We start from the raw sequence: 72,089 nt of genomic DNA on the forward strand, positions 1-72,089 counted from the left end.
CAAGCACAGTAAAGATTAGGGAATAGGAGAGGGTATGGAGTAAGCATAAATTATTATTAAACAAACAAACAAAAAACAGCATTTTATAAGGTAGCTTCAGATTTAAATTTTGAGCAAGTGTGTGCTAAGAATTTCTGGGAAAATCCCTAACCTCTGAGCATAGGAAACTAGAGGCAGGCCAGTCTATGAATCCAGCAGGGCTAAATAAGATTTGAGGTCATCCACTCAGGCCTTGAATTAGCTAAGTATAGAGTAAATAAACCAGGGGGAATGACTCCAACACCAAAAAATAGTGGACTGTCAAAGAAGGGGCTGAATAAAGAAGAGGAAAGAGCCTGCCTCACACCCCTGTAGGCCATCACAATTCCATCTCCATTAACTGACCTTTAAGACTGGCCTCTATGTTTTCCTTAGAATATTTGGCATTTTTAGAAACGGGTACTGTTATGAAAATAGCACAATTCTTAGTTATATAGTTGTGCCAGACAGTATATTGTTCCAGTTAAATTCAGCCTGCCTCAAGAAAAAAAAATTGTTATTAAAAGGGAAAACACAAAACCAAAAAAAACCCACCTGGCTTTAGGAGAGAATTACCTGAACAGCTCAATTGTTTTCAAATCCTTGAGGTAAAGGGTATAGTAATTAAATATGTTGCAAAAGAAGAGATAATAAGGTAGAAAAAGAAGGAATGATTCTTTATATCCATTACAAAAATCTCAGAAGAAAACAAAGATGGTGGAGAAAATGTACTATATAAAGAAATAACAGGAAAAAAAATTCCCAGAGTTTACACAAACCTGAAGTTTTCAGTCTAAAAGAACTCTTGAAGTACCTGGCAAAGTTAATGGAAAAAGAAAAACATGTAGACATACCAGGGTCAAATTTCTGAAATTAAAACATTAGGTAAAATTCCTAAAAGCTTCCCAGTAAGTTATCGCAAAGGAAAACAAAAATAGGTTGGCAATACTAAATATCAGAATACATTGGTGCAAAGTTTATAAACAAACTTTTGGAGAAATGGGTATCTTTGACAATATGATTATGCACTTTTTCCCTGGAAAAATGCATGTATACTCATTCATACAAGGAGTTGGTTCCCAAACTCCCTGAAGTCCATTCACATATCCTAGATGGTCCAGTCGAATTCAAAGCACACAGAATTTCAAAGGTGTGACTGTCTATGAGTATACCTTGCAGTAAAGTTATGTTCATATGTAAAGGAAACAGAGAAACCATCTCAGGAATTAAGAATTAACCCACCCATGTACGCCTGCCTGTTTGCATATAAAACAAAAACCAACCCCCCCAAAAAAAAACAAAAACAAAAACACAAACTCACAGAGATACTTTAGCCAGTTGAGTAATGGCTACAGCTAAATATCTCAAGCATAAGGAAGACAGAATACATGGGAGTTACCACTTGTTGAAACTAAAAATTAGTGTCTAAATAAAGGCTATATTAAAAGGGTTCAGAAATGTAATTAAAACACTTTTTATAAGGAACAATAAAATAAAACGATTTTTAAAAAGGTGTGCTTTTCAGAGATAAGATTATTTCAATCATATAAAGGGGTTGCAGGTAGTAAGTAAAATTATGCTTTACATTATCCTACCGAGGGATAGGATACTGATAGATTATAGGTGTTGGCAGAAAAATAGACATTCAAATAATAATATAAAAATAATTATGATTCTACAACCTTATAGCAAGGAGCATTTGGTCAATAAGTATTTAAAAACAAAAAATGAAACAGAAATGAATATCAAAGAAGCTTGAAATCATGAAGCACAAAATAGGTTGACAAATATAAAATTCTAATTAATCTTGTTACTCCTACTGTATGGGCATAATACATCTTCTTCCTCTAAAATTGGAACCAAATTGACAATGAATTTTTTTAGAGGCATTAGTAACAAACAAGATCACTGACAGCATGACTATATAGCCCAAAAGCCATTTCAAAAATGTTGGAAGGCAGAAAAATGGAGGAGGGGTACTTGACTTAAGCAAAGCAAAGGAAATGACAATGGAACTGTCTTCATGGGGGAAAGGAAACCATATTTTCCTGTGGAATCCCAAGAGTGGCTCAGCAACTGAAAATACCACATACCTTGGCATGTGGGGCTGAGTTGAGGCACATGAGTGGCATTATGAGGATAGTTTGAAATCCTGTATCCGGAGATGTTTTGATTCCTTTCCTGTGTCCTTTCTCCAGGTTGCAAAGTCAGCTGACTATTATTACTCCCTTTTGCCAACTGAGGGTGAGGGAGGATTAGTCTCTGGAGAAATTGAACCAGTAAGGGTCTGGTTGGGGACAACAGTCTCAGTGGAGAAGATGGTTCATGGCTGAGATGCAGACCTGAAAATGGCAGAATTAAGTTTAAGTCTATACACTGAACTGTGGGTATTCTCATTCCAGTTTTCCTTTATGATTCCAGAACATGAACACCTAGGCATATACTCACCAGACAGGAGAGTAAGGATTATTTTCTTTATTTCCTCAGAGACCAAAAATGTCCTAAAACTGACATTTGGGAGATCCACTAATAAAAGCTGGGTTTGACATCTGATAACCCTAGAGTTAAGACAACAAGCTTTTCTGGTGTCTCACTTTTAATTTAAAGGGACAGCCCCAACATAGTAGGCATTTGATTAGCCTCATACTTGGAAAAAAAGGAAATTGAAGGAAACATAGACACTGTATACAGTAAAAGAAAACTGAAAATATTAATAAAAGCACAAGATATTTCATCTAAGAAACAGAAGCAGATTTCTACTAAAACAGGAAAAAGTCAAAGAACATCAAAGAGTTCTTGATAATAACAGTAAGATATTCAGAATTGAAATTCAATAGGGCTGAAAGATAAAGTTAAGAAAAATCTCAAAAAAGTAGAATGAGACAAAGATGGAAAATAAGAGACTAAAAATAAGAAAATAGGTAAACAATTGACTAGCTCCAACATCTAACTGTAGTACAAGAAAGAGAGAACAGAGGAAACAGGTGGAAATAAATTCTCAAAGAATGAAATTTCTCAAACCGAATGATAAATCTCCAGATTAAAATGGCCCATCAAGAGCTTAGAACACGAATAAAAGGGACCCACCACACTATGTCAAATCACCGGGAACATTCACGATTCCAGGAGAAATAGAAAACCCTAAAAACTTGCAAAAAGAGGTCACAAGTGGTTAACTGTAAATTAGTAAAGATATTAACAATATAAAACAAGAACCACAGTCATGAATTCAGTAGAATTATTAGGGCATAAAATCTATGATGTTGAAATAAGGAACATACTAGGTGTGTTTGTGAGGTAGAACAATGAATTTGGAATTACCCTCCCTGAAAGCAAAAATAGAGAGCATATGTAAAAGACAAGTTTAGAAATACAGAATACAGAACAGTAGCAATACCTAGTAAGAGAAGAAGATGAAAATTTTTTTAAAAAATGGGGAGGGAGAGAGGAGTAGGAGGAGGAAAAATGGAGGAAGGAAGGGAGAGGGGGAGAGGGGAGAGAGAGATTTGAAGAAATAATAAAGACAAAATTGCCAAATTTAATAAGGTGAAATAAATACCTTATATTAAAAAGGCACATAAAAGGCCAAAGGAAGAGGAAAAAAAAGGTAAGAAATTCGAGAAAGAGTAAAGATGAACCACAAAGAAACAATCAGACTGACATCATAGTATCTTTGGATGCAAGAAAAGAATGATGTTTTCCAAGTACTGAAGAAAAAGATTTTTTCATTTAGATTTATATAACTAGTCAAATTGACATTACTATGTGAGAGTATAACACATGTGTTTAAAAAAAGCTATAGAAGGTTTATCATAAAAAGACCCACATTAGAGGGGGAAAAACAAAAACGTCTGGGAAATGTTCAATATAGGACTTATCACAGTCCCTGAAATATAGTATGTTCTCTGTAAATAGTTGCTGAGCTAGTGTAAACTGAGGTGGTGATTGTTGAGAGAAAGTCCAGAAGAACTGAGAGCTTTGGGAGTGAAAGCATAGGGACAAAATGAAAAGTACAGGCTAAAGGAGGCATATTTGCAGGTTCCTCGGTGTCTTCCCATCCCCTGATCCAGTATAGTTTTCTTTACGGCTACACACAGTGATTTAGTTTTCAGCTAGAGAAAATGTCTGTGAGATTTACAGAGGGGAATTAAAGGATATCAAATGCCCAACACACCAAAATCTCTTTTGTATCAAGCACACAAAAACTGCTAATACATGAAAGGCATATGTTTCCATTAGTTCATAGGTAGAAAGCCATTCATGGAAAGGAAATTTGTTTTTTTAAAGGAAATGATAAAGGTCTACATATATTCTCAAAGAAAGAATCATTTGTGCAACAGCTATTACTCAAATGAATACAAAGATAAATTCCCAAGCAGAAGAAAAAGGGCCTAATTACCACATCTGCCTATAGCTTATATTCATTCTTTCATATTACAACAATGTGTTTCCAGCTTTCTGAGGTCTGAAATCAGTTAAGATAATTCTGGACTCTTTTCATAATGGTTTCTAGAGAACAATAGCTTATTTCCTTTCCACCAACTGGTGAATATATGAAGAAACCTAAATTTTTCCAACCACCTGAATGAGTGGTCTTTTATTATTTTATTTTTATAAACCTTGAAGATAAAGTATTCATTGATCAGAGTCCTTTGATTTTATATTCAGAAATTCAACTTGAATAAAGCAAAAAGGCTAATGCATGAGCTCAATTATCCACTATGATAAAAAGGGCTGGGCATAAAATTCTTTCTGTCCCTGCTTTCTGCTTCTTTTATTCACACAGACTACACAGCAGTGGGCATGATATGCAGTCGACTAAGTCCCACCAGTCTTTTACACTGCCCAATTTTAAAAACATCTCTAAGAGAAACTCTGGTTGGTCTAGCCTGGGTATATGCTAGTCCTTGAAGCAATCAAAATGTATAGGTGAGAGAGATACCATGACTGCATCTGCCTAGGTCTTGTGTTCATCCCAATACTAAGGGCTTTGCTTCAGGCTGGGTTTGGGGTAAGCAGGCTCTCAGAAAGAGATCTGCATGCAGGAAGTGCATGCAAATTTAAGTGCTCTTAAAATCAGTATCTGTGAGAGAGTTTAGAAAGGACTGGACAACAGGAGATTTAGCTGAGAGGCAGTCATCACAAAAAACTCAGCCAATTCCAGAGAAAACAATGAAGGTGGGATGTCTCGGCAGAGTTGTTTTGAATCAGAGGAAGGGTCTAGGGCTTTTTACTCCTGAATCCACTAGTCATTAGTAGAAGGTTGCTTCTGGGACTGGCTGTGACTTTAGGCTATAGACTTTAGGCTAACTATAGTTCTCTTCAGCTAGGGTACTCTCTGGAGGAGGACTCAGCTGTAAGTGGTCAGCTGTCAACATTCCCAAGAGCTGGGGGAATGGGTTCTTCAGTCCTGGAAGAGAAAGGGATGGGGATCTGGACAGAATACCACAGCATCCACTAAGGAAGGCAGGGCCTTTCTCCTAGAACAAGGGTGAGGAGTAGAAGATGGGCTGAACAGACTAAAACAAACCCACTAAAAGTCACAGTGTAATTACTATGAGACTGGTTAATAAAACCCATTTTTTAAGTTTTAATGAGTACTAGAACACTTGCCTCTCAGTGAGAAGGCATAAATTCCTTAAGAAAATCAGTTAACCTTTCTGAGCTGTGGTTTCTTTTTCTTTCAACAGAATGAAAACTTTTCCATGTTTGTGTGGGTTATGTGGAGCATGGTATGATATTGCTGAATACTAACATTCAATTTATAAGTATCATTTATTATTGGAGTAGAACTTGTAATTCTGAGCTTCTTGTTTTCATGATTGTATACCTGGATCCTTTAGGATGAAAACCTGCTTTCTACGTAAAATTAAATATGGGGCATAGCAGTATTGACAACAGGGCTGAAATTTAACTTGCAGAGTATACTTTTATTCTGAGGGAGCATAAATTAAGAGTTTAAGATTTACCAAACATGCCTATGGCCCTTGCAGCAAGTATTCTCTCTGTTAGGTGCTATACAAAATTAGCAGAATCCAATAATTTCCCTTTTTGAAGTTATATTGTATGTTTGGAGGTTTCTGTGATTTGTCCTGCATAACTGACCAGTCCGAGCTGCATGTTTGCAGGAGGGCTGAAGGATGTTGTTTGTGACTTGTGCTGTATGAGCAACCTCGGGAGCCTGATTAGTTGACATTAGCTAGCCTCCAGGTGAGAATTGGCCCTTCTGGTCTAGATGCCAAGAGCTATAAATTTTGCCTTACATCCCCTCTGGCTCCAGGCTGAGCTGTCCCCCCTGGAATGGAATCCAGGAGGGGAGGCAAGCACAGCTAGCCCAGGCTCCTTGAAGCTGTAAAGACGTGATAACATAGGAATGCAGCTCTCTCCAAACTGCACATAGGCAAACAAATGTTTAACTTTAGACTCCTTCATCTGCCCTATAAATACGGCCCTTATGGGGATGGTCAGATGGAAGTGTCACCTGAGGGGAGGATGCTCCACCCAGGCCTCTCCATTGGGACTCCAGCCTGGTTGTCTCCAAGTGGCTTCCCCAGGTAGTGAGGCTGGATGTCATAAGTACCTGATTTGATGGAACTCTGGCTTATTCTCCTTGACTGCTTACTATTGTCCTCATCTATATGCAGATTTTCCTTTCCTTCTTCCTGTTTCCATTAGATTTTTATAATATTAATAAGGTGTTTTTTCCCCTTTGAAACTGAAAACACAGTTGTTGTGAATCTTTTCTTTAGAACAAATGTTATCTTCATGGTTTAAGAATATATACCTAGGGCGCCTGGGTGGCTCAGTTGGTTAAGCGACTGCCTTCAGCTCATGTCATGATCCTGGAGTCCTGGGATCAAGTCCCACATCGGGCTCCCCACTCAGCGGGGAGTCTGCTTCTCCCTCTGACCCTCCCCCCCCATGCTCTCTCCCTCTCAAATAAATAAATAAATAAAATCTTTAAAAAAAAAGAATATATACCTAAATATTTTGGGGTCTCTTAAAAGAGTATTCTTAGTTTATCACCACTAATTTATCTCATATCAGTTTGAATCTTTTTTATCTTCCAGCTCTTATATCCACTAGAGTTGGTGAACCCCATAAATTATCATCTATGGGGTTGTTCAAATTAGGGTTTCTCTCCATTTGTATGATACCTCTGGCATGCTTCAAAGAATGCTTCCTTGCTCTATCATTCAAGAATGTGATGACTATGTCACGTTATCTTTATGTTATTATTTTTATAATGGTACAGATTTCAGTGCATATCTTTTTTTTTTTTTTTTTTTTTTTTTGAGAAAGAGAGAACACACAAGCAGGAGGAGGGGCAAAGGGAGAGGGAGAGAGAGAGACAATCTTAAGCAGGCTCCATGCCCAGCACGGAGCCTGATGCTGGGCTTGATCTCACAACCCCAAGATCATGACCTAAGCTGAAACCAAGGGTCAGACACTCAAGTGAATGAGTCACCCAGGTGCCCCCAGTACCTATTTTTTTTTAAATCTATGTCTTTACAAAATAAGGCACTTTAATTTAAAATCTTTTCAACATTTTTAGAGCACTGCCCTTCTACCAATTTAATGTTCACAAGTTTATCTTTCACGTGTGGCAACAAAAATCAAACTAATGATAACAAACCACTACCTTATTTTTATATCATTATTTGTAATTTACAAAACATCTTTATAATATTTCATTACACTCTAAAATGGAATGAGTTCTGATATGCAGATCAAATCCTGCTTTTAAACTGATCCATGAAATTTTTAAGTGGCTAGTTCAAGTTTGTACAGTTAGTATGTAGTGTTGCATTCTGAACTACTGAGAAAGACCTTCCCCTGTCTTATAATGGATTTGGGTCTCAGTCCACAAAGTCAGTTAGGCAAAAGAGAATGAGATTCTTTATTTCTTTAATTCAATTATTTATGACTCTGGCCCCATCCTTCTGGGATGTGGAGAAATTCAATAATGTCTGAAATCCAATTTTACCACCCTGGTCAGGCTTCCATAAACATTTCCAGAGCTTTCCACTGCCCCAAAGCATCACTGTCTGGCTACATTTAACACCAGTGAGATGTTTCTTGTCCCAGCTAATACGGTCCCTTTAGTCTGATAGCTCTCTGTTTCTGTGCTATGTATCAAGAAGAGAAATATCTTGCAAGAGAATTTCTGTATGCCCTGAAATACATGTAATTTGTAGGGTCCATTCCAAAATGAAATTTAGGGCCCCTTGTTAGAAAATTATTAAGTATTTCAAGACACTGACAGCTGAGAATTAAACGAAGTGTAGCTCCCTTCTAAGTGCAGTGCCCTGTGCAACTGCACAGGTTATACATCCACGAAGCTGGTCATGCTTCTCCTTGAGACAAGGGTACCTCAAGGAGATACAGTATCACCGAAATCTACTGTCCATGCTTGGCTTCCCTGATCCATGGAGATCAACTACCTAAACCTTCTCCCCTTCCTAGAGTAGCATCATTATTTGGGAATAAAGTTGGCAGATAGTTAAGCTCATTTCTGTGCCTGCCTGGATATGTTCTAAAAGGGCCCAAAAAATAAATGAATAAATAAATAAAAATAAATAAATAAAAGGGCCAGATCCAGGATTTCTGAGTTTTAAGTTCCCGGAGGGTACTGTCTTGGGAGCCAAAGTCTTCCATTTGTATGATGGCACTCTTGCCCCTTAGAAAATCTTTACCGATTTACTAAGTATATTCTCTGATTTGAACATCTATTAGCCTGTTCTAAGACTTATGTTCAATAATTCATAGTTCCTTTAGCACTGTTTGCTTTGAAATCACTAATGTCCATTATCTGCAAATATTTGGATGTCATAGGTACCTGCTATTAGGCATCATCAATTACACTATTTCAAACAAAATTCAAATGTGTCTTCTGGACAAAAAGGTTTATCATCAGTAGAAAACACCTTAAAATTTTGATGGGTCATCATTGCATCACTGGCAAAACAGATTTACCTATATTCTGTTTTATCATTTTAGCCCATGTCTTGATTTATTAAGGTTGTTTTGATGTCCGAGTACTACTATGGTAGTATTGTCTACTTTGTGACTCTCCAGTTCTAGAAAGGGGTCTTTTTTTATTCAGTTTTGGTTTTGATTAGTTTGAAATAGGCTTCTTAAGTTTCACCACCAGGTGCCTCCATTTTTAGGTATCAACCTGCGAAGGATGGAGAAATGAATCTCTTCAGCAGATTCAAACAATGCATCATTTCCCCTCTATTTCCTCCTTCTGACAACTACATTATGTTATCAGAGGTTCTAAAGGAGTATTTGGAAGTCTTTCAAAGTTATTCTCATTGGAAAAAAAAGAAAAAAGTTATTCTCATTGGAATCCACTTTATCATACATGTGAAGGGATTTCTGAGACTTTAGAGTTATAATCATGTGCTTTTTTTTAAAATGTGATCATGACTGTTGTCTCAAAATGAATAAGTTCCAATATCAGGGGCTGAAATCAGTCCCTGTTGCATGTAAGTGCTATAAGAACTCTTAGTAAGCCTGAATGAGGTCCCTACATGTAATGTATAAGAGTCTTAATCCACAAACTTGAGAACATAAAAAAAAAGCACATTCCTTAATATCTTCTCCACCCACAAAAATTCTAACTCCTAAAGTCTCCACCTCATCACTGTTGTTCAGCCTCAGTCATCATTACTTTCCTCCTTCCAACAAAAATGTTCAGTAACCTTGGGATCTTGCACAGGAACAAGGCATAGTCAGCCTCCTCTCTCCACATAGCTTACCTTTGAGATGGTCATGTCCCAACTCCACAAGCTGCCTCAGGTCCAAAAGTTCTGCAGCCTTCTTGCCATGTTTGGTACACATCTTTCCTCAAGATTATATTTCACACTTGGAGAGCATGGTTCAACTTCCTCAACAAAGATCAGAAAACCATATCAACATGATTGAGAACAATACAATAGTGTTGCTTTGCCTTGAATAACATTACAGTTTCCCTGGACTCTTCATAGCAGAGTTGAACTCAAATGAATCACTGCACACTAACTTTCATAGTACCATTTTCACTACAACTCTCACTTCCTTTTTGCTCTTTTCCTTCTGTCTTGATACTCGAGATATACTGCTTTAGTTGTTAAAAAAGAACACTTGGACACCCTTAGGCACTTTAAGAGCCCACACAAGGAACATCAACTGGTACCAGACTACAGGGCAGGACATCTCACCAGGAAATATATTCCATGCACATCTACTTCCATTCATGTGTGAAGCTGGGTTTTGATCCATGGGCCCTCTGAGGTGAGACAGATCTTTGACAGTATGGCCCATGACTCCTGTTATCCAGTTCCAACACTCCATTCTTTCCATAGGCCAACTTTGGTCCTGATTTATATGGAACAATCATGGGAACCACCTGAAATGTGCTAGTAAGTGGCAGGGCCTGCCACTGGGCAAATCTGAGAAAACAGTGTAGCTCAAAAGAGAGGACAAGCCTTGGTTTATGGTTTCTTTGACTGTGAGACTACTTATTGAGATAGATCTATGGCAGGAGAACTTTAAATGGATTAATTTTTCTTCTTTTCTTCTCCTCTCCTCCTCTCTCTATCACCAAACTTTTTTGAACACTTACTCTTTGCCATATATCAATAAACAAGACTTTAGCTGGATTATATTCTCATGCTGACAACAACTTTATGAAGAAGGCACTATAATTCCCTCCATTCTTCAGATTAAGAAGTGAGGCAGAGATAGATCAAGTGATGTCTAGGAAGAAGTGGGACTGAGATTCACTGAAACCCCAAGTCAAGCACAACTGGATATTGTCTGTCTGTATAGCTTTTAGGTTATAAATCTAATTACACATATAATACATGCTTACTGTAAAAAATTCAATTTGCAAAAGAGTTAAGAGGCAGGTGGAAATTCCCCCAACTCTGACAGTTCAGCAGAAAACTATTAGCACTGTTAAGATGAACATCCTTCTTCATGTTTTCATGCACCTATATAAAGTTACCTAAAATATAATTGTATAATTCATATTCATATAGATAGTAGATATACTGATATCAACATCATGATATCAACATTATATACTCTTTTGTTATCTCCCTTTTCACCTTCCAACATGCACAGCTGCATAATAACTCAATATATAGGTTTACTATAATTAAATCAACCAATCCCTACAAGTAGTTATTTTATCATATTACATTATTATTTTATGACTTATGTGCCCTCCTCACAGGACTGAGTATTTACTGAGAATAGAGAATTCCAGAGGTATTCATTTTTAATAGATCCCCTGAACACAGTACCTAGTGGATGGATAAATATTTGAATGGAAGGATGAATGGATAAACAGAAAGAAAGGTGGATGGAGCAGTGTGGCAGGTGCTCTGTAGAAACAAACATCTGATGACAATAAGAACTACTGGGTTATTATTGCTATAGTTGATGTGAGTAGTAAGAGCCTGAACTAGGGTATCAAACATAGTAACAGAAGGAGGTGAAGGATCTAGAAAGCTATCTTGAATGGCTAGTTGTTTTGCTTTTAAAAACACTGATCTTCAAAAGATGGGCAGAAGACATGAACAGACACTTCTCCAAAGAACACATACAAATGGCTAAAAGATATGTGAAAAAATGTTCATCATCATTAGCCATCAGGGAAATTCAAATCAAAACCACATTGAGATACCACCTTACACCAGTTAGAATGGCAAAAATGTTGGAGAGGTCGTGGAGAAAGGGGAACCCTCTTACACTGTTGGTGGGAATGCAAGTTGGTACAGCCACTTTGGAAAACAGTGTGGAGGTGCCTCAGAAAATTAAAAATAGAGCTACCCTATGACCTAGCAATTGCACTACTGGGTATTTACCCCAAAGACACAGATGTAGTGAAAAGAAGGGCCACATGTACCCCAGTGTTCATAGCAGCAATGTCCGCAATAGCCAAACTGTGGAAAGAGCTGAGATGCCCTTCAACAGATGAATGGATAAAGAAGATGTGGTCCATATATACAATGGAATATTACTCTGCCATCAGAAACGATGAATACCCAACTTTTACATCAACATGGATGGAATTGAAGGAGATTATGCTAAGTGAAAGAAGTCAAGCAGAGAAAGTCAATTATCATATGGTTTCACTTATTTGTGGAACATAAGGAATAACACAGAGGACATTAGGAGAAGGAAGGGAAAAATGAAGGGGGGGAAATCGGAGGGAGAGATGAACCATGAGAGACTATGGACTCTGAGAAACAAACTGAGGGTTTTAGAGGGGAGGGGGGTGGGGGGAAGGGTTAGCCCAGTGATGGATATTAAGGAGGGCACGTACTGCATGGAGCACTGGGTGTTATAAGAAAACAATGAATCGTGGATCACTACATCAAAAACTAATGATGTACTGTATGGTGACTAGCATAACATAATAAAATTAAATTAAAAAAAACATTAATCTCAAACTTTTAATAAGATGGTTTTAAATAGGGGCACCTGGGTGGCTCAGGTGGTTAAGCGTCTGCCTGTGGCTCACGTCATGATCCCAGGGTGGGTCCTGGGATCTAGCCCCACATTGGGCTCCCTGCTTAGCGGGGAGTCTGCTTCTCCCTCCCTCTGCCCCTCCTCCTGCTCCCTCTTTCTCTCTCTTCCTCTCAAATAAATATTTTTTTAAAAAGATAGTTTTAAATAGTCCACCAATTTCCTGTGATTATTGACTTTTACATTTTATCTTCAAAATTTGACTTACTACTGCATTTTGTCAGAGTTTCATTTGTATACTGAATAATTATATTATGTATTCCTTTGACTTCCCTTCCCACCATGATTCTGAATTTAATTGTGTGGTGACTCACCAACATTGATTCCTGCAGGAGTTTCTGTTCATCATCCAACACAAAGTCCCTCATAGGTTTTAGAAATAATTGCTAGAGAAAAATAATATGTTTGAGCAAAACTTTTACTTCATTTCTTATTCCAATGAAATATTCTATGATTGATAAATAATTTATCGAGTATCTACAATGTCATAAATAGCAACAAGTGATATACACAAGTATTATTTTAAAAAGAATTTAATCCCCATAACTATGAGGAAGCTAATAAAGTGGCAAAGTAGCCAGGCTATGGTATAAAATCAGTACAATCTGACCTCAAAGCTTGTTCCTTTCTTCCCCACAAGGGAACACTCCTATACAGCTTGCCTTGATGTCAATCTTCAAATCTGTAGTTTCATCTTTATTTAAAATGTTAGCTCATCTCTATTTCTCTGGTCAGATAACTTATAGAGTGTCAATGATGAGACAAAACATAGAAAGTCTCTTCTATATAAGTCTTCCTCATTTTGTGGGTTCACTGCTCTCCTGTTTGCCCATAAGGAGGCCTAATCCTGTCCCATTTCCTGGACAAATATGTGCATACCAGCATGACTACTGAGTTTCTACACACCTCTCACTCTTTCCCTCAGGCTGTCCTTAGGATGATGTGGGACTGAGTTCACAGTGTTGAGAACTGGGCCTGCAAAAGTGTCCCTAATTCCCTTATTTTAACACACACCTGGAAAGCAAATAGGATTTTATCTTTTACCATATACATCAGTATTGTGTCCACTTTCTGGGGGTTATTTGAAGGGCTTACTAAAAGGTGGTCACTACCAATGTCTCACTATTTTCTTCCTCCTATAGTCCTCCAGCATGGTAACTAAAATTCCTTATCACACCACACCTGTTTTCTCTGATTTGCATATGTAGTTCCCCATCTTGGTCTTCTTTAACCCAGAGTGTGTCTCCTTGGTGAATACTTACTTGTTTAAAAATATCTCATTATTTGGGAATGTTCTGTGACATGTTTAGGTGGAGTTGAATACCTGAAGGAATACCCTTCTACTTAACATTAGACTTCAATTTACATGAATCACCTTTGAAGATTACTACATCACCCCTTGGGCTGAATCTCCCAGCAGTCAAACCTACTACTGACTATAGGGCAATGATTTTGTACCAGCTCTATCTCTTTGAAAAAGTGATTGTCAAGCCTTCCCCCAAATCTTGGAAACCATGAAGGCCAGAAGGAAGGAGGATTGCATATTCCCAGAAAAAGACTGTTAACTCAAAGTCCTATATGTAGCAAAACTATTCTTAAGAAATGAAAAAGAAGTTACAATATTCCCAGAAAAACAAAAACTGAGATTCACCACAAGCAGATCTACCCTACAAGTAATACTAAAGAACATGAGACAGTGAATCAAATCTACATGATTTGTGGGTCAAAGGTTATATAATTTCACTTGTGCTTATCCAAAAGAAAAAGAGAAAGAGAAAAAGAACTTTTAGAGGTGATGGTTCAGTTTATGGTACTGTATCTGGCGATGACTTCACAGGTGTACACTTATCTTCAAACTCATCAAGATGTATACATTAAATATGTACTGGCTTTTTCTATGTCAATCATACCTCAATAAAAAAAATAAAGAGCATGAGTAAAGGTAACTATATAGGTAAATATAAAACAGTATAAGTGTATATTTTTAGTAACTCTTTTCTTCTTCTATATGATTTAAAAGACAGAGCATAAAGCAATAATTATAAAATTGTGTTGATAGGTTTATAAGGCAATAGTAAATATAATGTATAATATATGCATAATATAACATAATAAAAATGTAATTTGACAATAATAGCATGAAGGAAGAGGAGGAAATGGAGCTATATGGGAGCAAAGTTTCTGTACACTATTGAAATTAATTTAGTATTAATCTGAATTAGGTTGTATTAAATTATGCTAATTTTAATCCCCAGAACAACCATGAGAAAATAAAACAATACTGTACTGCTAAAGCCTAGACTATACCATCTGGAAAATAAAAAAAGATTACTGACTACAGCTGAAACTAGAAAGAATTAGAATTATTTTCTCTCTATATGTAATTTCTCAATTTGTACAAGATTGTAGCTTTAACTCTGTAAATGAATTAGGTAGCATCTACAAGTAGAAACACATCCAAGTGAAATAATAAATAAGAATATATAAAAAGTGACATCAGAAACATAAAGTGTAAGGTGGGGTGGGGAGTGAAAATATTGAGCCTTAGAATGTGTTCAGATTTACCTTGCTATCCAAGAAAGAGACTCTTAACTATAGAGAACAAACTGATGGTTACCATTGGGGAGGTTTGTGGGGGGATGGGTTAAATAACTGATGGAGAAGAGCACTTACTGTGATGAGCACTAGATATTGTACTGAAGTGTTGAATCACTATGCTGTACACCTGAAACTAATATTACACTGTATGTTAACTAAACGGAATTTAAATAAAAACAAGAATATATATCTCCAAATTAAAATATCAAAAAACATAAATAAATGCTACCCAGGTGGATTCAACATCTAAAAACAAAATTACCTTGCTATCAACTTAAAATAGACTATTGTAAGCACAAGGTGATATAGGTGAACCTCACGGTAACCACAAAGTAAAAACCTATAAATACACAAAATGAGAAAGGAATCTAAACCTAACACTAAAGAAAGTCATCACACCATAAGGGAAGAGAGAACTAGAAGAAAGGAACAGAAAATAACTATAAAAACAGCCGGAAAACAATGAACAAAATGGCGGTAAATGCATACCTATCAAAAATTACTTTAAATATAAGTGAATTCAATTCTCCAATTAAAAGACAGAGTGGCTGAATGGATAAAAAGCAAGACCTATCTATATGATGCCTACAAGAGACTTCAGAAGTAAAGGCAGACACTGAAAGTGAAGGGATGGAAAAAGTTATTCCATGCAAATGGAAATTAAAAGAAAGCTGGGGTAGCAATACTCATATCAGACAAAACAGACTTTAAAACAAAGGCTGTACAAGATGTCCATCGACAGATGAATGGATAAAGAAGATGTGGTATATATACACAATGGAATATTATGCAGCCATCAAAAGGAATGAGATCTTGCCATTTGCAACGACGTGGATGGAACTGGAGGGTGTTATGCTGAGTGAAATAAGTCAATCAGAGAAAGACATGTATCATATGACCTCACTGATGTGAGGAATTCTTAATCTCAGGAACAAACTGAGGGTTGCTGGAGTGGTCGGGGGTGGGAGGGATGGGGTGGCTGGGTGATAGACATTGGGGAAGATATGTGCTACGGTGAGCGCTGTGAATTGTGTAAGACTGTTGAATCACAGATCTGTACTTCTGAAACAAATAATGCAACATATTTTAAGAAAAAAGAAAAAGAAGAAGATAGCAGGAGAGGAAGAATGAAGGGGAGTAAGTCAGAGGGGGAGACGAACCAGGAGAGATGATGGACTCTGAAAAACAAACTGAGGTTTCTAGAGGGGAGGAGGGTAGGGGGATGGGTTAGCCTGGTGATGGGTATTAAAGAGGGCACATTCTGCATGGAGCACTGGGTGTTATGAACAAACAATGAATCATGGAACACTACACCAAAACAAATTATGTAATATATGGTGATTAACATAACAATAAAAAATTAAAAAAAACAAAGGCTGTAATAAGACAACGAGGGGCACTGCATATAAACAAGGGGTCGATCCAACAAGAAGATATAACATTTAAAAATATATATGCACCCAACATAGGAACACCAAAAGATATAAAGCAAACATTAACAGATCTAAAGGGAGAAATTGGCAGTAATACAATAATACTAGGGGACTTTAATACCCAACCCACATCACTGAAAAGATCATCCAGATAGAAAATCAATAAGGAAACACCAGTCTTAAACAACACATTAGACCAGACAGACTTAGATACACACAGAACATTCTGTTCAAAAGCAGAATACATATTCTTCTCAAGTGTACATGGAACATCCTCCAGGACAGATCACATGTTAGGACACAAAACAAGTCTCAATAAATTCAAGAAGACTGAAATCATATCAAGCATCTTTTCTGACCACAATGATAATACGAAACTTGCAATCAATTACAAGAAAAAAATGGAAAGAACTAAAAGTACATGGAGATTAAGCAACATATTACTGAACAAATACTGGGTCACAGAAGAAATCAAAGGAGAAATTAAAAAGATATTTACAGACACACAGAAACAGAAGTATGATATTCCAAAACCTATGGAATGTGGCAAAAGCAATTCTAAGAGGGAAGTTCATAGCAACATAGGCCTACCTCAAGAAACAAGAGAAATCTCAAATAAACAATTTTAACTTAACAATTTTAACTTTTCTAAAGCAAACAGAAAAAGAACCAGCAAAGCCCCCAAGTTAGTAGAAGGAGGGAAATAATAAAGATCAGAGAAGACATAAATGAAATAGAAACTAAAAAGACAAAAGATCAATGAAACTAAGAGCTGGTTCTTTGAAATGCTAAACAAACCTCTGGCTAGACTTACCAAGAAAAAAGAAAAGAGAGGGCTCAAATAAAATCAGAAACGCAAGAGGAGAATTTACAATTGATACCACAGAAATACAAAGGATCATGAGATTACCATGAACAATTATACACCAACAAATTGGACAATATAGATAAAATAAATTCCTAGAAATTTATAACTTCAAGACTGAATCACGAGTAAGAGAAAATCTGAATAGACTGATGACTAGTAAGGAGACTGAATCACTACCTGATAAGGGGTTAATATCCAAAATACATAGAGACTCATACAAGTCAATAACAACAACAACAAAAAATCTGAATTAAAAATGAGAAGAGGACCTGAATAGACATTTTTCCAAAGAAGATATACAGATGGCCAAAAGACCCATGAAAAGATGCTCAACATCACTAATCATCAGGGAAATGCAAATCTAAATTACAATGAGGTATCATTTCATACCTGTCAGAATGGCTAAAACAAAAAACATAAGAAACAACAAGTATTGGCGAGGATGTGGAGAAAAAGGAACCCTCTTGCACTGCTGGTGGGAATGCAAGCTGGTGCAGCCATTGTGGAAAGGAGTATGAGGTTCCTCAAAAAATTAAAAATACAAGTACCATATGATCCAGCATTTCCACTACTGGGTATCTATCCAAAGGAAATGAAAACACTAATTCAAAAAGATGTCCACCCCTATGTTTACTGCAGCATTATTTATAATAGCCAAGATGTGGAAACAAACGAACCTAGTGTCTGTTGATGGACAGATAAAGATGTGGTATATATATACACACATACACATATATACACACACAAGAATACAATTCAACTATAAAGATTAGTGAAATGTTGCCATTTGTGACGACATGGGTGGATTTTGAGGGTATCATGCTAAGGGAAGTAAGTCAGAGAAAGACAAACACTGCTTTCCTTTGTTTATAAATGAAATCTAAAAACCAAAATAAAACTCAGATTCATCAATACAGAGAAGAGACTGGTGGTTGTCAAAGGTGCGGGGAGGGATAGAATGGCAAAGGGATTAAGAACTACAAATTTATGAAATAAGTCATGAGGATGTAATATATAGCATGGGGAATATAGTCAATAATATTGTTTTAACTTTTTAAGGTGACAGACGGTAACTAGACTTATTGTGGTGACCACCTCACAATGTATATAAACATCAAATCACTGTGTTTTGCACCTAACTCTAATATAATACTGTATGTCAGTTATACCTCAATTAATAAAAAAAAAAAACCCAGGTGAAAACCTGTTAATTTAGTAAAATGACATAAAAAAAAACCCAAAGTCTAGTGCCCCAAAGTAATGGAGTCATTTTATTTCATAGGCCTGTTCTGTTGTTTAAGCATAGTCCTATTCCTGATGAACTATTCCCTGATAATTTATCTTGATTAGCATTTTCAGTGGCTGCAAATTACCTTAGGTCTAGAATATATGTATTATACAAAGATATTATTTGACTCTTACGAATTTATCTCTTCCTGAATTTAAAAAAATAATTGGATAAAATACTGAGCCATATATGCAGCTATATTGATAATGCTCATGCACAAATGAAATAATGTTAAAGCAAAAAATTAAGAAGCTGAACACAAAATAAAATATGCAAATTACAACTATGTAAAAGTATTGTACATATTAGCCAAAAAAATAAATTAAGATTATAAAAATATATGCTAAGGGAACTCTAATTCATTCACAATTATCTAAAAACTCTTGAGTGAGAATTTGATCAGTATAGAGGAAAGAAAAACCCCATTTTGGACAGAAGGGAAAAGATGGTACAAAATCACTGACTGTACTTCCTAGCAATGAGAAGTTGCTATATTTAAGGGATGTAGTCATATTTGTACTTTCACAAAATAACTCTGAAGGCAGAAGTGAAAATGACCCAAGGCAGTTGCCTTGTTTGTAGGCTAATGGGTAAGCCAGATGACAGATGATTAAGGCCTGATCACAAATGTAGAGAATGGTTATAAAGAAGGGGATAAATTGAAGAGAAATTATGGAAGCAGAGCTGACATAACTTAATTATTTCATGTGAAGGCCTTCTTTGGAGGGAAGTTTATTTTCTTTTAAGATTTTATTTTTTTATTTGAGAGAGAGAGAGAAAGAGAGAGAGGGCACACAAGTGGGGAGAAGAGCAGAGGGGCAGAAAGAAGCAGACTACCCACTGGGCAGGGAGCCTGATGCTGGGCTCAATCCCAGGACCCTGGGATCATGACCTGATCCGAAAACAGATGCTTAGCCAACTGAGCCACCCAGGTACCCCTTGATGGAAGTTTAGAACCATTCAACAGATATTTATTGAGAACCAACTAAATGTCAAGCACTGTTCCAGGCTATGCAGACACATTGGCAAACAGAATAAATAATCTCCTTGTCTAAAAAAAACTTACCCTGTGGTTAGGACAATGAGAGAGACAGTAGGATGAGACCAAGGTTTCAGTTTTATGAGATTAAGTTTAAATGAAATCTCTAACAAGATAGTCAAAATAGAAGCTTTTTTCCCTCTATCCTTACAAGGTGAAGGGTTTTTATCAAGAAAGGAAGCTATATTTTGTCAAATGCTTTTTCTCCATCTATTGAGAGATCATATGGTTTTTGTCCTTTCTTTTGTTAATGTGGTGTATCATTTTGACTGATTTGTGGATGTTGAACCACCCCTCCAGCCCAGGAATAAATCCCACTTAGTTCTAGTAAATAATCCTTTTAATGTACTATTGGATCCTATTAACTAGTATCTTGTGAGAATTTTTGCATCCATGTTCATCATGGATACTGGTCTGTAATTCTCCTTTTTAGTGGGGTCTTTGTCTCATTTTGGGATCCAGGTAATGCTGGCCTCATAGAATGAGTTTGGAAGTTTTCCTTCCATTTCTATTTTTTGGAACAGTTTCAGAAGAATAGGTAATATTTCTTCTTCAAATGTTTGGCATAATTCCCCCAGGAAGCCATCCGGCCCTGGACTCTTGTTTGTTGGGACGTTTTTGATTTCTGGTTCAATTTCCTTGCTGGTTATGGGTCTGTTCAGGTTTTCTATTTCTTCCTGCCTCAGTTTTGGTAGTTTACATATTTCTAGGAATGTATCCATTTCTTCCAGGTTGTCTAATTTGTTGGAATATAATTGCTTATAATATTCTCTTATAATTGTTTTTCTGTGGTATTGGTTGTGATCTCTCCTCTTTCATTCATGATTTTATTGATTTTTGTCCTTTCTCTTTTCTTTTTGTTAAGTCTGGCTAGGGGTTGATCAATTTTATTAATTCTTTCAAAGAACCAGCTCCTAGTTCATTGATCTGTTTTTTTTTTTTTTAATTTCTGTATCAGTGATTTCTGCTCTAATCTTTATTATTTATCTTTTCCTGCTGGATTTAGGCTTTATTTGCTGTTCCTTTTCCAACTCCTTTATTTTTATTTTTTTTAAAGCTTTCATTTATTTCTTAGAGAGAGAGAGAGAGAGAGAGCACGCACAAGCAGGGGGAATGAGAGAGGGAGAAGCAGTCTCCCAGTTGAGCAAGGAGCCCGATTCAGTACTCAATCCCAGGACCCTGGGATCATGACCTGAGTCAAAGGCAGACACTCAACCGACTGAGCCACCCAGGCGTCCCTCTTTTCCAGTTCCTTTAGGTGTTGTTAGGTTGTGTATTTGAGACTTTTCCTTGCTTCTTGAGGAAGGCCTGTATTGCTATATTCTTCCCTCTTAGGATTGCCTTTGCTGCATCCCAAGGGTTTTGAACAGTTGTGTTATCATTTTTATTTGCTGCCATATATTTTTTAAAATTCTTCTTTAATTTTCTGGTTGACCCATTCATTCTTGAGTAGGATGTTCTTTAACCTCCATGTATTTGTGGTCCTTCCAAATTTCTTCCTGTGGTTGACTTCAAGTTTCATAGCGTTGTGGTCAGAAAATATGCATGGTATGATCTCAATCTTTTTATATGGGTTGATACCTGAATTGTAACCAAGTATGTGGTCTATTCTGGAGAATGCAACAACATGGATGGAACTAGAGGGTATTATGCTAAGTGAAATAAGTGAGTCAGAGAAAGACAAAGACCATATGATTTCACTCATGTGTGGAATTTAAGAAACAAAAAGATGAACATAGGGGAAGGGAAGGAAACTAAGATTAAAACAGAGAGGGATGCAAACCATAAGAGACTCTAAATGACAGGAAACAAATTGAGGGTTATGGAGGGGAGGTGGATGGGGGAGGGGTAACTGGGTGATGGGCATTGAGGAGGGCACTTGATGGAATGAGCACTGGGTGTTATATGCAACTGATGAATCACTAAATTCTATCCCTGAAACTAAAAAAGAAAATAAGAGGAAGAGTAGAAAGGGAATAAAGGTAATCAACCTAGTTACATATATTTTGAGGTTTTGGTTCCTGGAAGATATACACAGGCATTTGGTAGTACAGGACTGAATGGAAAAAGGAGGTGTTTAATATGATAAAGAGTAAAGTGATAATCCATGGGTCCATGAGGCAAGAATAAGTGGGGATACAGATAGAAAGTTTGCCTTTGATGAGGAAAATGGACATATTTTCCAGAACATATGGAAAGAGGGGACAGTGAGGATTCTTATAGATAATTCTTCTAACAAGGCAGATAAATATGAAATATTCAGTAAACTGATGTCCTGTATTTTCTTTCTCATGTAGCAAACCATTTACTTAAGGAAAGGAGGTCTGAGGAAGGTGGCAAAGATATGGCACAATTCAACACAAGTAAACAGGAAAGCAGTTATTTAGTCAGATGAAAGTATTATTATATGGTGTTGAAGAGTGAGAATGGACAAGAAATCCTAAGTTTAATGGTGCTGATTAACAATTATATGATTTTTTTTCCTTAGTAAAGCTTAGCAGCCCAGGGGCAAGAGAAAGGAAAGCAATTATTTAGAGCTACAATTGATACAATGGTGAAGTTTAGAAGGGCACATATAAGAAGAAATAAAGAAATGACTAAATTGAGAATGCTGGTCAAAGTAGATTTAAGGGGATTGATGAAGACCCAGAATGAATAGGGGAATCTCTTAAAGGGGAGTGTGAGAGCAGCCAGGTTAAACAGGTAGATATAAAGAGGCCAAAAGTTTCCATCACCATCAGTTCACATAGTTATTGTAGGTGTGTGTGTGGTAAGAATGCTTAGGATCAACTCACTTAGCAAATTTCAAGTATACAGTACAGTATTAACTAATTATGACCACTATGCTGTACATTAGATCCCCAGAACCTCATAACTGAAAGTTTGTACCCTTTCACCAACCTCTCCCCCAGAGCCCCTGGCAACCACCACTCCACTCTCTTTTTAATGAGTTCTACTTATTTATTCCACATATAAGTGAGATAATGCAGTATTTGCCTTTCTATGATTGCTTATTTCATTCAGCATAATGTCCTTGATTCACCCATGTTGTTGCAAATAGCAGAATAACCTTTTTTAAGGCTGGACATATATATATATATTTTTTTCCTTTATTCATCCATCAATGGACACTTAGGTTCTTTCCGTATCTTGGCTGTTCTATTTAATGCTGCAATAAACATGGGAGTGCAGATTATCTCTTTTAGATACTGATTTCATTCCTTTTGGATATATAAACAGAAGTGGGATTGCTGGATCCTACGGTAGTTCTATTTTTAATTATTTTGAGGAATCGTAGTGTTTTCCATAACGGCTGTACCTATTTGCATTCCTACTGTCAGTGCACAAGTGCTCCCTTTTCACCCCATTCTCACCAACAGTTGTTATCTTTTCTTCTTTTTAATAACAGCCATTCTAACAGGTGTGAGGCGATATCTCATTGTGGCTTGACTTTATTTCCCTGATTATTAGTGCTGTTGAGCACCTTCTCACATAACTTTTGTACAATTTTTGAGATATTTGCTCCCATTCCATGGGTTGCCTTTTCACTGTTTTGAATGTTCCCTTTGCTGTGCAGAAACTTTTTACTTTGATACAACCCCACCTGTCTATGTTTGCTTTTGTTGCCTTTGCCATATCCAAAAAAAATCACTGCCCAGACCAATGTCAAGAAACTTTTTTACTATGTTTCCTTCTATGTGGTGTGAGATAAGGTTCCAATTTCAATCTTCTGCATGCTGATATCCAGTGTTCCCAACACCATTTATTAAAGAGATTATCATTTCCCCATTGTGTGGTCTTAGCACCCATGTTGAAGATCAGTTAACCAGAGATGTGTGATTTCTGGGATCTCTATAGATCTTTCTGCCAGTATCAAACTATTTTCAGTACTGTAGCTTTTTAATATACCTGAAACCAGGCAATATTATTCTTCCAGCTTTGTTTTTGCCTGAGACTGCTTTCACTGTTGAGCATCTTTTGTAGCTCTGTATGAAAACAAAAATTTTCTGTAAAGAATGCCATTGGATTTTGATAGAAATTGCATTGAATCTATAATCATTTTGGGTAGAAATTTTAATAATATTTTAATATTTTAATATTTTTATTTTATATTTTCTTCTTTTTAATATTCTTCTAATCCATGAATATGGGATATGTTTCCATTTATCTAGGTCTTCTTTCCTTTGTTTTACATTTTTCAGTGTACAAGTCTTGCATCTTTTTCATATGTTTATTACCAAGTATTATATTATTTTTGTTGCTACTGCGAATGGGAATGTTTACTTAATTTCTTTTTTGAATAGTTTGCTATTTGTGTATAAAAATGTGACTGATTTTTTATGCTGATTTCATACCCCGCAACTTTAATGAATTCACTTATTAGTTTTTGGTTTTTGTTTTTTTGGTGGGCGGCAAAGCAAGGTTTATTGAGCAATAGCAAAGTGATAGTACAAAGCTCCCAGGAGGGAGGGGACTCGAGACGGTTGCCCTCATTTATTAGTTTTAACAGTTTTCTTGTTGAATCTTCAGAATTTTTTACCTATATGATCATGTCATCTGTAAACAGAGATCATTTCATTCTGATTTAGGTGACTTTTATTTCTTTTTCTTCTCTGATTTCTCTGGTTAGGATTTCCAGTACTTTGTAGAATAGAAGTGGTAAGAGTGGGCATCCTTGCTTTGTATTGGATCTTAGAAGGAAGACCTTCAGTTTTTCCCTATCGATTATGATGTTTTAGCTATGGGATTTTCATATATGGCCTTCACTGTGTTAAGTTCCTTTTATACCTATTTTGTCCACAGTTTTGATCATGGATATTCAACTTAGATGCTTTTTTTTTCATCTATTGAAATGATCATGTAGTATTCTCAATGAGTTAGTTTTATGATAGCTGTTTTAAAGTCCTTGTCAGATAATTCCAACATCTGATTCATCTTAGTGTTGGCATCTATGGATTGGTTTTCCTCAGTCATGTTGTGATTTTCAGTCCTTCGTATAATGAGTAATATTTTTATTGTACCCTGGACATCTGAGATCCTGTATTATAAGACTTTGATTTCTATTTAAAATTTTTTAAGTAGGCAGCCTTGCATTGATGCGTATCATGACAACTGAGTGGGTGTGTATGTTCATTTCTCACTGGACCCCAAAGACACCACCCTGCCAAAGCAGGGCACTGACTCAAGAATGCTTTATTGCAGCTTCCCCTGTGAACTCCGATGTTTCATGTTTTCTGGCTATTTTTATTCATTGAATTTACTATATAGATTTTTTCTAAACGAATAAAGTGTGTATTATAAGAACTGAATTTTTTTGGTTTTACTGCATACCTTTGAGCCTGATTCTTTTTATTTATTTCTGACTTTGAAGAGAAATATTAACCCTCCAACCCTAGAAAAGATGACCTTCCTTTTATATACTTCCCATCTTCAGCAATTTACTTTTCCAGAGAACTGGCTAATACACAGGATATTTGAACAACTACTCCTATCTTTTCTACATTCATAGCTTTTTGGATGGGAATGATGTGAGTGCAAATTTCCACAGTCCTGGCATTATGAGACTTTTTGTTACTGCTAAACTTTAGCAAAAAGGTACCATAGTATTGTGAAGTTAATTGACCTACATATCTAACACTGATGTAAATAAATTTAATCCTACTAATGACTCTGTTATGTGGATCAACCCTAGAAAAATAATTTGCAAGGGATCAGCATACCTCCTTTCCTCTACTTTTTTCCTGCTTTCTATTCCTTTCCAGCATCCCCTAACCTTCACCCCAAGGGACCACTGTTCTCTTAATGTTTTATGATAGTATAATGGAAAAAGCACTGGACCGGAGTCAGTCTTAGGGATTAGTTCTGGATTTGTGCTTAACTATGTATAAGAGCCTTTACTGAGCCTCAATTTTATCATCTATAAAATGAAGTGTTTGGCCTAGATGATATTTTATTTTCCTTCTAATCCCAAATTTCCTTCTAATATTAAATTTCTAAAAGTATAATTTATTTAAGCGGGAAAATAAATTAGATAAAACTAAATCATACTAAGTTAATATTGCCTTAAGTAATACTGTTTCTAAAATAATCTGCATTAAAATAGGCTTTGAAAAGGCCATGTTTATAATAAATAAATGAAGAGCACCTAGCTGGCTCAGTTGGTGGAGTGTGTGACTCTTGATCTCGGGGTTGTGAGTTCAAGTCCCACATTGGGCATAGAGATTACTTAAAAGAATAAAAAAAAAGAAAAAAGTATATATAATAAAGAAATGAACATTTCATCACAGAATTTTAGGCAGGGCTATTTAGGATATGATATTTTGGGGTTATGGTAGCTCTCATAGCTCATGTAGACTGCCTTAATCATCTATGTGAAAGGACAAGATTATTCAGGCCAAATGTTTGAACGCGTGGGTTGGAAACACATGGGAACTCTGCCAGTACAAAATAGTACTGCACCTGTTCATGTGGGGTTGAGAAAAATGGGTCTCATCCTGCCGTCCATCAGTCACATGGCTGCTGTCCTCTCTGTCATATCCAGCCTTCCAAGTGTGAGCAGGTTATACATATGAACACTTAAGCCACTCCATTCCCTATAAAGAATCCAGATAATTCATTTTCTAACACTTTGCCATAGAGTCTTTGACAAAGTCCCAGTAGTGGAATCATGTACCCTTCCATCCTTGACAAAACAAATCACTAAGGGAAAAGAGGCCAAAGACTATATTTTCCAATGATATAAAGATTATTTCCATAATACTCACTCTGCGCTGTTAATAAAATAGATTTAAGAGCAGGGAAATTCAAATAAATGTGCCTTTGAGGGAGTTCTATAGAAAAATTAGGACAGTTGTGACAATTAGACTTTGTAGAGGGGTTTATAACTAATGTACATGATTCTAAGTATTATTACTGAAGAAGTGAGTATATCAGAATTCATTTAATCTACATTTTATTCTGCATTTTTGGATACAAATGAATTTTAAGCAAAAAGAAATTAAAAATCAAGTTTTCTTTAAAAAAGTCAAGTTTTCTAACAACTTTATCTGATATCTAGGACTGACTAACTATCTGGGAGCTATCACAGGGACTGACCTTATTTAAACTGGGAATGATCATTGCTTAAATTCTTACCTTTTAAATGTAAATATAAAATGCTAATAACAATATATAAGCAATTACTACTGTGTGCTGCAGTTACTTTTTTCTAAGTGCACTTCATTTTGCAGATGGTGAGAGCTCTACTAACACATCTATTGTTAGCATGAAAGTCAAGCGATCATCTGTGTAGGTGGTTGTGTGGGAGCAATGCTAAGATTTACAAGGATTTTCTCCCACATTGGCAATCCACATTGAACAGAGAGCCATATGAAACAATCTTCTGTTCCCTGGCATTTTTAATCATTCACTTAATTTGTAATAATAAAAAAATTCTCAATTAAAGCTTCCCATTTTTCCACTCAGATAATATCTTCATCTTTTAAAAATGTATTTTCTTTTGGTGATTTTTTCAATCACGTATCTATCTATTGAGAAAAAAAGCTCTTACAAGTTTATCAAAGACAGAAATTCTGGGAAGAAATTAGTAATTATGTTCAGCCTGTCAGTTATAAGATTTAAAAAGTTCTTACAAGTTTGCATCAATAATTATATACTTGGACTTAAAAATTGAAGGGAAAGTTTTTTAAGAGACAGTGCTTGTCTATTTTACAATCTTTCTATATAATAAATTTGTAGCAGTAAGAAATGCAGAATATTTCTAACATCTTTTTTCATTATTAATATATTTGTCCCAATTTAAATATTAATTAGCTCAAGGGGAAACAGAATCATATATTGAAGCCCCACATTTTAAAAAATGTATTATAGGAGTCTTATGGCACCCATAGTTATTAAACCACTGTAAACAGAAGAGGACTGACTCTTCCATTGGTAAGCCTGTCTTTTTTCTATGTAAGTCTCCTTTTACCGTGTTATTTTCTCTCACTACTTTAGTGTTACCAATATCTGGACACAGGACAAAACCTTGACCAACTTGACTCTCCTAGTCCTACAGTGTGTGTGATCCAGGGTTTTAAGAAACATTTAGGGTCTGTTCTGCCTCTCGGCAGCCGCCCCCTTCTACAGGATCATGCTGAGCTAGTACACAGGCCTGGAATTGGGCCGCAACCTCAGCCGCGCCTGCCGCCTGCCGCCTGCCGCCTGCCGCCTGCCACCGCCTCTGGACCATGGACCCCCGCAAAGTGAGCGAGCTTCGGGCCTTCCTGAAAATGTGTAAGCAGGATCTGAGCGTTCTGCACACCAAGGAAATGTGCTTCCTGCGGGAGTGGGTGGAGAGCATGGGGGGTAAAATACCACCTGCCACTCATAAAACTAAATCAGAAGACAATATCAAGGAAGAAAAAACAGATAGTAAGAAGGCGGAGGAAAACATAAAGACAGACGAACCATCAAGTGAGGAAAGTGATCTAGAAATTGACAATGAAGGTGTGATTGAACCAGATACTGATGCCCCTCAAGAAATGGGAGATGAAAATGTAGAGATAACCGAGGAAATGATGGATCAGGCAAATGATAAAAAAGCGGCTGCCATTGATGCCCTAAATGATGGTGAACTACAGAAAGCCATTGACTTGTTCACAGATGCCATCAAACTGAATCCTCGCTTGGCCATTCTCTATGCCAAGAGAGCCAGTGTCTTCATCAAATTACAAAAGCCAAATGCTGCCATTTGAGACTGTGACAGAGCTATTGAAATAAATCCTGATTCAGCTCAGCCTTATAAGTGGCGAGGGAAAGCACACAGACTTCTGGGCCATTGGGAAGAAGCAGCACATGATCTTGCCCTTGCTTGTAAACCGGATTACAATGAAGATGCTAGTGCAATGCTGAAAGAAGTTCAACCGAGGGCCCAGAAAATTGCTGAACATCGGAGAAAGTATGAGCGAAAACGTGAAGAGCGAGAGATCAAAGAAAGAATAGAAAGGGTTACGAAGGCTCGGGAAGAACATGAGAGAGCCCAGAGGGAGGAAGAAGCCAGACGACAATCAGGAGCTCAGTATGGCTCTTTCCCAGGTGGCTTTCCTGGGGGAATGCCTGGTAATTTTCCTGGAGGAATGCCGGGGATGCCTGGAATGGCAGAAATGCCCGGGCTCAATGAAATTCTTAGTGATCCAGAGGTTCTCGCAGCCATGCAGGATCCAGAAGTTATGGTGGCCTTCCAGGATGTGGCCCAGAACCCAGGGAATATGTCAAAATATCAGAGCAATCCAAAGGTTATGAATCTCATCAGTAAATTGTCAGCCAAATTTGGAGGTCAAGCATAATGCCCTTCTGACAAATAAAGCCCTTGCTGAAGGAAAAGCAACGATCACCTAATGGATGTCGCAATAATACAAACCAGTGTACCTCTGACCTTCTCATGAAGAAAGCTGGGGTGCTGTGAAGAGAATCCCTACCCTTCTGCCCCACGTGCAACTGAAACATTCTATAGTGGTATGCCATTAGGGTATTCATTCAGATAATGTTTTCCTACTAGGAATTACAAACCTTAAACACTTTTTAAACCTTAAAAATATTTAAAAACTTATTAAAAGGGTGTGTTAGTCCCTAAAAAAAAAAGAAACATTTAGGATTCACTGGCTGTAGTGGTGAAGAATGATAGGATTGCTACACAAATGTTATCTAAGGTCTTCTAAACCTGCCCGGTTCCAGTCTAGACCATATTTGGTTCTTTGCCTTTCCCTTCAAGAGCACAGACCTGTGCCCCTGAAACAAAAAATATATGTTAATTAGAAGAAATAATAATTAAAAAATAAATTAAAAAAAAGACTATGAATTCTTTCCAATGCATTATGCTTGTGTGACCCCGCATTTTAAAACTGCTTTCAGCCAAAAATCCATGCCTGGCAAAAAGTATTAAATAAATGTAATCTATTTGATCTGGGGGAAGGGTCTTTATAAATTCATCAAATCCCTTTTGTTACAGTGAAAGATATCCAGCCTAGACTTCACATTTTAATTCCTGAATTCCTCAGTAGCTGCACTTAACTATTTATTTTTTAAACTTCTGGCTTAATCTTAACTTTTCCATTTTTCCTTTGTGACCATTTCATTGTGACTTTTAGCAAATTACTTAACCTCTTTTTGTCTTGATTATTCCCATTTTTGTGAGAATTAATGAGTTAGTGTGCATGAAGCACTTAAAACAGTATAAAGCTCATGATAAATGCTATATAAATGGCATCTAGTAACACTATCATTCTTGTTGCTGCTGTTGTTATTTAGTATTGTAACCATATAAATCTCTATTCTTTACTTTTGGTATTATTTTCCTCTTACCATGTATTTCTTTCTTTACACTATTATGTTTCTAAAAATATTCTCTACTTTCAAAAATGGAAAAAATGATTTGTAGCAACTAAGCCAGATAATTAAGTTTCATACAAATAATCTGGGGGGGGGGCAAACAATCAGCCAAACAAATGAAAAACTATCCCCAAACAAAAAGAATAAAAACTGAAGGGTGGCAAAAGCAAAATTGAAAGAAGACTTTAAGGATGGTTTATATGCAAGTACTATTAACATTATGTTTTGTTTTAACTCAGATACACAAGTGCATTGGGAAATAGGAATTTAAGATCATAATCAGGAAAAAGAAATACAAAAGTCAACTTACCACTCTTCTTGTTGGGCTGACTCTTCCAGGATTGACACAGAGAATAAAGCTATAAGTTTTGGGCTTCAATGAGAGATCTATAAAATTTCAGTTGATTTAGAAGAACTTGATTTTTATTACTACAAAATAATCTATAAAAGACCCACACCTTAATTTCATGACAAATCCTGAATGCACTTAGCTATATACATCTGCAAAAGTCCAAGTAAAATTTCAACATTAATAAACAATTAAATGGATTATGTTAAATAAGAAGAAATAATTATAAGAAAAAGAACAAAAATATAAAACAGATAAATAAATCACATTTCCTTCTTTATTTATAGAGTATTTAAATTTCTAAAAGGGTGGCAAACTTGTGATTCCTGGCCAGAAAATAGAAGACTAAATAGGGCTTAAAATAGTCAGGTATTCCATATTAATGTAATTGAAGCAGCAGTAGCTGTGTCTCCTTTCCAGGTCAGTTCGGAAGCTATCCCTCAATTCAACAGCCTAGTTTATATCATCGCTAAAAATAACAGCATAACATTTTCTCCCTAAAGTCGATTTAGAGAACAAATGTACTGTAATAATTACAGCCATTATTTGTGGCAATTTTTCTGAGTCCTTAAATGAATGCAAATATTTAGGAATAGGGATCACTGTGTCATCCTGGAGAAGTATCTGACACTTTGACTTTGGAATGCAGTATTGCTTTTTTTTTTTTTAACTTTAGTTGGTGTTATGTTAGAAGGGAGGACAATGTAAGTAAGGAGTCATCTAAATTTGCAATTGTAAGAAAAAGATAGGAAAAGCTATCAAATACAGAAAAAACTATCCATTATCTCAGACCAAATCATACTGTAGTGTTCATCAAGGCAAACAAAAATAGATATTTGATTGCTAACTGTAGACAGTCAAAATCCCCATAAAACATTATTATAAAAATACCATCTGATAACCACTCAAGAAATCCTGTGATGTAATAAAAACTGTGGAAATACTGAAATTATATGCACAAAAGTTAAAAATGTTAGTGACTTACTAAGTCTAGATGGAAAAATAAAATCAAAACAGGTGTAATGTTTGATGTTTGCTTTAGCATGGCGAGGTATTTAATTTTTTTAAACAAATTGAAATATGTATAATGAGTACACCTTAATGTCAGTAAAAGACTTTCAGACAACCTCTACGTCTTCATGTGGAAGTTTTCAGAAGTCTCTCACAATAAATGCCAAGGCTTTATAGTCTCTAAACATGTACAACACTTCTTTTTCCCTGAAAAAGTACATTCTTCTATTGGGTCTACTTCCAGGGAATTTATCAGTAAGATTATTTAATACTCTTTACAACAGTGAATCACTGTGGTCCTTTTCATTGCTTCTCTCTAGTTCCTTTTCAGAATCATTGACTTTTCTCCCTTTCATTGTTTTCTGATATCAAAGCAAGTAGGGACCTGGCTTATGCCTGCAGAAAATTAAGTGTTGATAGACTTATTTGCCAAAACCCAGGAAGTGGCTAAGGAGATGCTTAGTGAAAGTCATAGTCTTTAAGAAGCAAAAAGTCTTAGATCAAAGACAAATTCAGGATGGGAAAGGGTAGTAAGAAACAAACAGGAATTCATTAATAATTTGCTTTTCCTGTAGGGGGTACTCAACCAAAATTTTGGACTGTTGAAAGCATTAGGCTCAAAAATATCTTTTTTCTTTATCATCATGGGAAAACATTAGGTATTAAATTAGATAATGACCCCAATTCTGACATTGACCTCATAGGTCTAAAACAGGATAAGTTTTTAGAGAATCAAGTGAAATTTAATAGTTGGAAAAACTATTTTAAAAACAGATAAAAAACACCCAACCCGGGTGTCATGCAATCAAATTGCTCAACTTAGTATCAAATGTATGCTTGTAAAGCTTCCCCAGCCCATCCTTCCTGAGGTTTATATATCTCTCTCTTGTTGCTCAAGACAAGCAAACTATTAGATTTCCCATTCCTCATGGAAAAAAAAATATTTAAATTGTATTAGTAATTTATTTGACCTTGAGGCACAGAAAATCTATGTGCTAGTTCATTCTGAAGTATGTGTTACTCCCTCTATTCTCTCAATGTGAGTAGACTCTTTTCAGTTTTCATACTCTTCCTAGTTAAAGAAATGAGAGAATATATGCACAGTCCTACTGTAGGTAGATTTTTTTGCATAACTGTAACTATATGTAAACTTATAAACAAAACGGAAGAAATCAATCCTTTTGTTTAAGTCTCCCTATTTTCCCTAAGTTAAAACATTAAGTTTGGAGGATGTGAATGGAGAAGGGCAAAAAGGGAAGGGAGGTGTGAAAATAACATTTCAAACTTATCAAATACTAAAAATCAAGGAGAAATTAAAAAAGGTTTAGTGGACCACATACTTTTAAGATTTATGTATCTCCAAGGAAAAAGTGACACTAAAATTTTGAGTCATGGTGGACGAATGAGCACGGGCATTAACTTTTCTCTCCAATTCCAAATACATTTAAAATGCTCAATAAAATATTCAGAAGATATTAAATAAAAATATCTAGATGAATGCACAGACAAAACTGGAATTTTCAGAGTACTGGAAATAACAAGGTAACACAAAACAGAAATTGGAACCTGTAGTGTTAATGGTTGCTTCATGATAAAAATGGAGGTTACAAACCCCAAGTGCTGCTGGAAGCCAAAAGCCCAGACTATGCTTCTTGTTCCTGAGAAGGAGCCTCCAAGTCTCTGCCAGTTATGTGTATTGCTTATTTGCCAATGACAAGCTACCTGGCCCATATCACGGGTGGAAAAAGTTATTTTCAGAAAATGGGAATTCTAAGTTTGTGACAATGCTGTGGGTGTAGCCCAAGAAGGGCTGTTCACTTCACGTGGAAACAGTAGGCCTGAATATTAAAAACTGAAGTTTCTAGATGTTTCAAAATACTCCCATAGAAAAGATGCCCAGTCACATCACACAAGGGAGAAAATTTCTGTAGGGTAACTTTAATGGAAGGTGAGCTCACAGATAAGAAAAACAACAGATGCAGAGCCCAATGCCACCAAATTCTGCAGACCCAAAAGCTGCATTAGTGTTTGTATCATTAAACAGTATGTCTAAAGCAGCACAATGTTTTCTAAATAGATTTTATTGAGAACATCTGCTTATTTTACTTTAGTCAAAGAATGTTTTATATCATGCATTCTAAAGCATGTATATTACACACTTACTAGCTTTGTGACTATGGAGAAGTTGCCTATCTTCTCAGTGGGTCATTTTCCTTAACTGCCAAAGGACTTTTGTGAAGATTAAATAAATTATTTATTTAAAGCCTTTCTGTAGCTTCTGGCACATAGTAAGCACTCAGTAAATGTAAGTAATTAGATAGAGAAAAAATTGTTAACAATTATCTCAAGGACATGGGCTGTGGTAGGAAAGAAGAAAGAGGACTTTCAGTTATCAATTTTTGTCCTCTATATGTACTATTTTAATTCCTTTTGTGCAAGTTTTTATTACTTTATAATTATAAACAATCTGGTTAAAAATAAAAAGAGAATCACAAAACAAACAAAAACTCCTCCCACAAGATACTTCCATTCCACAGCTAATTAAGGGAGAAGTTAAAGGAAGAAAATGAAAGGACCGGAGAGAAACAAGAGGGTGACTAGTGGCTCTGTAAGGACACCTAGATAGAGTGAAGGTGGAAGACAAGTCAGATTTAGTGAGGCTGAGGAAAAAGGCCGGTGGGTCCTGCAGTGTTGGTAACAGTCGCATGATGAGCAACTGTTCACAAGAGCTGTTTGTTTCCTTGTTCTCACCCCTGAACGGAATACTTTGATTTACTAGTCATTGCACCTGTTCTCTCCTTTATCTTTAAACCTTTAAAATCTCAAGCTGTTTGACAGAAACAGAAAAGAGATTTTGAAGTCCACAAATATCAAAGGCAGCAGAGAAGGCACATCACTGCACCAATAAGAAAGGAGTTAAGTTTCTAGAAGTCTCTAACAATGGCCAGAGGGGCCATGACATCTGAATAGTTACAGGAAATGATGGAAAGGTTGAGAGGGCTAAGTAGGTAACTGATAAGAAGCAAAAGGTGTCCACTGTTTTGATAGAGAAGTTCGCGATTCTTTGTTGATGTTGATGACTCCAGTCTTGAAACTCATTTCTTTACTGTCCTTGACACTATTTTCACCTTCACTGGCTGTTTCTTCTAATCTTTTACTAAACTCCAATGGAGTGGGTTTCCCTCAGGTTTGGTACTGGATACTCTCTCAATTCTATCTGCTTTGTTTCTCAACCTGTAATGCTTTAGCTCCATGGCTGTGAACACCATCACTATTGTGACAACTTCCAAATATACATCAAAATCCCTGAACTCTCTCCTGAGCGCCAGGCTTACAGATGCAATGGATCACTTGACATCTCCACTTGGATATCTAATAGGCATCGGCTTGCCAGAATTAGCAGTATTGGGGGCACACTTATACTAAAAAATTATTCATCATTTATTTGAAATACCAATTTAACTGGGTATCCTGTATCTTAATCTAGCAAACCTAAATAGGTGTTTCAATCTTAATATACCTAAAACAAATTTCTCACTTATATCGATAAGAACTCTTGGTTACATGGGAGAGGAATGAACTCTACTTGTCTCAAGCATGTTAAAGTTAATTTTTGGAATAGAGAACTGAAAGGTCCCAAAATCAATCTGGTTTCAGGAATGGGACTGTTTAGGGGATTAAAAATATTATCAGACCTTGGTTTCTCAATCTGCCACTTAGCCTGGTTTGTCTCTGCATTGGCCTCATTCTCTGGCATGCTCTCTCAGTGTGCTAACCTCCAGATGTTCCAAACTGAAATCCTAATTTATCATTCACTTTAGAAAAAGAGCACCTTACCTCCACTAGTAATTCAAGGCCTCAGGGATGCATTTGACTGGGCCAGGTCACTTCCATCACTTAGATGAAAGATTTGAAAATACTCATTAACCAAGCCTGCATCTCATACCCATATCTGAGCTAGGAAGTGGAGGAAGTCCCACACAAACAATGTAACTAAGGAGAAAAGGGAGAATCCTCAATGAAAAATCAAGATGCTAAATTTAGAAGTGGGAATGGCAGCTGAACAGGAAAAAAACAACAGCTATCCTTACACTGCCCCAAAGTACACGTGTAACAGGCATGGTTCTTTAAATGCTCAAGTAAAAAAAAAAAAAAAATGGCAGTTTTTTTTTTTATTCTTATGTATTATTCACCCAGAATATCAGTCTAATGCCATCTATTCTACTTCCAGCATTTATCTCAAATCAGTCCAATTCTCTTATAGTCCAGGTGACCACCATCATATTCCTGGACTCTTGCCATAATCTCTAATTTGGGATTCCTGCTTCTACCCCGTAAAAATCCATCCTCCTTACAGCAGTATGAGCAATTTTTCAAAAACAAAAATCCAATTGGGTCATCTCCTTGCTTAACATCCTTCCATGGTTTACCTTTACACTCTAAAACCCTATGCAATCTGGTTTTTGCCTAACCCTAGACATCAATTCATATACTCCATTCCCTGCAAACCCTGCTTTTATTACACCCAGTCACAGTGATCTTAGTGTTTTTTGAATATGCCAAGGAGATCCATTCCACAGAGCCTTTGCATTTGCTGGTTTCCTCTACTTGGAAAAATTTTCCTTTGTCTGTAACTGCCTTTTCTCATCCCTCAAGCCTCAGATCAAAGCCCATCTCTTCAGAGATGCCTTCCCTAAACACACCATGTAAAGAAAATGTCCAGTCACTATTACATCTACTTGCATATGCTACACAGTACATAAGGGTAAGGCATTATCTTGTTTATGCAGTTTTTCACTTTTTTGTTATCTACCTTTAACCTCTAGAATATAAGGTCCAATGTGGGAAACTTGTCTTTCTCCACACTAAATCCTCAGAATAAACCAGAGCCTGTTTCATCTTAAGTCCTCAAAAAATATTTGCTGAATAAGCATATTAAAACATGAGGGTAAGAACTACAGTTAAATTGCTATTTTTGTTTGTGTCTTGGCCATATATTAAAATAGGCTGAGTGGCTTCAACATTAATTTGGAGTAGTCCTATAAGGAAAACTTAAAACTGAGAACTCCAAGTTTGTAACTTAATGATCCAGGTGGCCTAGCATAGTGTTATCAAATAAAAAGGAATTTTCCCCCTAAAGTTTACTGTCAAACATCTGAGAGAAATTAGAGGACTGTGATTCTACTAATCTACTAATTATTCAGAAGGTAAAACGGGAGTATGGGAGTTAGGACGATATATTAGTGAAAGGGATTGCCATAAAATGTGTGACGGTATATAAGTGACCTTCAAAGAACCTTTATCTAGTGATGTTGCAAAGAATGAGAGAAAGTTCAGAAGATATTAGATTTTGTTGCAAATTACTTTATTATCCAACTAGTAGAGAATTATGAAAAGATGCAATCCATTACTTCAGTAAGGATGGAATCCCTTTGAATATGCTCTTGTATGAGGGCTAAATACAAGCGTTAAGTATTGGGTAATTAACCTAAGGTAAGTAACCTTGACATAGATTAGGGATCAGCTGAGTATGCCCTCAATTATAAACTACTTCTGATAAAATTGGGGTCAGTACTAAGGTAAGAAATCTCTGGTATTTAGAAGTGCATCCCACACCACAGAAAACATCAAAGTAGGTAGTACATCCTCCATAATTACTTCCAGGAAAGAGGATTGTATATTTTAGAATATTAATAAGAGCATGTCTTGTGAATATAGTTAAATTTTTCCCTGTTTCAAAAAAGGAAGCAAAAAGACATGTAAACAAACAATAAAACAAAAAGATTGGGGTAGAAGTTTCTAGTGTACTTATCAATCAAATTGAAAATTATAACTATTAGACTTTAGGAGTAAGAAGCTTTACACAAATTAGAAAAGCAAAATATAAAACTTCTTTTTTTTAAAAAAAGATTTTATTTATTTGAGAGAAAGAGTGAGCGAGAGAGAGAGAAGAAGCAGGGGGAGAGGCAGAAGCAAGGAGCTCGACATTGGGCTCGATCCCGGGACTCCAGGATCATGACCTGAGCCAAACGCAGACGTTTAACAGACTGAGCCACCCGGGCGCCCCATAAAACTTCTATGTGTGATAAACAGAGCTAAAGCCATTTTATAGTTTCTCTTCATCTCATTCATTCACTTATTCATCCAGAGAATTAAATTTTTGATTGCTTAGAATTTTCAAGCACTGTGCTAGGGCACAGAGGAAGATAGAAGAATAATATAATTTCTGTATTCAAGATCATTTAGTCTATTGTGGAAGACATATATAAGTAAATAACTGCAACAAAATAATACATCTAGGCTCAGAGTCGAGTCAAGGAGGCCTTTTTCTGGGGATTTTAGGTAAAAGTTTAGAGAAGTTGTATCATGTGGATGAAGCCTGTCTTCTTTTATAAAAGAACATTATAGGCAGAGTGAGACCCATGTTCAAAATCACAAAGACAAGGAAAAACAGCGTCATGGCATGTATTGGGGAACACACATTCATTTGACCTTTTGACACATATTTAGTCAACATTTACTATATGTCAGGCACTACTGGAGTCTCAGGGATAAAGCAGAGACTATTAAAAAAATTGAGGCATCATTAGGTAGCTATCTCAGTGGGGCTTGATGATACACGGGAAGTGGGAGGGGAGGAAAAAGACAAATGAAGGATGGGCTCAGTCACAGTAGCTAGAATAGTTTCCTAAGAAGAAGATGGTTCAACAAAAAAAGCCAAACTCGCAGAAAAAGAAATCAGATTTGTGGCTACCAGAGGTAGGGGGAAGGGAAAGGAGAAAAGGGAAGGGGGACTGGAAGAAGGTGGTCAAAAGCTACAAACTTCCAGTTATTAGATAAATAAGGATTGGGATGTAATCTACAACATGATGAGTATAGTTAACACTGTTGTATGGTATATAATCAAGTTGTTAGGAGAGTAAATCCTGAGAGTTCTGACACAAGAAGAATTTTTTTTAAGATTTTATTTATTTATTTGAGAGAGAGAGAGAACAGAGGGAGAGTGAGAGGGAGAAGCAGACTCCCCACTGAGCAGGGAGCCCGATGCGGGGCTTGATCCCAGACCCTGAGATCATGACCTGAGCCCAAGGCAGACGCTTAACCAACTGAGCCACCCAGGCACCCCAAAAGAAGAATTTCTTTTCCTTTTCTTCTTTCTCTTTTTACTGTACCTACATGAAATAAATGGATATTGTTATATGAACCTATTGTAATCATTTCACAAAATATATAAATCAGACCATCATGCCGAACATCTTAAACGTATACAGTGATGTATGTCAATTATTTCTCAATAGAACTGGAAAAAAATCAGGTTAAATTTCTTAGCTCCCTTATAGCTCTAACAAATTATGATGTCATAAACATTAAAAACCCAGTGCTTGGGGCGCCTGGATGGCTCAACATCCGACTCTTGATTTTGGCTCAGGTCATGCTCTCAGGGTTGGGGTACTGAGTGCCACGTCAGGCTCCACGCTCAGCTCAGAGTCTTTTTATCCCTCTCCCTCTGCTCCTTCCCCCACTCTCTCTCTCTCTCTCTCTCAAATAAATAAATAAAATCTTTAAGAAAACAAAAAACAAAAAAAACCTAGTGCTTAAATATGGTATCAGACAGTACCATTCAAAGTATGGAGACCTGTGAATGTATTTTACTGGTCCACAATAAAGTCAGTACAGAAACTGAAACTCAACCTTTAGAAATGTTTATAGCAATCTGACATGAGTAATTTTGTGCTTATTGATTCTAATAATTTAAGAACAGACAAGTAGTTTGTTTCTTTTAGAATATTTTTATAAATTAAGTATTATTCCATTAAAAATATCCATCTGTGAGAAATTGGTAATGATATTTAAAAAGGAAATGGACAATGCGGAGCCTGGGTGGCTCAGTTGGTTAAGCATCCAACTGTTGATTTCGGCTCAGGTCATGCTCTCAGGGTTGTGAGATCCAGTCCCGCATCAGGCTCCATTCTGGGTGTAGCACTTTAAAAAGTGCCAGTATAAGAAACTTTGTTCACAATGTGGCAGTTTTATACTGCCACTCTTCCAGAATGCCTATTAAATTCTAATTTTCTTCTGGAATTACAAGTTGCAACAAATTATGGCTAAATATACACTTTATAGATCTAACTTCTCTTCCTTAATTTATGTTGAGCTTTAGCATGTTCTCTGGGAACATTCATTTTTCTAAAATTACCTATAAACACACAAACATACTTAAAGTATGATATTAAAATTGTTACTGTTTCAGAAAAAATTATTTTGAGAACCTACAGCCATATTTTAGAGTGTTCATAATTATATGAGATTGTACTGAAGAGAGTATATTTGCTTTTGTTTTCCTATTGTGCCTGTTTATACTACTGCAAAAATAAAACCACCAGAAATTAATGCATAAGTGTCATGAAAGCTATTTTGAAGGCACAGACTTGTAGGCCTTTCATTCTTCATGTTGTCCTGTGGGGACTAGGAAAATATCTTTAGCTTAGCTTTTAAAGGGCATTCTCATCAGAGTGAGGTTGTAAGGCATATGTGGTTTCAGGTTTAAAGCACATGAGGAAGCTTGTCAGCAAGAAGATGATACAAAGAGATGATAGCAAAGTGTGCATTCAGAACCCAAACAGGAAATGTGGTTCAGTCCTGCTGTGGTCTACAGTGCTGATGTCAGGTGATACCCAGTCAACATAAGAACAATTGGTGAAAATAAAAGACTGAACTACAGATGTTAAGTTTAAACAAGCATCATTAGTGCCTAATTTAAAACTCTTCAAAAATGCATCTCTATTTTGGTTTATCATTAAGATACAGGTCAGCTACTCCCAAGGAATATCTAACAAAGGGTCATGCATAAATACAAGCTTAATCATAGTATGTGAATTATAAATGAAAAAAATTTAAAATATGAGAAAATAATGACTAAAGATAGTAATCACAAACAAGCAAATACTTAACACTGATAAATATTTGATATTTTAAAAAGAGATATTTTGAATCTTTAGTGTACAAATCAATCCTCAGAGATTCTGATGCAATGACTGTGGGGCAGATCCAGAATTCTGCATGTTTAACAAGTGCTACAGATGGGACAGGGATGTGAAACACCAAGAATCCAAATAATGGGGACTAGAATGACCTAGGCCTCCATGTTATTATAAGCTGGCCCAAGGCTCACTGCTAGGCCATGTTGTTCTCTTTTTGGATATAATCTTACAGAACACCAACATCACACAAGGTTATGTCGTTCTCTTGTTGGACATAAACAATCTCACAGAATACCAATATCACACAAGGTTACTATGAGACCATGAATAAATTGGGATGTAAGTAAGATTACTATTTCACCCACAGAATACCAAACATCTCCCTCTCTCAGCTTATCTAAGTGACTGTTACTTCTTTGCCTATGACAGCTTTATCCCTGCTCTACTCTGTCCTCCCCCATAAGTAAGGTGTCTGAGATAACCAGTCACAGAATTGCCCTGGCTTACTAAGAGCACCTAATTGAAACTGAGTCTTCAGTTTCCTTAGACTTTCTCCAAGATTTCCTAACCAAATACAAATCCTATAGTCAGTCTTTTCTAACAACCTCTGAGATGCCACATATTCCCCCGCGATATATATTCTCCCTCACTACAGTAAGTAATAAACTCAATTTGTTCCACTATGGTTATGTTCCTGGTGGTCTTTGGCTGGAAGGCATTGATGTTTGTATCATAAATACAAACAAATGTGGTATCAAATATTACCAACATATAGCACTTAAATATAAACAAGATCACAGTGTGATCCGAAAACTATAAAAAAAAAATTCTGAAGTCCAAAGTTCACTTATTTTTCCAAGAGAATTAGCTTCTTGACTGCAGGGACAGTGCCTTCACTATTTGCCTAGTGTCTTCCATTAGGGGCCAGATAACTAGTACATGCTCAGGAAATATGTGTGAAAGAAAAAATAAATAAAAGGTAAAGAATTTTCCACAGTTGATAAATGTACTGGAAAATAACCTCCCAATTATAGGCAGAATATTGCCTACCACCAAAGAAGTCCATGTCCTAATCCCTAAAACTTATGAATATGGTACCTTACATGTCAAAAGAGACTTTGCAGGTGAGATTAAGCCAAGGACCCGGAGATAGGGAGAATATTTTGGATCATCCAGGTAGGCTTAACATAACCACAAGGGTCCTTATAAGACGGTGGCAGAAGGTCTGAGTCAGAGAAGGAGATGTTAGGATGGAGGCAGAGGTTGGAGAGACGAACAGACAGAGGAAGAGAGACACAGAGGAAGGAAGGAAGACAGAGGAAAAGATAGAAAAGGGGAAAGACTTGGGATGCCTGACTGGCTCAGTTGGTAGAGTGTGGACTCTTCATCTCATGATTGTAAGTATGACTCTAGACGTCGGGTGTAGAGTTACTTAAAAATAAAATCTTTAAAAAAAAAAAAGAAAAGAGGAAAGATTTAAATATGCTTTGAAGGTAGAGGCTTTGAAGATGGAGGAAGGAGCCATAAATCAAGGTTGGTTGGTTTCTAGAAGCTGAAAAAGGCGAGGAAATGGATTCTTCCCTCCATGTTCCAGAAGGAGCACAGCCTTGCCAACATCTTGATTTTATGACTTACCACCACCCTTACTGTGAGATAATAAATTTGTGTTATGTTACGCCAGTAAATTTGTGGCAATTTTTACAGCAGCAAGAGAAGATATATCCCCAAATGGGAGAAGACATTTTTTAGACTGCATTCTACTATGTGTATTAAGATAGATCTGCCCACCAGCATTCTCATGGTGAGTCTCCAGGGTCTTGGTTATAAAAATGATGAGGTCAACCTGGGTTTCTCAGGTGAAAATAATATAAAAATCTCTTAATCAGCAATCTATAATAATAGTAACATAATGATATTAAAAATACATTCAAGAAATTAAACATCTATAATATACTAAATACTAGCTGAATTGTGAATTCAAATGTAAAATAAAATATAGATTAGATACAGATATAAATGTGGTATGGCTCTGCTTTATTTTATGTGGGTACAAGAGTAAATATATTACCACCAAAAATTTACTCAATAGTGTTTAAGTTAAATACAAAATGGAGACCAGATTTGAGAATTCCCTGAGCAGAGAAAACCATTTAGGTCATGTCAGCAAAACTAAACCTAGTTTATTTCATGAGCATAAAAGAAACGTAACTTAAGTTATTCTTATAAATGCCTCTGGCAATCATAAAAGAAACAAGTCATCTTCCTAAGAATGATATGAGATCATCATTTTTAACCAATCCACTGCTGTCTGGAAACCCCCACTGTAATAACCAATTACTGTAAAGGTTAACAACTTCCTCATTTTTACTTTATAAGTCATCCTGTAATTTCATGCCCCTGAGCTTCATATCAGTCTTTGAATTTGGAAGCTCCCACTTAGTAAACTGTTCTTATATGCATAATAAACTCTTACTAAATATTATTTAATGATTTGGTACCTTTTGTTTTGGTATTTCTCGATTTTTGACAAGAGTGACCCCCAAATATGTATTAGCAGGACATCAACCCTCTCAAAAGTCCAGCCTCCAACAAGCATTTTATTCCTCTCCAGTGAATGTCACACATCTGCTAAAATTAAGTCAGGGCCAAAGAACACAACTATTGCCACTCCAGACCTGCTAAGGTTATCTATGTTTCCAGGCAGGGTTCTACTGAGTCCATCTTCTCCCTCTCAGAGTTATCTCCTCTCATAAAATTACACAATTTTAAAGGTATTAAGTATGATCACTGGAGTCACATTATATTCTTTTATTTTCTTCCAGAAATATGACGACTATCCATCTTTCCCCTTTTGGCAAGAAAACAAAATCCTCACGGACAACAACTATTACAAATAGAAACCAGAGACAGGGAGAAGGTTCCTGGCCCACTACTTTTACAGACAGGCTGACTGAATCCCAGGGTGGAATCAGCTGTAATACTCTACAGTAATTCACAATCCTCCTCTCTAAACTATTGCTGAAATTCTTGATATTGCTTTAAGTCTTTCCAAACAGGCATGATCCACTGATCTGTTTTCAAGTCCTGTGCTATTATTGGGCCATACTGGACCTCTGACTTCAATGTATCAGAACCATAATGTCTTCAGTGTCTGTGTCTGCAGTTTTACAAAGTTATCTTTCAATTGCAGAATGCTGTCAATGTTTCTAATGCTCTACCTATTTCTATTTTTATTTAGAACTGCTAAGATTCATTTAAATGCAGACACGGTTCTTCCAGCTCATTATGTCCTCCAGATTCTTCATCTCACCACCTTTACACATACATACAGACACACACATTCTCTCTCTCCTGATTTCCTCCAAATCTATAGGTTTCTTTTTAAATTTTTTAAAGATTTTATTTAATGATTTGACAGAGAGAGAGAGACAGAGAGAAAGAGAGAGAGAGAGAGAGAGAGAGAGAGAGAGAGAGAGAGAGAGATAGAGAGCGAGAGCACGCACAAGCAGGGGTAGTGGCAGGCAGAGGGAGAAGCAAGCTCCCTGCTGAGCAGGGAGCCTGACGTGGGTCTCAATCCCAGGACCCTGGGATCAAGACCTGAGCTGAAGGCTGAAGTTTGACTGAGCCACCCAGGTGCCCCTATTAGCTCCTTTCTACTTTCATTCTTCTTTTCTACCTATTCTCTATCATGTGATCCATCACTGCCATGACCCTCCTTCCCCTTGTTCTTCCATCATACATGACTTGTACAATTCCAACCCTGGATAATTTAACCTTTCTCTCTCTTGACCTGGACTACTGATGGTTGCTGGAAAAGTACATTCAGTTCTTTATATTGGTTTATGCCATAAATCCCTAATTTTCAAATTCACCTGGGCTCTCCTCTGTTACAGTTTCCTTTCACTTATAGAAAGTTACCTCCCATTTTACAAAAATAATACAAGCTATCGGGGAAAAATTCTCCCCCACATTAGGATCTTTACCACCAATCCACAAATTCTGTGTAGAGATCCACCATTATTTATATCCTACCTCCACACCCCAGTCATTTACTAAACAAACTTTCAGCTTGGTCTGCTTAGAGAAATTACTCTATCAAATATTGTTCCTCTTTCTCTTTCCTGTATCTTTGAGTTTTCTATTGTTACTGGTTTGAAAACTCTTTCCATCCTCCATCCTTGGACTAGAGTAGGGAATCTAACTTCCTTATGCTCCTGTTTATATCTGTTCATTTCTCTATCATAATATTTATTACATAAAATTGGATTTATCTATCTCTTCCTAGACAGTCAATAATTTTGGAACTGAGCCATGTGATTACTTTCCTGTTTCCCCTATAGACTGTAAGCACTCAGAAAGAGCATGTCTAAACTCTGCATCTCCATGTTTTTAGTGCCTAGTGAATAAAATCTTGTAACAATGTTTATTGATGAAATACTCTAAGTATTAATGCATACATGAATTTGAATTCTTCAATAAATGCCTACTTGCTTCAAAATACCTTTTTTTCCTCCTCTGCTGTAGGAAGAATTTTAGACCTTTCTGTTCAGAGAGGAAAAGAAAAACACCTTCAAATCTTAGTGGTCCTCGTTTATATATCTACTTAATGCAGTCAATATATGGGGGGGGTAGGTTTTCCTTTAAAATTTGAAAAACAATCCTTATTTTCAATAACAACATAAAATGTTTCACACCAGTCACCTCAAAGAGACAGACATCCAGCTTGCAAAACTTGACTTTAACATGTTTCAATATATTACTGTATTTAAAGAGAGTTAATCCAAAGGGGGTTCAGTTAGATATGAACCTATAAAATGAGAGGAGGGGGAAGGAGACAGGGATAAATAGTTAGGCATTTATAGGTAGTACACATTCAAGCACCATTGAGGAGAAAGAAATAAACATCAATTAAGATTAAGAATTCTCTTCCACTGACAAAGTTTACACAATTCTAAATATCTGGGTATCTTAGCCTGGGCCATTAAACATCACATGTATGAAATTCCTTTTTTTAGTTTCAATCAATCTAGCCAATAATTTGGCTTCCCTTGCCATGTTTGAGCTTTTCAATTTCTATGATCATTTATTTTTAAGCCAATATAAAAATTCTAATTTTATGTATCAGTCTTGTAACCACTGTGAATATGAATGTGTTGCTAGGTTCTTAAAAATTTAGGTTTCTTAGGTTTCTTAACCTATAGTTGGCCTCTTAATGGTGACAGAGCTACCAAAAGGATGAAGCCTCTTACAATACTGCCTGGCTTCTTTGACCAGGTGACATGGACCTCATAAGCTTAAAAATTTTTATCTCCGTGACAACCCATCTGCAGCCTCATCCACTTTTTGCTTTGCTGGGTGTTATTTACCTCTCCCCTTCCCATTTGTTTGTGTATGTGTTGCTCAAATTCATCAATTTTGAATGATTCTGTTAGTTGCAGAAATCAGGATCATAGCTATGAAGGTCCAAAAGTATAATTGGCAAATGAATAAAATTTAGTAAAATCTGGGTTAGTCATTTGATAACAATACTAGGGCATTAAGTTAAGAACAGCAAGGCATCTGACAAATGAATTATAGTTGTCTCTTACTGGATTCACTATTTTCATAATAGTACCAAAAATCAATCACTGTTTTCTTAAAATATGTTATATTTGGGCTTCATGTATTTCAATGGTCATATATACTCATTTATCTTGGGTACCTATTTTCAGCTTTAATAGACACTGGAATACACTCTCTCTAAAGTGGTTTAACCAATTTAAATCCCACCAGCAGTGGTCAAGAATTAAAATTTCTTCACATCCTATCTGAAATTTTATATTTTAATTTTTTCTTCCACATTTTGGTCAGTACACAATATCTCATTGTGCTTTTAATTTGCATTTCACTCATGACTAATGTTGTCCAGCACCTTTCTACGTAAGCTTATTGGCCATTTAGATATCCTCCGTATTAGTCAGCTTGGTCTGCCATAACAAAATACCACAGACTGGGTGGCTTAAATAATAGAAATTTGTTTTCTTATGGTTCTGGAGCCCAAAATCATGGTGCCTGCATGATCGATTTCTGGTGAGGACCCCCTTCCTGGCTTACAGATATCAGCCTTCTCACTGTGTCCTCACATGATGAAGAAAGAGCTCTCTACGGTGTTTCTTCTTACGAGGACACTAATCCTAAAGGATTAAAGCCCCATACTTATGACTTCGTTTAATCTTAATTACCTCCCTATAGGCCTTATCTTCAAATACAGTCACGTTGAGGGTTTGGGCTTCAATATATAAATTGTGAGGGGGACACAAACATTTAGTACATTGCATTCTTTTTTGCGAAGTCCTTCTCTACATATTTTATCTGAATTTCAATTTGCATTGTCAATTCTTTCCCTGTTGATACGAGAAAGTTCTTTGTATGTAAGGATATCAGTTCTATATTGAATTGACATATTACAAATATCTTCTCCCACTCTGTGGCTTGCCTTTTCATTCTTTTAAAATGTCTCTTTAGTGCTTGCTTTGGAAGTGCATATACTAAAATGTCTTTTTATGAATGGAAGTTCTCAATTTTAACAAAGCAATTTATGTCTTTTTTCTTCTTGGTTAGTATTTTAATGGTTTTTATGAAACCACTGCCTACTCCAAAATCATGATGACATTCTCTTACATTACTTTCTAGAAGCTCTATTGCTTTAACTTTGACTTTTATGATTATGATATACCTAGAATTGATTTTGTCAATGATGGGAAGTAGGGGTTAAGTTTCATTTTTTTCTCCATCTGTACACCCAAGTGATGCAACATCATTTATTGAAAAGATCATCTTTTCTTCGCTGTATTGTATTTCAGTGTTTAAGTGTGGGTCTGCTTCTGGACCCTGTATTCTGTTCACCCGGTCTGTTTATCTCTGATCCAACATTACACTTCTAAATCACTGAAGTTTATAATAAATCTTCATATCTGGTAGTGTAAGATATTTAACATTATCCTTCTTCAACCTAGGCTTAACTCTTCTTGGCTTTTCGTATTTTCATACATTTTAAAAACCAGCTTGTCAGTTTCCACAAACAAAATCTAGTTATTGGAATTGCACTGTTTATAGATTGATTTGGGGAGAATTGATATCTTAGCAACAGAATGTCATCCAACCCATGAACACTGTTTGTAACATCCTCTTTTATATATCTTGCCTTGGTATTTGGGCAGCTTGGAGTTTGGAAAATGCCTCAAAAAGGGAAAATGCTCACAGAATACAGAGCTCAATTTCAGCAGTTTCCTCCTTTCCAGTATCTTATATTCTCAGGTTCTGACTTTTTGGTAGTCCTGAGCTCCAATTATTTTCAATGAGACAGCCAAAAGCTCTAAGCTACTACTTCTTTTCAGTCTCAAAGTTTATACAGAGAGTCTAACTTTCCTACGGAAAAGAAGTAAGGAATGCAGGACTCACCTAAACACACCTTCCCTCTCTTCAAGATCACTGTCCTTCAATTACTAGCAACCATTATTGTTCTCTGATGCCTTACATCATTGTGTGTGTAAGTGTATTTTATCTAACTACCACTACACTGTCACAGTTGGAAGAGGAAGTTTTGACACTTAGTTTTTAATTTTTTTCTATTACGGTCTCTACAGCTTTTATTATTTCCTAGTATCATCCTTCAATACAGCCTTAACATGAATAATTGAGTATCAGACTTGTTAGAAATGTCTTGAAAAATGCAGGAAAGAATGAACCATGATTAAGGACAAAAACAAACTAGGAAACAGAGGAGCATGAAAAGGCACTGATGTCAGAGCCAAAGTCAGTGGGAGGTGTTCTGAACAATAGGTGACAGAACCAAGTAGGAAATATAACCACTTCTTTCCAAACTAGGGTTTTTCAGAAATAAGCAAATGCTGTGCAGTTACACAAGATATGGATTTGAGCAACTGGAGAACTTTAGTTTGAATTAGATCCTCTCTAGGGTAAAGCCCTGTGAATCATTCTTTCTTATATGGATAGCAGTCTTGTTCTTAATTTTCCTTACTCTATTTCTTCTGGATTCCTGATAGGGTTATGTGCTCCTTATAATACAGTTTTACTTCATCTTATCTTGTGAATGGCCACAAACTGATACTAATTTTAATTCAACTACCTTTCCACCCCCCCAGAAACTTTTGAGTAATCCACATTTCTGGTAATCCTTGGTATTTAATGCCCATTTAACTCTGGGTCTCAAAAATTCAAGGATTATTTCTTATAGGATCTGAGAACTACTTATGGAGGCCTGTAGTAAGTAAATGAATGCCACACCATCTCAACGTACTGGGTATTTTCTGTGACATGTGCTTTACAATAATTATTTCATTTAATACTCATAAAACAGATAATGTAACATTATCTCTTTCACAGGTGAAAAAACTGAGATCTGGTGAGGTAAATAGCTATCCTCTAGTGATAAAATGGACAAAACTAATATTTGAAAAAGCTGATCTTAGAATTTTCGAGCACACAAAGTCTGATTTCTTGCCAATTGTATCTGTTGGTAAATTTAAGTTAAGGACCCAGTTATTTTCAAGCCCTTACCTAATGAAGGTGATGAAAGATGCATCCCTATTTTATACTAAATTATTCTCTTCCTGAAGCATTCCATGTATAGATATTTTAGGGGGAGATGATTTGAATGCTTTAAAAAGTACATGTGCTTTAAAATAGATTCAGGCAATTTGACAGGATGGAACTGTCAGAAACTAATTATTATTAATTTTTATTTGTATTCTATCTGAATAACAACCATCAGGTTTATTCGCACAAACAACTGAATCATCCACTGTAATAAATTTACTTCGGAGAAAATAAAACTGGGAGAGCTTTCTATTTTACAAAGAGTAGATTATATTATTGTAATAGCCTATTATTCTCTATTGAGAATTGGTAGCTCTAGTTCCATATAGCTTTGGTATTGCCAATAACCTGGTATGTGACAGTATAAATCATATAAACTCTATCTGCCTCAGCTTTATCAACTAAAAAATTAGAGGTTTGGTCAAGATTATCTCTAAGGTCACTTATAGTTTAAAAAATTATCTCTTGCTTTATATATTTATATTTGCGTATGTCAGTGTGATATACAAATAACAATGCCCTGTGTGTGTGTGAGTTCAATTTTGCTCACAGTACAGAATTCCACATGTAATATAATCTAAGTACAAGACTTAATTTTTCAATGTCTATAGAAATGCATAAAGAATATGCAGCTATAGTTGGGTTATAGCTTGGGAAGACACATTAAGTCTTCAAAAACTAGGTATGAGCTAATGTTTATGGAGTAGCTAAAATGTAGTTTTATATCGTAGAACATAGATAAGACTTGGTCTAGAAATCTTATGACCTAAATGCTTAATATAAGAAACTCCTAATCCAGCCAGGCAATTTCAGATATCTTATAATCAAAGCTAAGAAACATTAGATGTTTTAATAGCCTTACAAATTTAATAGCCTTAGGAATGTCTATAATTACCCATGTTAGCAGCCAAGATGTCTCTCAGCCAGAGGCACTCAAGCCTTTAAAAGCCAGCAAGCCACTTTGAATAGGGTTGAAAACACTTTTAAACCTTTTGGGGTTATTAGGGATAATTAAAAGTGGTTGCAAGTGTATAATATCATTTATCAAAGCACTAAAAGCTATGCCATAACAAATATATCACAACATTAGCAAATCCAATTCATATACTTCATTCATTGGTTAAGATATGACCAAATAAAATAATTTGAGTATCCTAAATAAAAATACTATTTTTAGATTTTATTATATATAATAAATTATAAATATGAATATAAATATAATATATAATAAATGTATATTATTTAGGTTATATTATATAAAACAAATAAAATGTAGGTATATATACATAAACACATTGATATATATATTTAAGCTATATGTATTAATAATTTGTAAAAATTATATGTATAATCACACACACACACACACACACACACACACATATATATATATATATAAAATAACTAATGCTTATTTGCTTATTGCCCAAAGTTATGAAGTTAATTGACCTGCAGGGACACTGTCTTAACCCATTATGTCACTTGTAATATTAAGTCATTGTTGTGCTATACACACACATATACACAAATAGAGTTATTTCATCTGCGTAACTTCCACTGAATAGCTAAAGTGCTATTGAAATAAAGTTTCTACAAATGTTATTCCAATGATGGCAGTCTATTTTTGAAGTTAAGAGACACTATTTTACTTTGACCTAGATTCACAAGGAAAGCCTGCCCTGCATTGAATCACTGTCACTATTAGTGATGACTTAAGTGCTTCTCATTGTTTTAATCAGGGGAAAATTATTATGTACAAAATTTTTAAAAAATGTGAACACTATGGGATTAAATTGCCTGACATAACCTATAGTTCAAAGATAAGTAAACAAGTGTGACTTCAATATATTAACTATTAAATTGCAGTTGGTTACAATTTGCAAAAAGTTATAAAGAGCAATCTCAGGCTATCTCCAAGCACATGTAACATATTTAGTTATGCTAAAGGGAATTATGTGCTTACTAAATAATTTAAAATTGATATGCAAAACACATGGCAAGAAACAGCTCCGTCATTCATCAACAAAAACAGGGTCAACATACTTCTTCTATCATCAATAAAATACTTATTTGGTCCTCTTCATCATGCTTTTTCTATAACTATAAAAACTTCAGAGAGCAAAACACACAATTGGATGGAAATGAATTCCTAAAGAAGTCGTTGAATATCTAGATTGCTGTCTCAGCTCACAAAAGAAGTATATGCTACTATTATAATTTGATTTACAGTTTAAAACCCAAATCTTACATACTCAACCAAATAATAAGGTCGATAAATAGTTAATCCTTACTATGCTGGTATCATTCTATGATACTTCACAGAGCTAAGTAGTAAGTTTCCTTTTGCTGCATCCCAATAGTGTTTCTACATGTCCAGTGTGCTGTGGCACACACTAAGCCTGCTCTTCATCAGAAATTAGCAGGCCAATCATGTATAAAGAGTAGAAATTACCCAAATCATGCCTTTTAAGGGGCATTGGGAATGGCCTCCTCCTTCTCACAACCAAACTTTCAGAAATACTTTATTCATTACTGATTGCCTCACATTTCTAAATTTCACCAACAGGTTTCATGTTTTCATATGCAAACATTCAGAAGGATTAAATAAACTTTTCCCACCTTAAAGTCAACACATTTGATTTCATCACTACCTTAACACTTGGCAGAGATTTACAGCTCTGAGGGGGCAGAGAAACAAGCAAAAGAAATAGAACAATGGGGAGCAGGTGATTGGTCATCTTGGTTTTGGCATGCCAGTGGAGATCATGGGAAGAGGGTGAAGAGGAATTAAACGAGGGTGAGAAAGTGCTGAAAAGAAACTGTACTATAAAGTCATCTGGGAGATATCCTTGTAAGCAAATAACTTCATTTACATATTTCTAAGACATTTGCAGGAGGAGACCCATACACACTTAAAACAAACAGAATGGATTTTGTCTAATATTGTGAATATACTAGAAATACAGGGGCACCTGGGTGGCTCAGTCGTTAAGCGTCTGCCTTCGGCTCAGGTCATGGTCCCAGGGTCCTGGGATGGAGCTCCGCATTGGGCTCCCTGCTCCATGGGAAGCCTGCTTCTCCCTCTCCCATTCCCCCTGCTGTGTTCCCTCTCTCTGTCAAATAAACAAAAATCTTTAAATTAAAAAAAAGAAATACAGAGTTTCTACTATATCTATAGTATCATTGTATATTGCTTATTTTATTTTTGGGCAGGATATATATGTATAGTTTTTTGAATTATTGGAACTAATCACTGAAAAAGTTTACTTAAAACTCCTTCTTTTGGGAGTTTTGTTACCCTCATTCACTGGCCTCAGTGAGGCAGCATTTTGTTAAAAGCATCCTGATCCAGGGAAACAGCACTTTTGAAAGATATGGAAAGAACCTAAATGTCCAGATAGATGAATGGATAAAGAAAATGTGGTATATATGTACACACACACACACACACACACACACACACACACACACACACACACACAGGAATATTATGCAGCCATAAAAAAGGATGCTATTGTGACAATGTGGATGGACCCCGATGGTATTATGCTAACTAAAATAAATCAGAATGAGAAAGACAAATACCAAATTATTTCACTCTAAAAAAACAAATGAATAAACAAACACAAAAAGCAGAATCAGGCCTATAAATACAGAGAACAAATTGATGGTTGCCAGAGGGGAGGGAGGTGGGGAGATGGGCAAAAAGGATAAATGGGAGTGGGAGATACAGACTTTTTTGTTTTTAAAAGATTTTATTTATTCATTTGACAGAGAGATAGCGAGAGAGGGAACACAAGCAGGGGGAGTGAGAGGGAGAAGTGGGCTTCCCGTTGAGCAGAAAACCTGATGTGGGGCTCGATCCCAGGACCCTGGGATCACGACCTGAGCCGAAGGCAGAACCTTAACGACTGAGCCATCCAGGCGCCCCAAGATACAGACTTCTAGCTATGGAATGAATAAATCACGGGAATAAAAGGCACAACATAAATAATATAGTCAATGGTATTCAATAGTCAATATAGAGTCTATGTATGGTGACAGATGGGAGCTACACTTGCACTGAGCATAGCATAACTCATAAACTTGTTCAATCACTATGTTGTACATCTGAAACTAACCTAACATAGTGTATCAACTGTATTCAAATGAAAAATTTTGATAAAAAAGTAGGGAACCAAGCATGTAGGAAAGCACATGTGAGTTTAAGTATCTTCCAGACAACACTCAGTTTAGAAGATACTATTTTTACTTGCATGAAGCAGTAGTGTTTGGTAATCCTTTTCAAATGAAAAGTATACTTAGAGTAGGCAGAGTAGGAGGGCCAAGTGTGTTGTAGTCCTAACAGTAACTGCTACATGTGTACGTGTGTGTTATAATTGCAAAGAGAAAAAATAATTTATACAGAATCAAGCAAGTATAATAGGGAGTATTTCTGAGACAATCTTGTAACTTAGACTAAATTTTGGTCAGTGGCATAAATAATCTGGATGGTGTGGGGAGCCTGGGTGGCTCAGTCATTAAGCGTCTGCCTTCAGCTCGGGTCATGATCCCAGAGTCCTGGGATCGGGCCCAGTGTCAGGCTCCCTGCTTAGCGGGGAACCTGTTTCTCCCTCTCACTCTGCCTGCTGCTCCCCTTGCTTGTGTGTGCTCTCTCGCTAATAAATAAATTTAAAAAATTTAAAAAAAAATAGTAATCTGGATGGTGCATTGGATGGTATGAAGTGCCATTCAGATCTATCCTTCAGAACTGAGACATTCATTCTCCCTACTCTGGGGACTATTATCTGATGGCAGCTTACAGCAGAGACCCTCCCCAGGAAATTTCCTCAAAGAGTAATACTTTAACTTAATTTATAGATGGGACACCCAATGACTGATCTATGCACCGTTAGGACAACAATGAAGGGCCATCCCAGCTCCAGAACTCCCCAAGGGTGATAAGGCTTCTTTACTGAATGTACTGAAGCTTAACTTCTCCCTTTGCCCCTTTGGGCTACCTTCATTCCCTCTTAGATGTTGACTTCAATAAACCTCTTGCCAACAAAACTCCATTTCAGAATCGATTTCCAGGAAATGTAACCTAACACATGTGCCTTGAAACTGGCCTATAGCCACCTATGTTAAGACATGTCTGGTGAACTGGTGGCCATGCATCAACAGACATCTATGTGCATGAGGTCTTAAGAGAGAATTCAGTGTGAGGTTAGGGGCAACCAGAGAGGCAGCTTGATTCAGTAACCACTCCATAGGATCCAGGGAAGAGGAGCAATTCTAAATATTCTGTGGTATCACTGACTGTCCTATCCCTTCATCAGAAGTGGGAATCATGGCAGCAGGATCCTCTTGGAAATTAAGCAGCCTAAGAGATGGTCATAACTCATAGATACACCTACACACAGCAGAAGGAAAGACAAGAGCAGGTGGAGCAGAAATGCACCATGGATACTATATTACAGAAGACCAAACATTTTAATGAGAATGTGTGATGCACTCCCTCTGGACTCTAAGAAATTCTGAGGGATTAAGTACAGGTGGACAGAATGTCTACTTTAATAGGCTGGCTAAACCCAGTGAAACCTGGGTTATATGAGAAGTGACAAAGTTAGAACAGACTGGCTTGGAATAGAGAAAGCAGGCCACTTGAGTCAAAGAAGAGTATCTACCATGGACCAAAAAAACCCAAAAACCAATGTGGGCAAAAGTGATAATTTTACCTTTCTTGATTGAGAGCCTCACTTATATCCTCTTAAGGATTAACATAGTTTCACAGTTTTCATTTAATAACAAAGCTCAACCTCCACATTGTACATGTTATTAGTTGGGAGATGGGTAGTCAATTTGTTCATACTGTGCATGTAGTTCTGTACTGAACAAAGTAGGGAGACAGGATAGCAGAGTGGTCAAGAGCACGAACTCTAAAGTCAAACTGACTGAGTTTGAATCTCAGCTGTGCTAGTAGTTCTTATAGCTGCTTTGTGCGCCAAAAGTTATCAGAACTCTCAAGCACTCAGAAAGCTGAATTTACATAATAAATATAGGAAGGGCTTGCTGCCCAGCTTGAGAAGCCTGGTCAGCAGGCAACATCCAGCTGGCAGCCCCTGTAGGGTCAGCCTCAGCTGCTGTGAGCAGCCCTGTCTGAGGCCATTCTCTTCCCAGGGGCAGCCTATGCCCAATAACTGAATGAGGCAGGGGTGTAAAGGTCCTGCCTTTTCAGCCCAGAGTGGGACACTCTGATGGGAACTACTTAGTCCAGAGTCCCCCCCATTAGGTTGGCCAAGACTAAAGGTTTGTCAGGCTGTGTCCAGATCAGCTACTCCCTCTGTCCAGTTTTGCTTTCTCCCTCTTCCTTTCATAGGTTATTGATTCCAAATAAATGTCTTGCCCCCACCCCCACCCTGATCTCTGTCTGAGCATCTGTTTCAGGAGAACTCAACCAACACTGTATTAAACACTTGTCATACAAATTCATCAATTTATATATAAATGTCCTTTATAAACCTAATGTCAGTTTGGGGAATTGTATTATATAAAATATTCATAAACTTTCTTAATAATGGCAAGCATCTAAAGAATACTAGATAAAGGGAGAGTTACAGTTTTATGAGAACATAACACATTTGATATAAATGTGAAGTACCATTAGAAAACTAGATATTTAAAATCTGAAAATTTTTATTTGGAAAGCTTCTAGAACCATTACTATAACACCAAATAAATTGCTCATTAATCCAATCAACCAATACCTATTGAATATTAACTACCTACTCCTGTGTTAGACATGGAAGGTAATAAAGCTGAAATGATTCCTGTCATCATAGTGATCTGGTGGGGAAGAAAGATAATGAAAAAACAATTAAATAGATATATATAAATTTAATGATATCCAGACAAGGCACTGAGTACTATAAAACCATATACCAAGGGTAAACTTACCTAGTCCGGAGAGACAAAGTATGAATTTAAGCTGAGATGTAAAGTATAAGCAGGTGTTAGCCACAGAAGATGGTAAGAAATAGTGTCCCAGGTACTGAGTTGGAAGAATCTTTATAAAAAATTCCTTCTTTCTTAGCACTGGAGAATGTGCTGTTAAAAAAAGTAATGGGGGAGTGCTATTACCAAGGTAGAAACATAGGTCATTTCTTTGCTCCATCTCAAAAGAACAACAACTATTCATGAACAAAACACAAATGAGAGAATCCTAGATCCCATGGGTGAGGCTGAAGCACAGCCTGGCACCACAGAGACCAAGACAGACTGCACTAGAAGGGTAACAGAAATGAGTACATGATAGCTACACTGCCCCTCCCCAAGGCCAGCGTAGCACCATGAGGAGAGGTCTCCCCTGAGCCTATACGTTCTCCAGTGGGAAAAAAAAAAGAGCCTAGAGGAGACAACCAGCACTCCCATCATGGTGAGTTGCTTTGTAGAGGCCCCTACTCTGGTCTTACACAACGGGGATTGCAGGGCAATCTGTATGGCTCAACCACTGGGAATCTGTGATGGAAAAGGAGGGACAGACTTGCAACAACTAGCACATGGATCTTGGCAGATCCAGTTCACACATGCAGTACCCAAGTGGTAATCCCAACTAGCAGCTTTGCTTACTAGCAAAACCAAGTCAGTAGTGCACTCTGACCAGGAAACTCACTGGGGTACAGATCTGCCTGATTTGAGTCCTCTGTCAAGGAATTTGGCAGCCCTAGAACCTGGTTTGCCTATGACCAGGCAAGCAGCTAAGTCATAGTCCCACCTACTGGGGAAACTGTTTCCCAGCCCAATATGAATCAGAGTGGCTGGTGAGGGCACCTAGAAGCTGTTCAGCCCAGCAATGCTCAAGATGAGATGCAGGCTGGTGCAGCTGATCACCTCCCAGAGCAAAGCCAGTAAATACATGGAGGTTTCCCCTGGTACACACAGGCAGGGGGATTGATTTATAGCCAAGGCTGAGGGTCCAGCCCCAGCCAACTGCAAAGCTTACTAGAAAAATTTGGGGAGTTGCCTGGAGTGACTCTTATCAGTCACACCCAGCCAAGTGAGGTGAAACATAGCCCCACTCCTCTGATCCTGGGCTGCATCCAATCAGAAGGGCTGGCAAGAATACTTGGAATCTGTACAAAAAGCAACATGGGAAGCAGAAAGGTAGGCAAGAAGAGTTGATCACCCACAGAGCAAAGTCAATAGCCTGTTCAGCCAGGGAATTTGGGGCCCGCTGGGCTTGAGGTAAGACAACAAAGAGACTTAGCCAGTTTCAGAGCTACTTTTCCTGATGTGCTCAGGCAAGGACACTAATTCATAGACCTGCCTATTGCTAAACACACTTATCAGTCTGCAAAACCAGGGAACCTAACGAGAGCACACAGTAAGCAGCATATCCCAACCAACAGCCCTGCTTCCAGCAGCAACTGAATAGAGGGCATGGCCTATGGTATACCCCATCTGCAGAGTAAAACCAATGGACCCATTTGTCCAGGAAATCAGTATACAGTTTTGCCTGATTCAAGTACTCAAACAAGTTTTACAGGTGCTGGGTCCCATCTTGCTGCTTTCCCAGGGTAAGAAAGCTAATTTATAGCTCCACCTATTACTAAAAAATACCCATTCCTGACCATCTGGTAAGCCTGACCAGAGAATCCAGGCAAGTGTGTAGCCCACCCTATACACTTAGTTGGGTAGGGAACTAAGCCAGGAGTCCTATCCAACCATTCTCAGTCAGTGGCACAACTCCCATCCCTTATTTAAGTGCTCAAATAGTTGCCTGGCTCCCAAATAAACCATAATAGCAGGCTCTACCTGTCCAAGGATTGTACCATCACACACCCAGTAACCCAAACTGAGCTGACTGGTGAAGATCTCTCTCAGCCAAAGCAAACCTATAAAGTCTGGAAGAGGAGCTTGATTACTCAAATGCACAGAAACCAACCTAAGGAATCAAGAATAATGAAAAAAAATCAAGTAAATAACATATCGCCAAGGAAACTAATAAAGTTCCAACAGCTGACTCTAAAGAAATGGAGATCTATGAACTGTCAAAGATTTCAGAACAATCCTCCAAAGGAAGTTTAGCAAACTACAAGACCACAGAGACAGAAAACTAAATAAAAATAGGAAAACAGTGCATGAACAAAATGAGAAGTTTGACAAAGAAATAAAAATCATCAAAAAAAAAAAAAAAGAGCCCAGAAACCTAAGACATGAAAAAGGAAGAATTCGATAGAAAGTTTCAAAATCAGACTTAACCATGTAGAAGAAGCACACACAAAAAATACTTTCTAGGATAAACCATATGTTAGGCCACAGAACAAGTCTCAGCAAATTCAAGATTGAAATCATACCAAGTATCTTCTCTGAATACAGATGCATGAAACTAGAAATTAGTAACAAGAGGAAAACTGGAAAATTCACAAATACAAGGAAATTAACATCCCCGATAAATGAATAAGTCAAAGAAAAAATTAAAGGAGAAACAAAAGTTTCGTGAGACAAATGAAAATGGAAACGCAATATTCCACAACTTATGAGATGCAGCAAAAGCAGTTTTAAGAAGAAACTTCATAGCAATCAATTTCTATACTAAGAAACAAAAAGACACAAATAAACAATCCAACTCTACACCTTTTGAAACTAGGAAAAAAAAAACACATAGAGAATTCAAAGTTAGCAGACAACAGGAAATAATAAAGATTAGAGCAGAAATAAGTGAAACAAAGAATAGAAAAAGAAAAGATTAACCAAACTAAGAGTTGGTTCTTCAAAAAGATAAACACAATTGATAAACTCTTAGCTAGCCTAACCTAGGAAAAAAAGAGGACCCAAGTCAGCAGAATAATAAATGAAAAAGGAAACATAATAACTAATATCAAAGAAATAAAAAACTCATTACAAGGCCAGCATTACCCAATACCAAAATCAAAGACACCAAAAAAAAGTAAAAAAAGCGCAAGTAAGCAAGAAGCAAATTACAGGCCAATATCCCTGATAAACACAGATGCAAAAATCCTCAATGAAACATTAGCAAACCAAACTCAAAAGTATAATAAAAGCATACACCATGATCAAGTGGTATTTATTCCAAGGTTTCAAGGATTTCAATATCCACAAATTGATGTGATACACCACATTAACAAAATAAAGAAAAAAACATATGATCATCTCAATAGAGGCAGAATAAGCATTTCACAAAATTCAACATCCATTTATGATAAAAATTCTCAACAAAGTGTGTACAGATGAAAAATACCTCAACATAACAAAGGCCATATATGACAAACCGACAGATATCATCCTGCTCAATGAAGAAAAGCTGAAAACTTTTCCTGTAATTTGAGAAATAAGACAAGGATGCCTACTCATGCACTTTCATTCAACATAGTTCTATTAAGTCTTAGCCACAGCAAAAAGGCAAGAAAAAGGAAGAAAAACCATCGAAATTGGAAAGAAAGAAGTAAAACTGTTACTATTTGCAGATGACATGATATTACTATATAGAAAATCCTAAGCCTCCACCAAAAAACTATTAGAATAAATGAATGCAGTCAAGTTGCAATATACAAGATCAATATAAAGAAATCTGTTGTATTTCTATACACTAATAATGAATTAGCAGAAAATGAAATTAAGAAAACAATCCTATTTATAATTCCATCAAAAAGAATAAAATAGGACAACATTAAACCAGGGAGGTAAAAAACCTATCTACACTGAAAACTATAATACACTGATCAAAGAAATTTGAAGATGATACAAATATATAGAAAGACATTTTCAGTGATAGCCTAGCTGGATAAAGTATTCTTGGCTGCATGTTTTTCTTGTTTACTACCTAGAATATATCATGCCAGTCCTTTCTGGCCTGCCAGGTCTCTGTGGAGAGGTCTGCTGCCAATGTAATGTTTCTACCATTGTAGGTTACAGACCTCTTGTCCCAAGTTGCTTTCAGGATTTTCTCTTTGTCTCTGAGACTTGTAAGTTTTACTATTAGATGTCGGGGTGTTGACCTATTTTTATTGATTTTGAGGGAGGTTCTCTGTGCCTCCTGGATTTTGATGCCCATTTCCTTCCCCAAATTAGGGAAGTTCTTCACTATAATTTGCTCCAATATACCTTCTGCCCCTCTCTCCTTCTTCTGGGATCCCCAATTATTCTAATATTGTTTTGTCTTATGGAATCATTTATCTCTTGAATTCTGCCCTTGTGATCCAGTAGTTGTTTATCTCTCTTTTTCTCAGCTTCTTTATCTCCATCATTTGGTCTTGTATATCACTAATTCCCTCTTCTGCCTCATTTATCCTAGCAGTTAGAGCCTCCATTTTTGATTGCACCTCAGGAGTAGCCTTTTTGATTTTGACTTGGTTAAATTTTAGTTCTTTTATTTCACCAGAAAGGGATTCTCTAGTGTCTCCTATGCTTTTTTCAAGCCCAACTAGTATCTTTATAATCGTTATTCTGAACTCTAGTTCTGACATCTTACTAATGTCTATATTGATTAGGTCCCTGGCAGTCAGTACTGACTCTTCTTCGCCCTTTTGAGGTGAGTTTTTCCATCTTGTTATTCTGTCCAGGGAAGAATAGATGAACGAGAGAACAAAACACTAAAAGGGCAACAACAACCCCAGAGAAATATACAGTAAACAAATCAGAAGACACCTGAAACAGGGGTGGGGGGTGGGGTGGGAAGAGAGCGTATGATCAGGCCGGTGAATAGAACAGAGTCATACACTAGATTTTTGGGTGTATTTTGGTCTGTTAGAAGAAACTGCATCCCAATGTTTTAAAGAAAGAAAAACTTATATGTATACAAAAATCAGGTTAAATAGAAGGGATAGAATGTGATTGTAAAAATGAAAATTAAAAAAAAGATTTTTAAAAAGGAATTGATAAGAAAAGAATTTGGGTAAAAAAATAAAGAAGAAAAATTTTAAAAAAAGAGAATATGATCCAGCGGGTGAACAGAACAGAGCCATACACTAGATTTTGGGTGTATTTTGGTCTGTTAGAGGAAATTAAAATCCCAAAATTTTAAAGGAAGAAAAACTAACATATATACAAAAAATAAGGTTAAATACAATGAAAGGATAGAATATGACTATAAAAATGAAAATTAACTAAGATTTTAAAAAGGAATTGATAAGAAGTTGGTTGAAAAAGGAAAGAAGAAAAGTTAAGAAAAAAAATAAAGAAAAATTTAAAAATTAAAGTTGAGGGGCGCCTGGGTGGCTCAGTCGTTAAGTGTCTGCCTTCGGCTCAGGTCATGGGATCGAGCCCTGCATTGGGCTCCCTGCTTAGTGGGAAGCCTGCTTCTTCCTCTCCCACTCCCCCTGCTTGTATTCCCTTTCTTGCTGTCTGTCAAATAAATAAAATATTTTAAAAAATACTAAAGTTGAAAGATTAAAGAATCATGGGAAAACAGCGGTGAATTCTATGTCCTGTATTCCTCTAGTGCTTGAGTTTTGCAGTTCTCATTGATCAGTAAACTTCATCTTGGCTGGATGTTCTTGCTGATCTTCTGCATTAATAAAAGAAAGGACAAGAACCATGTAATTCTCTCAATAGATGCAAAAAAGCATTTGACAAAATACACCATCCTTTCTTGATTAAAACTCTTCAAGTTTTAGTGTAGGGAGAGAGGGTACATATCTCAATATCATAAAATCAATCTATGAAAAACCCACAGCAAATATCATTCTCAATGGGGAGGGAGAGAGGGTACATATCTCAATATCATAAAAGCCATCTATGAAAAACCCACAGCAAATATCATTCTCAATGGGGAAAAACTGAGAGCTTTTCCCCCTAAGGTCAGAAACATGGTAGGGATGTCCACTATCACCACTGCTGTTCAACACAGTACTAGAAGTCCTAGCCTCAGCAATCAGACTACAAAAAGAAATCAAAGGCATCTGAATTGGCAAAGAAGAAGTCAAACTCTAACTCTTTGCAGATGATATGATACTTTATGTGGAAAACCCAAAAGACTCCACCCCAAAACTGCTAGAACTCAAACAGGAATTCAGTAAAGTGTCAGGATATAAAATCCATGCACAGAAATCAGTGGCATTCCTATACACCAACAACAAGACAGAAGAAAGAGAAATTAAGGAGTTGATCCCAATTACAACTGCACCCAAAACCGTAAGATACCTAGGAATAAATCTAACCAAAGAGGCAAAGAATCTGCACTCAGAAAACTATAACATACTCATGAAAGAAATTGAGAAAGACACAAAGAAATGGAAAAACGTTCCATGCTCATGGATTGGAAGAACAAATATTGTGAAGATGTAAGTGCTACCTAGAGCAATCAACACAGTCAATGCAATCCCTATCAAAATACCATCAACTTTTTTCAAGGAAATGGAACAAATAATCCTAAAATGTGTATGGAACTAGAAAAGACCCCAAATACCCAGAGGAATGTTGGAAAAGAAAACCAAAGCTGGTGGCATCACAATTCTGGACTTCAAGCTCTATTACAAAGCTCTAATCATCAAGACAGTATGGTAGTGGCACAAAAACAGACACATAGATCAGTGGAACAGAATAGAGAGCCCAGAAATGGACCCTCAACTCTATGGTCAACTAATCTTCGACAAAGCAGAAAAGAATGCCCAATGGAAAAAAGACAGTCTCTTCAACAAATGGTGTTGGGAAAATTGGACAGCCACATGTAGAAGAATGCAACTGGACCATTTCCTTATACCACACACAAAAATAGATTCAAAATGGATGAAAGACCTAAATGTGAGACAGGAGTCCATCAAAATCCTTGAGGAGAACACAGTCAGCAACCTCTTCGACCTCAGCTACAGCAACTTCTTGCTAGACATGTCTCCAAAGGCAAGGGAAACAAAGGCAAAAATGAACTACTGGGACCTCATCAAGGTAAAAAGCTTCTGGAAAGCACAGGAAATAGTCAACAAAACCAAAAGACAACCAATCGAATGGGAGAAGACATTTGCAAATGACATATCAGATAAAGGGCTAGTCTCCAAAATCTATACAGAACTTATCAAACTCAACACCCAAAGAACAAATAATCCAATCAGAAGTGGGCAGAAGACATGAACAGACATTTCTCCAATGAAGACATCCAAATAGCCAACAGACACATGAAAAAGTGCTCAACATTACTAGCCATCAGGGAAATGCAGATCGAAAGCACAATGAGTTACCACCTCATGCCAGTCAGAATGGCTACAATTATAATACAAGTCAGTCAAATGAGAGATGCTGGCGAGGATGCGGAGAAAGGGGAACCCTCCTACACTGTTGGTGGGAATGCAAGCTAGTGCAGCCACTCTGGAAAACTGTATGGAGGTACCTCATAAAGTTGAAAATAGAGCTACCCTATGACCCAGCAATTGCACTACTGGGTATTTACGCCAAAGATACAAATGTAGTGATCTGAAGGGGCACCTTCACCCCAATGTTTATAGCAGCAATGTCCACCATAGCCAAACTATAGGGAGAGCCCAGATGCACATAGATAGATGAATGGATAAAGAAGGTGTGGGATATATATACAATGGAATATTATGCAGCCATCAAAAAAAGAAATCTTGCCATTTGCAGCGAAGTGGATGGAAATAGAGGGTATTATGCTAAGTGGAATAAGTCAATCAGAGACAGAGAATTATCATATGATCTTACTGATATGTGGAATTTAAGAAACAAGGCAGAGGATCATAGGGGAAGAGAGGAAAACATGAAACAAGATGAAACCAGAGAGGGAGCCAAGCCATAAGAGACTCTTAATCTCAGGAAACAAACTGAGGGTTGCTGGAGGGGAGTGGGGGATGGGGTGGCTGTGTGTTGAACACTGGGGAGGGTATGTGTTGTGGTGAGAGCTGTGTATTGTGTAAGACTGATGAATCACAGACCTGTACCCTGAAACAAATAATATATGTTAATAATAAAAAAATTTTAAAAATTAAGAAAAGATATTTCATACTCCTGGACCTGAAGAATTAATATTGTTAAAATGTCCATACTACCCAAAGCAATCTGCAGATTCAATGTAACCCATATCAAAATTCCAATGCCATTTTTCACAGAAACAGAAAAATCTTAAAATTCGTATGGAACCATAAAAGTCCCCAAATAGCTAAGTCAATCTTGAGAAAGAACAAAGCTGGAGGCATCACACTCCCTGATTTTCAATTATATAACAAAACTATAATAATCAAAACATTATGGTATTGGCATGAAAACAGACACAAAGATCAATGGGACAGAATAGGGAATCTAGAAATAAACTCACATATACAGGGTTAATTAGCTTATGAGGCAAGAATATACAATGGGGGAAAGTACAGTTTATTCAATGAATGGTGTTGGGAAAACTGGACAACCATATGCAAAAGAATTAAACTAGACTACCATCTTATACCATATATAAAATTTAACTGGAAATGGATCAAGGACTTGAATATAAGACCAAAAACCCAAAGCTCCTAAAAGAAAACAGGCAGTAAACTTCTTAACATAAGGGTTAGCAATGATTTCTGGATCTGACTTCAGAAGCAAAAATAGATAATGGAAGTACATCTAACTAAATAGCTTCTGCACAGCAAAGGAAACCATCAACAAAATGAAAAGGTAACCTACAGAATGGGAGAAAATATTTACCAATTATATATCTGATAAGGGGTTAACATCTAGAATATATAAAGAACTCATACAACTCAATAACAAAAATTCAAACAATGCGATTAAAAAATGGGCAGAGTTCGGCTCAGGTCATGATCCTGGAGTCCCGGGATCGAGTCCCACATCGGGCTCCCTGCTCAGCAGGGAGTCTGCTTCTCCCTCTGACCCTCTTCCCTCTCATGCTATCTCTCATTCTCTCTCTCTCAAATAAATAAATAAAATCTTTAAAAAAAATGGGCAGAGGATCTGAAGAGACAATTATTTTTTCAGGAGTCTGGAGCAACAGAAACACATATATACATTAGTACAATTAATTTAGAAAGCATTTTGGGTCTACCTAGAAAAATCGATGATATGCCTACTCTATGATCCAGTAATTCTTTTTTTTTTTTTTTAAGATTTTATTTATTTTTTAACAGAGAGAGAGACAGCGAGAGAGGGAACACAAGCAGGGAGAGTGGGAGAGGGAGAAGTAGGCTTCCTGCCGAGCAGGGAGCCCGATGTGGGACTCGATATCAGGACCCTGGGATCATGACTTGAGCCGAAGGCAGACACTTAATGACTGAGCCACCCAGCTGCCCTGATCCAGTAATTCTTGTTCTGGATATATACCACTAAATTCTTGTAAATATGTGCCAGAAAAGTGCAAGAAAATTCATAAAAAAACAAGAACAATCAGCAACTGTCTGCCCATCTACAAACAGGATATTGATTACATCAATTGGGTATATTCATAAAATGGAATATTATATAACAATATACAGGATGATTTCCAGCAAAATAAACAAAACATGCTTGTACTTCAGAAACATTTTGAATGTAAAAGTTTTCAAATAATTCATAGAAAGTTAATATTCAATTTATATAAAGATCCCAAAACGTAAAATTAAACAATCTATTTTGGGGATTCAAATATATACATATATGTTAAACCTCTACAAAAAAATGCAAGGGATAAGAAATATTAAATTTATATTACTGGTTTCCTCTGAAGTTGGAGGAAAGGAGATAGTAGTAGGCAAGTCCCCAAAGGGGATTATAATGTTAATGGTAAAGTTTTAGCTTTTTAAATAGTTGATGGATGCATGAATGTTTACATTATTGCTAATCCTCATAACTTATATACTGTATTTAATATACATTCAACATTTTACAGATATTAAATGTTTATAAAATCTTTAGTATTTATAGTTAACTTTAGTTTTAATAATAACTATAAACAAGCTTGTTATAAATACAAAATTTTAGAAAATATTTCATGATGTAAAAATGCATAAGCAGAAATATATAACTTTAAACATGAAGTTTAATTTGCATTTAATATTTAATTTTTATAAATATTTTGATATATGATTAATATTTAATAAAAATTTAAAAGACAAATAGTACAAAAGAAAGACCAATAGGAACTCAAGGGAAATTTTTCTATAAGAAATTAATGGCCCAGTTAGGAAATAAACTAAAAAGTTCCATTAGTTTAAGTAACTAATGAAGTAGAAGGAAAGAAATCCATTTGTTCTTGTTTCTAGAAACTTTCTTTTGAGTCATCATGGTTCATGCTAGGAGAGAGAAATAGGAGCTTTCACATTTCCTATGGAGAGAACACAGTAGACTTTACAATGACTGTACAATACAATTTAGATGTTAATACCACTGCCAGTATAAAACTATAGCTGATAAATATGGGAGATGGAAGTAAGGAGAAAGGTGGATAAAAAATTTAGTGGCTTAATACCATTATCCCATCAAGTTGGAAATCAAGAGATACTGTGAAATTATAATAAAGAAATAAAATAACATGTACAATTCATAAAGTTGACATAAAAAATTAAAAGGGAAAGAAAGTATTAGTATTCAAGTGAGTTAAAGACTTAACTCTTTAACATTATGGTGACAGTTCAAGAACAGAAGTAGAAGCATATTGTCTGAATATGGAAGTTTCCACCAGAATAAAAATATTAAAATATTTTAATATTTAAATTTAATATTAAAATATTAAAAATAGCTTAAATTTGGAGAGTGAGATTTAAAAGTCTAAAAGCCGGGGATTCTTGTTTGATTGTTACCACGTTTGTATTACTCAAATTAAAATCATAACAAAACACAACAACCTTCCCGCCATCCCGATTTCCCCTAAATCCACAGCTTCATCCAATTCCCATGTACCTCACTTTCAATTATTATTAAAGAGGACATCCATATCTTTTGTTCACACTTATTCACTGACTTCTTCTCTAAATTCTAAAGAAACTGCTCTCATATAGCTTACAATCAAGCTCTAATCATTGCATCCAAGAGTCCAGTCTTCAAATGATTTGGTATTTGCATTTTCTCATTGTTTGGAGTTCTATTTCTTTGACTTAGGGCACTTATTTTTCCTGATTTTTCATTTTTTTGTTTTTTTTTTCCTGATTTTTCTAACTTTCTCATCACTCTTCCAATTCTTTTCACTGCCTCTTCTTCCTGTCCATCTCAGTATCCTCCCAGGGTTGTCACTTACCCTTCCTTTCATTGTACCCTTGGCCTCAGCTCTCTCATTTTCTTTCATTTATTCCTTATACTCCATTCTCAAGTAGATTTTTGTACCTTGCTGTTTCTTCTGATAAAAAGGTCTATGTTTCCAATTCACTCAAAATACCTAAAAACAAGCTAATTATTCTTTTTAAAAATGTCTGCTTTTTTTTCTATTTATATTTTAGCTTTATTTAGGCATCATTATGCTCTCAGTCACCAAAGCCAAAATCCTTAAGTCATCTCTGTTACTTTCCTCACTACACACATTTGATGGTCCCCAAGTCACCTCACTCATAACTCAAACTGCTATTCTTTCTAATCCTGAAACTTTCACTGTCTAATGTTACTGAGAGGAAATCTAAGATGGGGGCCGACACATTTCTATTGGATGGATCCAAATGGAGATTTTCATTGATTTTAATTCGGAAAATTTCATTAAAGTTGTTGGGACAGGAAAGCTTTTAAAATATGAATGGTAGGTAAGGAACTAAAGTCACAAGGAAGAAAAGCAAAACAAAAACATTTTACCAGCCAAGAGGAAGGATCAAGTAAAAGTTTTGAGATTATACAGAGAACATGATAAGGTTGCTGAGAAAGTGGGAGGACACAACATAAAAGCAGTGTTGGTGAATCTAACTGAAATCATGTTCTATAAAAATTTTGCTGACAAGTTTTACTATTTTCCAATGCCTTTACTCTGATTAGCTATCTCACAATATATGTCTTTGGTTATAATATATAGGCCAGCAAGACGGCATAGCTGAGTTAGGTAAATCTGCTACCTCTCTTAAAAAATTTCTGCAAAGCACATGCTGTACAAGATGGTGAACTACTTATGATTGGCACATATCTGGCACTCAAGAAATGCCAAAAATACAAACAACAAATGCCATTTTGATGAAGGACTACAAGTGTTAGTTTGGTATTTCATAGAAATTTAGACTTAACCCATTGAGTGTTATTGTTTCTTGAGTCTGTTCCCTTCTTGGCTGCAACACTTACTGGCTAAAGGTCACAGGCTATTTCTGTTTGCCTACTGTCCTTTCTTGGATGCCAAAATGATGCAGTATTTTGGCATGTTTACTACCTTAAATCTTCTGTGCAGAATCATAAGCCAGAATCAATGAAAGAAACACGGATAATACAAAGAACATTAAATTCATTTGGGATTCTTCATCTGAGTAATGGAACAGATTCAACCACTGCAGTACAGTACCATGAAACTGTTAGAGATTTATGAAGATTCTGAGGACGGCTCATCACCTCTCATAGTTTGGCCAACAAGCCAAAAAGACTAAACCTTTGCTCTTAGGTTGCTATTTAAGAAAGGAATGCTAGTCAAATCACTTTTTCTTCCAGGGAGCAATCAATTAACATGCTGTTTCTCCTTATATATTCACTTTTAACTTTGCAAATCTTCAGCTTACATGCTCAAGTTTAAGATGGTTAAGAGTTGGAATAAAGGATATTTAACATCCTTCAAAGTACACTCCAATGATCACCACATGTATCAGGCATCTCTTCACACGTGAATTAAACCTGGTACGATAATTTTATGACTTTCATATTTTTCAGAGATGTCCAATAATTTTAATTGTTTAATACTTTATGTATTCTTAGCAAACATAACTCCACAGCTAACTGATAATATTGAAGATCAGGAAGTGGAATGCTTGAAGGTCCTTTTTGTAATCTGTTCCATTTAGTCACAATTTCTCCTTAAAATTCAGTACCAAAGATACTGTACCTTTTTATGTTCAAAATTCAAGACTCCCAAAAATGTAGAACTTGGTCCCATCTCAGAGAAAGAAAGCCATAAATATTATACAAGCTAGACAGAGCTGCTGTTATGCCTCCCCAATATTCTCTTTTCAAATACACTGCAACTAAAAGATTATGTCTCTCCGACTCAAAAGTAAATAATAGGCACAGAATGGTGATTCCCTCCCTGGACTGCATGTTTATTTAAAAAATAAACAAGTCGGGCGCCTGGGTGGCTCACTTGGTTAGGCGACTGCCTTCGGCTCAGGTCATGATCCTGGAGTCCCAGGATCGAGTCCTGCATCGGGCTCCCTGCTCAGCAGGGGGTCTGCTTCTCCCTCTGACCCCCCCCCATGTGCTCTCTCTCTCTCTCTCTCTCATTCTCGCTCTCTCAAATAAATAAATAAATAAAATCTTTAAAAAAAATAAACAAGTCACAGGCCAGCAGTTATGTTCTATAGCTTACTGAATGAGTTTTCCTTAGGAAGATAAAATACAACCACTGATTCCACCAGTTGGCAGTCAGCCATGACAACTGACAGCAGCCCTGATTATAGTAACAGAAAGACTTATATGTAGTGTTACATGAAATTTGTTGACCTGCAGAATGCCAGCAATGTTCATCACCTTCCTTCCTGCCACAGGCCGGCAGCCATCTTATGCCTTAACAGCAATCATCTCTGTTTTGAAACTTAAAACCACAATTAAAATGTTTATATATTATTTTTTAATCACCAAAAGCACTACAAAATATCCTATCTCTGAATGACATATTGGATATATATTTATATTTTATTAAACTCAAAAGTTTTCTTTCCAATCAAAACAGCAACAATGTAATGTGAAACTGAGGGGAAATAGTACATAAATCCTGTATGTGCATAGATTGTGTATGTATGTTTTGCTTTAACACCCTGAATATTTAACTTTACTTCCAGTTATCTATATATAATAAACATGGTTCTAAAATATGGTTATTGTACTTTCTTCTTACCATATTAAAAGTCCTCTAGGAGGATAAAAGCAATTTTACATTAACTATAAAATAGTAATAATCAAACAGGGAGATACAAAGTAAAGGGTGAGCCAAAACTCTCAATGTGCAAATACATGTAAATTAATTTACTTCCAAATGAAAAATACATGGCACATAAACTTAGAAATGAAAATAAGATTAGTGACTCTTTAAAAGAAATGAACATTATGCATACACAATGATGGGAAAATTACTAGTTTTACCTTTATTTTGTTGCTAATTAAAAATAAGGAAAATTTTAAAAGTTAAAATCTTATGGGCAATATATTTCATTCAATCTATATAAACAGTGTTCCCACCTATGTAAAGTATTACTTAACAAAAGTAATATGAGAGAGAGCTCTTCATAGAAAGTAGAAAATGGAAGCTCTGGCTTCTAGGATACAACAATGTAATAACAAGACAAATGATATATCAACTCTCCCTCTCTACTTATATAAATACAATGATGCAATATATTCATATATAACTGTCATATCTATAAAAGTATATTTTCATATATAGATTCAACTCATTCACTCAAATCCCCAGTTCCCACATATATATTCAAATAAAACGTAATGAATTTCAAGTTTAGCATACTATTCAGTGGATTTCATTTATTGGCTCTTTCATTTATTAAAATATCATCAAGTGTTTGTTATATGCCAGACAGTACCACTTACTGAAAATATTCAGATAAAAATAAGATACAGCTCCTACCATTATTATGGTTAGAGTGCACATCAGGAATGAAATATGATGCCAGTCACTTTATTAATTCTTAAAAATACTCAAATGATAAAAGAAACATTTTGTTCAGGCATTTCATGTTTGGGGCATCACAACAACTACACTTCCTGATTTGGAACTGGATGCCCCCTGGAACAACCCACTCTTTTCCCTAGGTTCCAATTATTTTTATTCATAGAAAATTAAAACTGAGTCATTTTCCTACCTCACCTAAACCCATTTCCTTACTTCTTTCAGAAAAGATCCAGTCCTCCTTCCCTTTCCATTTCTACAGCAATGGAAAAAAGGCTAAATGTATATAACTGGTATATTTGGGGGATTTTATTACTGCTATATAAAATTACTGTTTTAAGCACTGAACAGACCATAATTTATAAAATTGGAGACTAACATTATATATATGTATATATATATATATTTTTTTTAAATTTAAAGTGTAAGGGCTGGACTTTCCCATTTATTGATGTTCTTGCTTACTTATCATACCTTCACAGTTCTGAAATACACTGAACAAAATATTTTAAAATGAAAAGGTCTATTGCTCTGATGCTATTTCCATTCTCCTTCCTTTCTTACCAGAGTTCATACTGCAGACCTATTATTTACATTCTTTGTCTATTTGAAATTGTGACAAATTTCTGATGATTCATCCTTAATCAATTACTGGGAAATGAAATCTGGATCTATCAATAAAAGACAAGGAGTTGATAACCTTAATTAAAGAAGGAAATAATGATTCACTGAGGGATATGTCTTGCTTATGCTGACTCACACAATGGGACTCCATGTGTAAAGAGAATTATGAAAGATTTCTGTTTTGCATGTCTTTGAAGGGAGGAAAACAAGTGCTTTTAAAAAAAAGCCAGTGGAATAATCGCCATGTTCAACACAATGAAAACTCTCCATCTAAGCTAGAAACAGCAAAATGAGGACACATACATTAGAATACCTTTGTAGTAAAATATATGCTATGAACTCGGATGCAAAAGCCAGAAAAAAGGCATGCATGGAAGTTTAAGAGACTGAGTTTGAAAGATAAAGAAATAAATGCATATTAAAGGTGTTTAAATACAAAGCATTTTATATAAACTCCAAATGTTATGCTCTGTATTTGGAGCTCTGTTATACTTTTGTACTCAAAAATATTATAAATTCCTTTGCACATCTCCCAAATTAAATTTTTTTGTAAGTATGTTAAGGGATCTAAGAATGGATTTCAAAGGCTGTGGAAACCTCCTGAAGTTAAATACACCATCTGCATTTGAGTTTAGCAGAATTATACTGGATGTTGTTAGTGGTGGGAATATATATGAAAATTTGAAAGT

General features: G+C 36.2%; 1 pseudogene; it reads left to right on the forward strand.

Annotated features, from left to right (window-relative positions):
• Positions 1–27,994: 27,994 nt before the first annotated feature.
• LOC113931123 lies at positions 27,995–29,092 on the forward strand (annotated as a pseudogene).
• The last annotated feature ends 42,997 nt before the right edge of the window (positions 29,093–72,089 follow it).

The sequence above is a fragment of the Zalophus californianus genome, chromosome X, assembly GCF_009762305.2.
Source record: "Zalophus californianus isolate mZalCal1 chromosome X, mZalCal1.pri.v2, whole genome shotgun sequence".
Classification (NCBI taxonomy): Eukaryota; Metazoa; Chordata; class Mammalia; order Carnivora; family Otariidae; genus Zalophus; species Zalophus californianus.